At 34.4% G+C, this 60,948-nt stretch overlaps 2 protein-coding genes across 3 annotated transcripts; both read left to right on the top strand.

Annotated features, from left to right (window-relative positions):
* Positions 1 to 10,786: 10,786 nt before the first annotated feature.
* On the top strand, positions 10,787 to 14,122 carry LOC126817543 (uncharacterized). 2 transcript variants are annotated; one of them, XM_050544602.2, is made up of 2 exons: positions 10,787 to 11,118; positions 11,764 to 14,122. In XM_050544602.2, exon 2 carries the CDS (start codon positions 12,066 to 12,068, stop codon positions 13,299 to 13,301), a length of 1,236 nt encoding a protein of 411 aa, XP_050400559.1. In that variant the 5' UTR covers positions 10,787 to 11,118; positions 11,764 to 12,065; the 3' UTR covers positions 13,302 to 14,122. The 2 variants fall into 2 exon arrangements, with proteins under 2 accessions (XP_050400559.1, XP_050400560.1); XM_050544603.2 differs by lacking the exon at positions 10,787 to 11,118 and adding an exon at positions 11,348 to 11,370.
* Positions 14,123 to 35,698: 21,576 nt separating this feature from the next.
* On the top strand, positions 35,699 to 54,236 carry LOC126817522 (homeobox protein 2). Its single transcript, XM_056100226.1, has 7 exons — positions 35,699 to 35,879; positions 37,276 to 37,382; positions 37,875 to 37,989; positions 41,046 to 41,099; positions 48,847 to 49,018; positions 52,088 to 52,479; positions 54,228 to 54,236. The coding sequence occupies exons 1-7, from the start codon at positions 35,790 to 35,792 to the stop codon at positions 54,234 to 54,236; spliced, it is 939 nt and encodes a 312-aa protein (XP_055956201.1). The 5' UTR covers positions 35,699 to 35,789.
* The last annotated feature ends 6,712 nt before the right edge of the window (positions 54,237 to 60,948 follow it).

The raw sequence follows: 60,948 nt of genomic DNA on the forward strand, positions 1-60,948 counted from the left end.
TCCAACTGAGATTTTGGAGTTCTCTCCCTCTTGAAGCTGACCTCAAGATTTTTGATATTCAGTAGTTTGTTGAGTTCCTTTAGGAACAGTGTCTGTCGGACAATGTCCTTTCACCGTTCCAGCTCGTCCTTATTAAAGCGGCAATATGAAAATACCGCTTTACCCCTATCTCTGTTGAATCCTTACCGCGATTCTTCTTTGTTCGCCACATCTGACAAATTGATAATAATTCAACACTATATGTTCAAGTAGAATTCACCGTCAACAAAATTAGAAATGTGAGTTCAAAACGAGAATATAAATGGGTTTAAAGTTACCATGATTCTACATGTTAGTAAGTTGTAACCAAAATATAGCCGCTAAAGAAAATTTTAAATGCGTTTCTTGGTATACTTTTCCTGAATAATAAACAAAAAAAAGAAAAGAAACACGGATATTAGTCAAAAGTACGAACCCTCATTGATTGAAGGGCTTTGAGAATCCGATGGAAGGCCTCGAATTACACCGAATTATCGGATGTCAACCGCACCATGGACCCCATCATTGATTGAAAGGGCCTCAATGTCCAGGATTTTGAAAATCCGATTTTGGGACCTTCGATGACGTCAGTTACATCGGAAATGATAACATCAGAATTTTAGAGAAATCTAAGAACAATCGGATGGCTGAAATACTAACATTTTAAGATGTATAGCGAGTCTACATAGAATACTGGCCCGTGCAAATATCTTCGGTTCAAGTAGGCCAGTGCCTTGTTGTTCAACAAAAAAAGTAGGGGATATTTGATTTTGGGGGCATAATACTAAAATATGCAAATGACTACGAAAAAAGTCACTATAGAACCTAACAGAAGAAACATTTCCAGTTACATGTGACGCCCAAACGCACCAATAGCTACCGCATGGAATGCAGGTGATGCTTGGGATCATCATGGGGGTCCAACCCAAGATTTGCACGACTTTGAATGTTACAGTCATTGTGGCATTGAATTCCAGGGTGGAAACATCAGTTTAATTGTTTTAGTGACCAGAAAACAAATTTTGATATGCGTCGGCTTACCCAAAATGAAAGGTTACGTGCCCTTGGCATGCTACAGATCGGCACAACACAGGCGGTTGTGGCGCGGACGATGAATGTTTCTCAGTCTGTCATAAGCAGGCTATGGTCCAGATACCGTGATACACAATCTGTACAGGACACACCACGCTCAGGTCGACCAAGGGCGACAACTCAAGCCCAGGATCGATTTATCCGTACCTTGGCCTTGAGAAATCGTGTCATCACAGCAAATCAGATCAGCGCTCGTCTTCAAACAGACACTGGTGTGAGAGTGAGTGGCCAGACGATTCGGAATCGACTGCATAGGGGTCACCTTCGCGCCCGACGTCCTCGCGTGATCCCTTGTTTGAGAGATCATCACATTCAGGCAAGACGTCGTTGGTGTAGGGATCGTCAACACTGGGATAATCGACGCTGGAGCAATGTGATGTTTTCAGATGAGTCAAGGTTCACTGTTGATTTTTTGGACAGACGTAGGAGGGTGTGGCGTCGTCGAAACGAGAGCTTCCAAGACGTTAACGTCATCAGACATGATCGATTTGGGGGTGGTTCTGTTATGGTGTGGGGAGGCATCACTGTTGCTGGAAGAACGGCTTTACATGTTGTTGCAGGGCGTGTTACAGGCCAGTACTACCGGGACAACATCTTGGCAGTCCATGTTGTGCCGTTCGCACGACGTCATGGCCGCCGTTTCATCTTCCAGGATGACAACGCAAGATGTCACAGGGCCAGGATCGTTACAGGTTACCTCCAACAACAGAACATCACCACATTACCTTGGCCAGCACTGAGTCCCGACCTCTCCCCCATCGAGCATGTCTGGGACATGCTTGGACAGAGGTTACGTCAACGTCAACAACGTCCTGCCAATGTCCAAGAACTTGCTGCTGCGTTGCAACAGGAATGGGACAATCTGGACCAAAATGACCTTAGACGTCTCATTAGGAGTATGCCACGTCGGATCAATGCTTGTTTGGCAAACAGAGGAGGATTTACCCGTTACTGACTTGGTTGTGATGCTGTGGTAACTTTGCTGTTTGACCCCGGGTATCATTTTACCCTTATAATGGTCAGTCTGTGCCTTACTTAGTCTAACGATCATTTGGAATAAATCGATGAATGTGAACTTCATTTCATTTTGTCATTTGTTTCTTCGTCTGTTTCATTAGGTGACTTTAATAACACTTAAAAATCAAATATCCCCTACTTTTTTTGAATAGTATATATAGATTGCAATTTACTATCAGAAACCAACCGCCTATAGTTCACGATTTGCAACAGGCAATAAGTTGCCGACATATTGTTATAGACTCGACGGGAGACGTTAAAGGGACAATAACACTCTTGCGGGCTTGAAAGCTCAAGAAAATAAATAATATCTCTATCTAAGTACTAGATGTTTAAGTGTCCTACCTGTTGTGTAAATTATCTATTACATCCTATTTTATTTGTCCAGAGGGTTCGAAAATATTTTTAAATCGAAGTTTCATTTGAAAAGGTTTACGTTAGACGTTTCAAACCATTATGTTGAATTTTTCAAAATTTTTAAATAAGGTGTGTTAAGATGAAATTTGTATCATCAATTAATTGAAATATTCTAAAATAGTACAATTTGTTGACCAGAATAAAGATTGGGACATATTATTCAGTTACAACAAGAGTGGTATTGATCCTTTAAATAGGTGCGCCAGTGTCCCTTATTGAAATTAATGCCTATAAAACATCTGACATATAAATTAATTTATGAGCCTATTATGTCTAACATAAGATTCATATCCACGAAATGACGTGTCTTTAACCCATCTTGTTTACTTTACGCGGGGGGCCGGGTCCGAGTAAAGGTTTTATTAATTCGTGCGTCCTGCTGCTTTTAAGTCTACAATCTCAAAATCATTTTGTGGCGTATCCAATAATGTGGGAGGCCATATTGAGTCGTCTTAAAGGACACCCCGATTTCCTAACTTAATTAACATTCATTGACAGTATAACACCCTACGAGATTGAATAAATCAGAATAAGCGAGGCCACTCAAGTTCGGTGGCCGTCTTCATTTCTTCCATTTTGTGCAGAAATGGAAGACGTTAAATTATATTCCATTTTCCACACGGTTGAGACTAGGTACCTTTACTTGAAAAATCTTGCTTGTCAACCATCAACCATTCAACACACCTACTAAATTTGATTGAAATCCGTCATTAAAAGCCTTTTAGAAAGAAAGGTCGAAACGCCTTTAAGACGTACCCAATCAACATGACTACCCCATCCGTGGGGAAAGTATCTTTGAACAGATCTGAATAAGCTCCGCTTAAGCATAGGCCGGCAGCCAAAATTTTCTGGCGTGAACTCTACATTTTTGAAAAGCTTATAACACCAGGAACACAAATCCAGAGAGTTCCAAGCAAAAAGTCTGCGCTAACTCGATTTAGGGCCAGATGAAAAATGTGATAATTGTCAAGTAAATGCTTTATTTATACTAATAATTGTGATGTTGACAATGACATAAAATTAAATACTGGCGAAAACACCCGGTGCCTTAATCTTATGCAAAGAATATGCTGTTGGTTAAATCTTGATTTAAATCAAAATGCAGAAAACATAATTCACAAGGACACATGCAGAATGTTGGAAATCCATTTATGGTAAAAAAAAAAAAGGAGTTATCTCCCTTTATGGAAAATATCAATAATTATTGATAACAGTAACAGGATTTAACTACAGGCAAGGGCCTATAAAAGTTAAAGGTCTAACAAATATTTAACCTGAAACATAGCATCTACAGATATTTAGTTTTCTCACTAAAATAGATTTGGCTAACACTAAATAATACTGTAATGGGAGTGACAATATTGTAATGAAGAGAAAAAATATCAAATGGTGTTTAATGTCTTACTGTTCTGTACCAACCCGTATAATGAAGATGGGCGTACGTCATACATTATTGTTTGAGGGGTGGGGGCACTGTACTGTACAACTAGTATGCAAGTGTCATCATCAGTGTGCAAGGGAGCCGCGGTGACTCAGTAAAGGGCTGGTTCACTTACCGGGCGGCCCAGGTTTTGATCCTAGTCGGGCGTCGTTTCTCCTTGTCCGTGGTTTACTAATCAGGAGGTCCGTGGTTTGATCTCTGTGTTGACCTAGACAGTTCCCCAAACTTTCCAGCGTTGTTTCCCCTTGTCAGTGGTGCAGGAAGCGGGTGGGAGGGGGCTGTGATGGGCAGTTATTCGGGTGGAATATAAAACTGAGGTCCCGTGCACACGTTGACGTGCACGTAAAAGACCTTTAAATTCGAAATAAAGAGTAGACCGTAATGTATGGCGGGCGTATGTACATCTTCATTATAACGGTTGATTTTTTTTTCTCATCATTACAGTATTATGTAGGTTTTGACATATATCTATTTCAATTCAAATATTTGTTAGGAATTTAGCGCAAATCTAATCTGAACTAAAAGTTTACATATATATTAGTAGAAATACTGTTTTGGGAGAGCTTATATGCCCACCCACCCTCCCTTCTAGATTCGTTGAACCGTCCATTTTTCGGGCAATGTATTTCAGTTTTTCGGGCACAAGCTTCAGAGAATGGAGAATGCGACCATATCACATGGAAATATAATTGTATATTTGTGTAATTAATTTAAAATAAACAACCATCACAGCTTTGTGGAAAATTCATATTACTTAATGATTGATTCCAATCTGATTAAAATACAGATCTATATTTCGTTTCGTTTTTTTATACTTTCGATGGCCTACACTACATTGACATGAAGATCTGACAAGTTATAGGGGATCACGTGGCTAAGTGGGTAAGACGCTAGCTCGCTAGCCTGGAGGTCGGGTGTTCGATCCCTGCATTGGCCGAGAAAGTTCATCCAGATTTTCCGGCGTGGTTCTCCCTTGTCAGTGATGCAGGACGGAGGGGCTGACAAGGAAAGCTGTCTAGTCGTTCGGATCGGACGAAAAACCGAGGTCCCGTGTACACATTGGCGTGCACGTAAAAGATCCCTTGGCAGTTGGAATTCCATATAAGAGTAGGCCGTAGTGCCGCTGTCCGGGCAAAATTTCCCTCATAGCACATTGTATGGCGTATGCCCGTCTTCATTAGCCCAGGTTAGGAGCAGAACAGTAGGACGTTAAACAGGGGTCAAAAGACCGACTTATGACCCTATGACGCCAGCCATTTGATTAACCAATCAGCATTGATGTTACTAGTGGATTACCCACAGTTCCGGGAAAAACGAAATTTTGAACTATAAAAACGAAACGAAATAGGATCTGTGTTTTAACCAGATTGTGATTGATTTATTCAGAAAATTTAGGTGACAAATTTTTCAGGCAAACAGGCTCAGCCCCCAAACCCACCCACAACTGAGATTAGCTCCCTTCACCCATGTAACCCCTTACCTGTTGTTCAATCCGATTCAGTTTGTTGAATCAAATATTGTTTAAACTATTGTTTTCCCACCCATCCGAACAAATGGGCATTGTCCTTCCAGCCCACTCCCATCCCTAAACACAGACAGGGGGATACCGCAAAGACTGTTAAAGAAATTGAACTTAATGTTTATACATGTAGTGACAGTGATGATGACAACGACTAACTTTGATGACATTTAAAGTACAGGGTAACTGCGTAATTTTGATGTTGGTGTGGGTTTATGTTTTAGTAGAAAATATCACGTGGTTTCAATTCGATTTACAAAACTACGGACATAGTCTGGTCTCCATTACTTCATAGACATATTGCTCACCCAATGTCAAACATATCTCCTTGCTCATCAGACTAGGCGCTCCGCCCATAATTTCTGGGTAAACACCCGCTCACCAACCCTTGCAGTCCCCTGTGACCCCATTGACGATATAAATATTGGGCTTGTGTACTCACCTATGGTCTTGTGCGTCATACAGCATCAGCAGTCAACATGCACCTGGAATACTGTTAGCCTACCAATTGCAGACATTTGACAGAAAGGGAGATAACTCTCTATTACCGTTAATGTATTTCCAAAATTCTGTATGTTCCCTTGTCCATTATGTTTTCTGCATTTTGATTTAAATCAAAATTTAACAATAACATATTCTTTGCCTAGGATGAAGGCATTGGATGTTTCGCCAATATTTAATGTTATGTCAACCTCACAATTATTAGTATAAATATAGCATTTACTTGACAATTTATCTGACGCTAAATCGAGTTAGTGCATACTTTTTGCTTGGAACTCTAGGGATTTGTGTTCCTGGTGTTATAAGCTTTCCAAAAATGTATAGTTTATTTATTAGGGAGGACCATGTAGTGGAATTGTGTTTCTAAGCAAGCTAGAAATTTTGGCTGCAGGCCTAGCACCGCTTAGGCGAAGTACCTACCGAGGTTCGCCTATTCTTCCCATTTTATTTGTCAAGTAACTTTGCTAAATCGGTTTATATTTAAAATTAAAACATTTCGGGACTAACATATGGTTTAATTTTATTTACATAATTCGCTTGCGCGTAGGGGTCTTTAGCAGTGGGAGGAAACCGGAGGACCCGGAGAAAACCCACGAGGTTGGACAGGCGACCCTACTCCTTGCCACGTACAACCGGGGATTCGAAACCACGCCGGTCGACTCAGTGACAGACTTTATGATACAGCGCGCGCACGCTAACCATTCAGCCATCCAACCCCCCTCACTTATATGGATGTACTACTTCTGAATTTTATATTTATATTTATCAAGCAGCTTATGGGAGCTAAATCTGTAACCAAACCGTTGACATTTCCGTGTCAATCATACCCACTATCTACCCAATTTTACTCTGAATTGGTTAGCGTTAGGATTACGTAAGGTGAAGTTAATGTAGTACGACAATTCGGCATGGTGCAAGGAAATGATCACATAATCATTATTAGAAATAGACATAACACGCGGTAAAATAATGTCACCGGTTTCTAGGGTTTTTTTATATGCGGGTCTCTTGAACAAAGTCCAAAATAGACGGAATAGCAGTTCGGTGTCATCCTAGTAAGGTACCCTAAAAATAATCGGTGATATCCACCCAGGTCAGATAAAATGTCATGGGCTTGAATAGAAGTATAATGTGTCTTTTCTTCCGATATGTTTTCCATTCAGAAATAATGTTTTCCCCATCCCAAATTGATAATTTAAAAAAAGATGTAGAGAAATGAAACAACAGGATGTTAATACTAGGGATTATACACATGTATCCGTTTTAATAAAATCTACATTTTTTTTAGGCTACATGTGTTACATTTTCAAATATGTAAACCGATGCCAATTCAGCACAGGTAATTTAAAGACACAACCAACTAGATATGGTTGTACCTTTTGTACCTTTTTGATATAAAGACTGTTGTTATCCATTAAATAGAAATTGGATACATCATATCCTAAAAGTCAGAAATGTGTAATATTCTGAGGTAAAGACTATTGTTAATATGTGATGGGTTGACATGTACATGTATACGAAAAAGATAGCAGAATTATTATACATAAAGTTTGACACATAAAAAAAATGAATAGAAACCAATGTAAACTTTAACTGGAAATAATAAAAGTAAAATTGACTGACTTGAATATTTTTGGATCCGGAATTCGATTGTGCCTTGTTTTAAATAGTTAAATTATGTATTTAAATTTGATTATTTCAATATTTCAATATTTGAATAACGGTAAATGTCATATTTTGTATGATACTTCTTATTATGTCAAAAGAATAATTTCCAATAATGCATTCCACAATTACTATCTTTAAAGATACATTATTTGAGATTCGATAACGAGTTGGCAGTTCTCACTATAATAGTTAAAAACTAGATACTGTAACGGCAATTTGCTGAAAATTTCATTCAAATTGGTCCACTATGAACCGAGAAGTAAGCGGTTGAAATTTCCGGCTAGCCTTGATCATCATTACTAAAGTCAGTACGATAAACAGCATAGTCTCAATTATCCATTTAATCGTTAAATCGTGAAGGAAAGTTATGCAGTAAATCGGCTCACAATCCACTAAAGATCGCAGGCTAGCGATGCCATCTAGAGTTGATTATGGTTTGGATAGGTTAATTAATGTCTCATTAATAGTTTAGATAACATTTCAGGCCTAAAGAAAGACCTGAAGGCAGATTTAGCGCTTGTATAATGCATGTTTAACATTTAAATTTTGAATATCGAGCTTATTATTATATGCAATTTCATCTTTTCAGTTCATCAGAAATTGGTCGGAAATCTTTGCGAAATGGGTGGATATAAATTGTAGCAGGTATTAGCAGGGTACAAATTTGCAACAGATCAAGTATAAGGAGTAGCTCTGGATTAACCATTATTGTCCTGGAGCTAGCAAAGATTTAATCAGCATCTCGAGTACAAAAGGGACATTTTGACACATGTTTCGTAGGTGTACTTGAGATGTGCGTTGAAAGCCTACAGGGCATTTAAGAGTTCTTCAATTTAATTCAGACACTAACAAGGGACACTTTGAAATTGATTTGGTTGTTGTACTCAAATTAATATCTGTTATAAAAATAATTTGGGGGTGGGGAGTGTAATGTGACCGGCGCCCCCTGCTGGTGTCCCCAAAAGCATTACTTAAGAGTTGCGTTTTTGGGCCCTGATCACATATCTACTAATTCCTGGTCTCAAACCTTTTGTACTCGAGAAGCTAATTAAAGCATTGCTAACTCCTGGACTATTAATCACAATAAGCACGGCTTGGGGTACAAGGGGAAGGGATAGCTGTGATTTTCAACGGATTGAAACACGATCGTCATTTAATAATTGAATTTAAAAATGGATACTCGAGAATTTGTTTAGTATCGTAACAACGGTAGTGATGAACATCGAGACAACGCTATTCTTCAAACATTTATAACTTCGCTCAGAATGAAGTAATTTAACTGAAATTTTCAATGTAATTCAGCTCTTTATCCAAATCTTACAAAATGCATCTTTAATAATATTCAATAATTCACTTGCGCGTAGGGGTCTTTAGCAGTGAGAGGAAACCGGAGGACCCGGAGAAAACCCACGAGGTTGGACAGGCGACCCTACTCCTTGCCACGTACAATCGGGGACAGATAAGCAGTTGGAAAATTACCAGGAACGCAAGTTATTTTACGTATTCGTCGTGGGAATACCCGTAAAGTATGGAATTCGTGTATTTGATCAATAAATATAATGTGTGTACACAACTTTGGTCAATTCCCCAGTAACATTTAACATATTCTTCAAACATTTATAACTTCGCTCAAAATGAAGTAATTTAACTGAAATTTTCAATGTACGTACAATTCAGCTCGTTATCTAAATCTTACAAAATGCATCTTTAATATTAGTAATACTTACCATTTCTCAACATTAACATTGTTATAGTAATCAGTGTAAAGGCATTACAGATAAGCAGCTGGAAAATTACCAGGAACGCAAGTTATTTTACGTATTCGTCATGAGAATACCCGTAAAGTATGGAATTCGTGTATTTGATCAATAAATATAAAGTGTGTACACAAATTTGGTCAATTCCCCAGTAACATTTGATGTTTAAAAGCGTTGAAATGAAATAGTATTTAGCTCCTAATTGTGTGCACCAACCAGCTAATGAAGATGGTAAGAGTGTAGAAGTTGAACTGTATAATATATGTAAAGGATGTCTGGCAAGATATATGTACACTCTACATGTATTGTAATAAATAATGGTTAAAAACAGGTACTATTTTAATCCTTTAATTATTCTTCTGTTGAAAATCTAGAAGAAAACTAATTTGATTTCAACATACATTTTTACGGTGTTGTATCGTTTTTATTTTCAATTACATACATATTATGTGGGCTCCATAATCTTCCCAGTCTGGCCCGAGGCACGTGTAATGGAAATAAAACTCCCGGCTGTTTTGCATGAGTTGGAGATATCCCATGATTGGACCACACCACAAAATCAATACCATTTACATCCGTTCTTCTAATAAATCCACCATTTTAAATATATAATGTCTCTGTTTTATGTATCCATCTATATTTCTGTGGCCAGATATTTTTTTTTATTTTGCGTTCCTTGCCGAACTCCGTATTATACTGTATACATTTTTATATCTTGGGTACATGTACTTCAGTAGAGAAAGCGGTTACACATAGGCATAACCGGTTCCTCAATCCAAATTCAGAATACATTTACTGACTAAAAAAAAAATATTGTTTACAAAAAGAAAGAAGAAATATAACTACAGGACGTCGAGCAGTAGCGTCGTCACCTTGTCAAATTACTGAATGGGGGAACAGTGGCTTATGGACCCGGACTGAATCGCATCAGCCAAGACAAACGCAAAGCATACGATAAACTCTTCGCTTGAAGAGATATACCATGAATTTCCAAAATTGTTAAAATTTTGAGTGGTAAAACAGTACTGTCGAACTCCGGGGCATCATCTAATGAGAATGGTGATGTTATTTCGTGCTAGCCTGGAAACCAGATATTAATCACAATTTGACTCACCAAAATAATTATCATATCAATGAAATCTCAATCCCTATGTATTCAAACATTTTGACAGGTTCTCCATCCCCCTTATTAAATCTATTAAAGCAGAGGATTGAGTCCTCTCTTGCCAAAACCTTTATGATAGTAATAATAATACTCGACATTTGGCTTGGTTGAGCAAGTGAACCTTTTAACACTGTGGTGTAGGTGTGTTAATAAAACGGATTTTCTTGGTAACGTAGATGGTTTACGTACATCATACAACTTAATGCTCACGGTGTATATACGTGTACGAAATCTACTCGCATGAACTTTATGTGTGGTTTATTAGTTTCAAATAGATTTTGGAGAAGGTGTGAGAAACGGGACTATATAAAGTTTTCGTGTTTACTCTCTCAAATTAACTGCACTAGTAGAGATAAACTTGAATGGGACTGGATAAACGGGTATTTAAATAAAAGGTGTGAACAAAAGGTTAGGAGATCCAATAGAAGTTTAAAACGCAGACAACCCTTTTTTATCCGTCGGTTATATTATCGTCTGAAGCAAACACACAAAGCTATTTCATTGAAGTTAAAAATGAAATGAGGTGAGTCTGTATTTATAATAATAATGGTTGCAAGGTAGAAAATTAATATAAGCTTTATAAATATTTTTCGTATTTAAATGATAATTTATAAGATTTAGACACGTAATTTCTTTAAGTTATGACATATCATTTTAGTTTATTGTAAATGAAAGGTATTTAATCCATGGTGAATTTCCATATATGAAAAGAATATTTAGCCATACAGTTGTCTAAATTTTGTTAAAGAAACTATATCGTCTAATACATATCTTGGTAGGGCCTATATGTTTTTCATTTTTCTTTTGTGATCGGTGAACCGCTAAAAATAATTATGGGTGTAACATTTTTATTTCTTTCAAAATCTATCAGGGAAAATGGCGATAGATTACTTCGGTTAAATCGGCGTTCTCTTCTCAGAGTATTGTACAAGATTACACTAGTTTTATCAAGTTTGTTGATAACATTTGCTTCTCGTCTTGTTGATCGTATCACTGGACGTTATCCATTTCGAACATTGCTTTTAATTATAATTTTAGTATAGTAAGTTTTATTTGCTTCTATGACCATAGTCTCTTTAAAAAGCTGACTTCCAAGTTATTGTATATGTTATTAAAGTCATGTGCCAGTGAGTAGTACTTATTTCAATAATTGTTATATATTTTACAGAAGCTACAACTAGAATTCCTCGAATTCCAAGCAAATCGTAAACAAAGGCAAAGCATGTTTAGATAGTAAGCTCTTGGATAATTAACCTATATTCGGCTAGTGATAAGTGGGGAATGATTAGTAACGCATCGGTGATAAGTGAAGGGACTAGACGTACATTTACTACAGGCTTGTGACAGCATTAAAAACTTGGCGGATTAAGAAAAACCTTTCAGTTCACGGATAATTCACTGCCCTAGAAGGTGACCTCTTGTTTATTATTTTTATCATCTCAAGTGTGATATATATTTATTGCAAAGACAATGGGACCGCTTAACCTATCAGTTGTGTTTTATTCGACTGCTTTCTTGTTCTTTTCGCTGTGCTCAGCTGACGATAAGTGTGGTTCAAATTTTAGCGAAGGGGACAAATGGTTTGACGGGTGCAATTGGTGTACATGTGAAGCAGACGGACAAAAGTGTACTAAAGCCGTGTGTTCAATTTCTGACAATAAACACCCACGTCAAGCTTGTAAAAAACCTGGTGAATCGTGGAGAGACGGCTGTTTTCATTGTCAATGTTTACCGAAAGGTATACGTTGTAAAGTGAACAAAAGATGTGTAAAATCGTTGAGTGACGCCCCTGCAGACTGCAAGATACCCGTCACTGATCAAAATCTATGTATTTGTGGCTTGGACGGTGTCCCTTCGTGTGCATGGACAAGTTTGTCACAAACTTCGGATTCCCAGGAGATACATCCAAATGGAATACTTTTGTCAGAGCAACAAGTGACATCAAACATTGAATTAAACGACGAAGCAGTGGAAAAGGAATACAATGATCAACCTATGCCATTAATTCCTTCTAAAGAAAAAGGCTGCCATATTGGTTCCCGTTGGTATGAAGGCGGACAACGTTGTTACTGCGATGATGAGAGTGGTGTCACGTGCGGAAATCCGCGTTACATGGCCCGGAAAGTTGATGGATATAAAATTCGTCGCAAAAAATGCAAGACCGGAAAGCAGTGGAATGATAAGTGTAAATATTGCATTTGTAAAGTTAAAGGGCTGTCATTCTGTCGAATTGATCGTATATGTATGAGGAACAAAAAAATCGGACACTCTTCACGAAGTACTAGAAGATGTGCAGGGAAGTCTTGTAATCTGCTGAAGTTAAATGGTATGACTGAGTGCAAGATTGGCGATCATTGGAAAGATGGGTGCAAACGGTGCCGATGTAATAAAAAAGGCAAACCTGTCTGCAAAAGCCGTCATTGCAATCATTCGACTGATGATAAAACTGACGGGAATGTATTGCCTAGCAGACGTTTATCGACAGGTGGTCTCGTACCTGTATCTCAAACACCATTCAAAATGCCTGATAAGCCACGGTTCCGTATGCCAACAATGTTTTCGAGTATTCGTTTCAACGGAAAAGAAAAACCAGTAGAAAAAAAGAACTGTAATGGTTTTAAACCCGGTGAAAAATATTGGGATAATTGTAACTTATGCCATTGCACCCAGAATGGTGACCCGATGTGTTCTTCCCAGTTGTGTTAAGGTTAAAACAGTTCATAAAGACAAAAATATTACTTTTTCTTGATATTTCTTTTTTTCAACAGTATTAAATTTTTTAAAGATTATGAATTATATGCCCAGTTTTTAATCTAGTCAGTGTAGTGGAATTACCCAATTCATCTCCCCTTTCCCTTAAAATCTTTGTTGGCAGCTCTACAGATTCGTTAATTCCGGTTCTAAAGACACGTTGTCTGTGATGCATTTAAGTTCAATTATCTCCAAAACATATACAGGTTATTAAAATCCAATTCGCGGCTTATAGTTTTTTTCAGGCGAATGTAAAAAATTCCAAAACAAAATGCCCTCGGCACTGTCCTCAACTACCTTTCAGTCTGTAGACCAATTAGATTTCAGAACGGGGCCGGGGGGGGGGGGGTAATATTTTTTATCATCAAGTAACTAAATTACATAGGAGGCAGACGGCCAAGAAATCGATTTACACCAACCGGCCTTTTTTTTTAATCTGTATACGATATACTTTAAGGAAACGGTGGGATTCGAGTTAGTTTAAAAAGATTTGTAACTTTTAAGGCAGACAGTTCGCAAATATCTCGAACGTGCTACACACACTAGTATTATACAAATAGTTACAAAAATTATGTTAATTTGAACTGAATATAACATACAGTTAGTATTTAAATTATTTGGGATCTATAATGAGAACGCGTTTGATTTTATATTAAACTTTCATTCTCGCATGTCGGCCCTTTAAGAAAGCATGCGAAAATGAAAAATGGAAACTAAAACAAAATACTGAAAAACACGAATGAATTTGATTCAAAATAAAGCTAGTTTTATTGATATGTAGTTTGTTTTTGTATGGCATATTCAATTGTAATGCAATCAAGGGGTTGTGGAATTGTAAGACTGTCGATATTAAATACGGAGTTTTTATTTTAAAGGAATCTGAATCGTTGAATTCCACCGTCACCCCCGAAGCGAGATCTTTTTTTAAATCCGGCATACCTTATAAATGTATAAGCGGTTATGAATGGAAAATAACTGTGCTTTGTTCTACAAGTGTGATGTTATCCTAAATATCTCAAATAGTACCAAAAGCTCCTGATTTTCAATTGACATTATCAGCATTGGCCCACTGCTTCTCTTTTTTGTTTTGTTTTACAAAGCATTGAGGTCATGATTCAGCAGTGGGGCATATTCATATACATATACCATGTTACGCCAGAAATAGTCTACTTATATTAAGTGGACGTTAACCCCTTTTCTCTGAATGGGATTGAATAAAGCTATTAATTGTGTTAATGTGATTCATGAATGGTTTAAAAAAGATAAACCATATCATGCTGGGATACTTCCGGGTCGTTTCAGTTACCGTGTTACTTATTGATAAGGGAAATAAAAATAACTGTTTAGATTTTGACGCTTTGCCATAATATGGGATGTCTAAATGATGCCAAATGTAGCACGTATTTGAATCTTGTACATTCTAAACTGCCTTTCTTTTGTCACATAATATTGACCAGTGCTCCCAAAATTTTTACAGAATACTGATAACGATATTCCATAAAATATTACTATTAATTTAATTCGAGAGGTAAAAAAGCTCATTAAATGACAATAGAGTTACATGGGTTTGAGTGGTGCGGACATATAGCTGATATACAACCTGTTAAACCTAGTTCGATATACGTAGCTTTAAATTAAGATACTTTCCCGCAAAAGTATTTATCGGGTGGTTATTTCCAATACAAATATGGCAATTTTGGCATTATATGGAAAGTTGACACCCAATGTTACTAGACAAATACTGGATTCCACGAAAAACACCCATGGTGCGCGCACGGAACAAAATTTACAGGGTGTCACTAATTGGCAGCATGACGATTAAGAACTGCTCGAGTGACGTCAAAGGTTGCACGCATAGATTGTCTGAACTCTTGGCGTTAGGGAGCGCTTAAAGGTACATTAGTTAAGTGTTTTATAAAGAGTTGGCCATTCTTGCTATAATAATTCAAAAATAGATGATGTTGAAAATTTCAGTCAAATTACTTTGTTCTGAACGGAATTGTCACTGTTGGATGTTTGGGATAGAAATAGGCATCAATTGTGTCTGCGCCGTCTATGAGAATTGGCGATCGTTTGATTGACAGACGATAACTCCGCCCACATATTCTCGATTATCAAGTAACATGCCCAATGGCTATGTCAGCCTCGCTTAACAGGCCTTTCATGACCAGTTTCAGGTAGTGACATCAGCGACTACCGGTAAACGTTAGCTTGTTCCGCCATTTATTGATTTAATTTTAAATGGACGACTGTTTAAATCCAAACCATCCGTGGGTCTGCAGAGTTGATTTTGAGCTTGTCGTGTAAATAAAGGTCCAATTAATATTTTCTATAACTTCTGAAGCCTAAATAAAGACTTGCAATAGGCAGATTTAGCTCTTGCATAATGTATGTTTAATGTAATGTTGATAAACTTGATTGTGAGCGGACGTGGAAAAAGTGAGAAACTTAAACGTGCAACAGGTTCAGAGATAAAAACCACTGGAAAAGACGTGGTTAGGGGATAATCCGAGAATTTACTTAGGCTTCGATATTTATGATAATGGATAGCAATTAAAGACAACATCGTCTTGTATATATAATGAATTCTCCCCCCGACTTCTCACCCGTTGCTAGTTGCAGCAACAGCAAGTGACACAAACATGATTTACTTTAATAGATTATTTATTGCTTGGGGTATTTCCTCGTGAATGCAATGTTTTGAAGGGGCTTTGATGCAAATTTTTGAAAGATTAATTAGTTTGAATATGTTTTTAGTCGAAATATATCATCTTTAAAATGACTATCTGTGAATTATTTTTAGCTTTTTAAAGTATCTGGGAACTAGCTGTCAGAAAATAATGCGAGTCTCTGGACTCTAACACTTCTCTTCATAATGATGCATTACTAATCCAAAAGTAACTCTTTTCCGGGAGCCATGGTGGCTCAGTCAGTAAAACACTGACTCACTAACCAGGGGCCATGAGTTCGATCTCGGTGTTAGCAATGAAAGTTTCTCGAGATTTTCCAGTGTGCTTTTCCTTTATCAGTGGTGCAGGACAGAGGGTCTGGGTCACTAACCAGGGGGTCGGGTGTTCGATCTCGGTGTTGGCAGAGAAAGTTTTCTCGAGATATTCCAGTGTGATATTCCTTTACCAGTGGTGCAGGACAGAGGGCCTGGCAAGGAACTTCGTCAAGTCGTTGGGGTGGGACGAGAATCCAGCGTTCATAGTACGTAAAAGAACAATATTGACAGTTGGGTTAGAAATAAGAATAGGCCGTATGGCGGCTGTCCGGACACTGTATAGCGTAAGCGAATCTTCATTAAAGTTGGTGCCAAAACGTAGGACGTTAAACTCGTTGTTTAATTTCATTTCAATTTACTAACTAATAATAATCCATTCTTTTACTTTATTTAGTCATAAAATGATCTGAGCAAGAACTACCCTAAAACATTGAAACGGATATTAAAGATATAGGTAAATGTTAAAATATATATTTCGTCACGTACCCCTAGTACCATCCCCAGCATTATGTAAACAACTTATTACAGGCTTGGTTTTATATCTTCATGCAGGTTCCTTTTATCTACATTAATTACGTATTCTACTGAGATAATTATCTATAACCGTCACTCATCTACTGATTCAAAATCAATAATTCGATTAATTTATAGTGGTTATTCGATGTTAATATAGTTTAAAGGAGCTAAGTCGCTAATATTTGGGACCTAGAAATTGACACAAATGGGTCGCAACGCATACAATAATGTAATATGAATGTATATAAATTGATTTACAATCAATCGTTTCTGTTTTTACTGTAATTTCTAATCAGTTAGGTTCGGCGAAATACGCCAGTATTCTCAATCGAATTTTAATCTCTAGCGTCTGGTTATTCCAGTCTACGCCGATATTATTTATTGGGCTAGCTCTCTAGATCAGAATATAGCGTCACCGTTTGACATGACTTGTGGAATATCCCTAGCCTCGTTGTTCGAGTCCTTTATTACAACTAGCGCTGAAACGCTTTATTGTACACGATTCGTGTACCAAATGTAAAATGTTTATTTTGTCTTAAATATTGGATATCAGAAGGCCATCTTTTCCCGATAAGATAACAACATCAATGTTGATTTAAAACGACAAATAAATCGTGTTTTCAATATCGAAGATTTTGGATGATATTGAGTTAGAGACTTAGCTACTTTAATGCGGGGTTGATTGGGTCTTGCGTGAGACATAAAATCTAAGTTCCCGAGGGGATAGTCGGGACATAGTTCACGTGTGCTTACTAACACGAAGTGCGTAATAAATATACTGGCATTGCAACACTTTGGTTAGGCTGGTCCATGTAGATATGAAATATCCTCATTTATTTATTTAATTCACGTTTTATCAACAAAACATGTGATGGGAATTTGTAAAAAATGACCGCAACGTGATATATGTTAAAGGTCGTAGACGGTTAAATTAGCCAATCCTTTATAATGCGATGTTAAAAAATATAACAGTGTAGTATTGTGTTTTGGAAAACATTATATTGTTTGCTAAAAGCTAATTTAGCCCACATCCTTATTTAAAATACTTAAATTATGACATATCCTTTTGTTCTTTTAAAGTTTCCGGAAGAGCACATGCAAGATTCCTGAAGTTAATTCATTCACATTCTTTTCTCTAGGCGATTCGTGCATTGTCTTTCCCTTGAATTAACGTTTGTTGGTATACAGTTATCCTGCATTGGTAAGGTTTGTATCTACAGTAGCCTCAAGTTTGAGATTTTGTCTAGATTTAGACCTACACACATTCGGTGTTAGACGTAAAATGAACGACGGACAAGCAGGACAACAGTATAATGTAAAGTAAATTTCCTCGATCGCGCGTTTCTACAACAACAGAACTTATTAATTACTATGAGGATTTTTCAAGCCCAATTTCTACTTGTTAGGGGTGGCGCATTTGGCGCAGTAAAGTGTTGCCTATTCCTTCGGAAAACGAGCAAAACAGTAGGACGTCAAACCAAATTTCATTTCATATCCTCCGAAGAATTATTTACAAACGGATGTGCACATAATAGAACTATTAGAACCATTGACATGAGTTGGATTTTGATGACGAGCGAGTTGGTCACATATATTTTTATCACCGCGTTTTACCAATTACGAAACCTTCAATTCAAACAATCGAGATTCTTGCTAAACAACAGCTTTCTTCTTCGTTATTTTCAATAAAATGTCATCGAATTATTCAAGCATAGATCAAGAGGCGTGGATCAGAAAAGGATATATATTTACTATAGACACCTATAGGGGCCTACGTTATATTACCCCGCTAGACTTGTTAAAAATAGGCTTACTCACCGGGAGAGAGACATCTATTTGTTTACTTATTTAGATGTAGATAAAAAGGGGACTCATTTTATATACCCCACCAAGCACCAATTCCCCCCCATCCAACCCTAGATTTACCCTTATTGTATAATTTCAAATTAGATCTTTTTATGGGATTTTGGTTTCAGATAAAGCTTTCTAGCGGAGTTTTAAAAATTTTGATTTGGAGAAGAGGTGTGGTATGAAACATTAAGTTTGTTCAGTTCATTCATAATTCTATGAGAGAGAACCATCTTTGCTGGAAGTAGGCTACAATGCTGGCTATCTGGAAATCTTTCGCACTTTTACATAATATACCTCTTCAAAATATTGCGGGAAAAAGAATGTGGAGAAAAACAAATATACAGAACACCCACGGTGATGCACGATTCATTCTTAAATTAAACTTCCGTTGATAAATTCCGTTTGCTATTCATTACAGAAATCTAGTGGTGGCGTGCAGACATGTACAAGCTGTTTTCTGTAATCATAGTAAACCAAAATCTGGTTATTTGCCAATATCAGAGATAACCTTGATCTAAATCAGATTTTTCAATGAAAATGTTTTGCCCAACTATAAAATCTTACGACGTTTTCCGTTTTTCTTATCTCTCCCCGAAAGATAGGTTAGTCTAGCTTGCCAAGATATATGTCTTCAAATCGGAGTTCACGTACATGAAATTCCGGTTTGTAAAACAGTACACTCTCTTTAAAAAAAAAAAAAAAAAAATAGGGAGGTGTCAGTGTATTTAAATCAATTAGTCTCGACTTTAATTTAATTAAACTCTTGATATCTCTAATTAAATTATGGCGTGTTCTTTAGAACAAACGATGAAACAGTTGTAAACTAAATATTTTAAGTGGAATATCATAATTCATTTCAAAGTATAATTAATTTTACTCCCCCGCTTTTACATAACTTTGATTAAAAAGTGGCTTTAATTACTTTATAGAAACTAGTCATTTTAAATATTAGGCTTACATATTTTAAGAGGCGTCGTATCAAGTATACTACTATTTTAAATTTTAATCTACATTCTTGATGGTTCACTATAGATGGAAACTTTCATAAAGGAATAAAGAAAATATTAGACACTATATCCTTCAAAAGATGGATAATTCTATTTTCGTCTGGTAAACACTGGTTTAATAACATTTTAATGTCATCATATATATAATATATATATATATAATATATATATATATATATATATATATATATATATATATATTATAAGATATCCTTATTATCATTGTTGAACAAACACTTTCACAATGTTTCACTGTTCATCAAGTGGGGCTTTAAATCCAAAACTGAAATGGGTTAATGCTAGTATATTGCTATGATCACTAGTGTAAGCTATTGCTTGACTAAAAGTCAACATCTTTATGCCGCATCTGACTTATAAATATGTACATAATACTTGCCTCCAGTTTATGAAAATACTTTACTAATTATGAAATGAAATGAACTTTTCTGCAGGAAATACTAATAATCTCACGATTCTGTACTAATTTAATCGATTTTGGTATGATAAATCAACCATTTAAAAAGGTATTAGTAATATGCAAATAGCTTACATCAAATTCCATGGTTCCTGCAAGAAACAGGGACCAGGGCAGAAAAGGGACAGGTTTCGTTTGTAGGAGACTATATTAATATTATCTTTTGAAATATTTGTTTTATTAAACCATATTTCAGCTGTCATTTGTGCTATAAAATGTTTATGGTGACCCAATTTACAAATCAAATTCAGGCACATCAATGTTGAATGCCGACAATGAAACCAAACATCATTCTCCTGGATTAAACATATTTACAAAAGAAATTAACATATTTGTTGTAATCTGAAATAGTTATGATGGATATTTTATTCCACGATCATTTTAGACTATGCAAAGAGTTCGGTGCTCGATCCCTCTGTTGACCTAAAGTGCATCGGGATTTTCAGTCGTGGTCTTACGCACGTAAAATAAACCCTTGCAGTTGGAATTTCTATATAAGAGTAGGCCGTATTGCGCAGCTGTCTGGCCAAAATTGTCCTAATAGAACACTGTATGGCGTGTGCCCGTCTTCAGTGGCCTTTTCGGAGCAGAACAGTAGTACGTTAAACCACGGGGAAAATGACCACGACGGTGTTTCTGACATCCCATAAAAAGCAAGCACATCTGTCTGCCATTTTACAAATTTACGATGCCATAAATATAAACGAATAGAACGGAGTTAATGGAAACAATTAGATTATATTTAATCTAAACTGTTATTTTTGACCTTTCAGAGCAGCCTATCATTTACAAGATAGCCACGCAAAGCGGCGAAATACGCCTATACAGCAGCTATAATACCTGGAAAATAATATATCCATAGACAGGAGCATATCCAGCATGGCCAAAATATGATACGGATCCTTTTTTACCTTGCAGCTTTTCCGAACACGTTATATCTCTGGAATAAAATGTCCCTTAATGCAGAAAATCAGCAGGGTGCATCCCCCCACACCAAATTTGAACATTAATAGGGTTCATCCTCTTACGGCCCTAATGCTTCTCACCAATCTGAGAAAAAAAAAATCAATTAAAAATGGTAGCTTCTATCATGTTCACATAACTGGGCATAACTGCGCGACGCTGAATGCTGAAATTCAATAAGGTTGGTTCGTCCTCACCTAATGCTTCACACCAAATTTGAAAACAATTTATTAAAAGCTGTAGTTTCTATTATGTTCACAATGTTTTAAGAAATGAGGGGAGGGCTAACTCCGTGTCTGAAGGTCACCCATACATTATTTCGGAATAGTAGATTTCGAGGTCTGCTCTAATATTCAACCCCGCCCCCATTTACTTGTCCCGGGCCCCACAAGGTTAATCCGGCAGTGCATTTTGCCATATGAAATACCAATCATCAAAAACAGTTTAACCAGATATTGCAAGTGGGTATTTACTCGGACAATAATGCGATAGCTGATGATATCCACAAATTATTCGTTTTGTGGATTTATATTCTTGACACGAATTTGGTTGCGGGGTATTGTCGTGATTCATATGATACAAACCAGGAAATGGAAAAAAATAGGGAGAAAAAATGCTTCGCTTGGTGCACTAAGAATTAAAACAACAAAATGTTGATAGTACCTGGAGGTCCTGGGTTCGATCTCGGTGTTTGCCGAGAAAGTTCCCCGGGATGTTTCCGGTGTGGTCTCGTCTTGTGGTGTAGGACGGACGTCCGGGCAAGGAACAATGTCTAGTTGTTCGGGTGGGTCGAAAAAACCGAGGTCCCGTGTACACCTTGGCGTTCAGATAAAATAACACTTGACAGTTGAAATTACGGGAAAAGTTTGTTTATTATCCCGGTTGGAGCAGAAAAGTGTGAAGTTAAATCCCATTCTATTCATCTAAAATGGTTAGCCAATCACAGTCCTTCCTGGTGTATCAATTCTAGTTCTGTGAATGTACCTTTAACAGTAAACAATAATGCTCTAGCTAGCCTATAATAGACAAACTCTGCAAACGCAATAGCCTAAAGGCCTTCTTGTCCAAAATGTATTCACATTAACCAGTCAAGCCAGCCGAAATCGCTATGAAAATTCGCATTGCCTGTATTTAGATCCGTTTGCTGTGCAGTTGCTGTGGCGCTGTCTGTCACAAGGAACTTGACAGCCGAGCGGAACGTTGCGAAAAGTGTTTGTACCATGCTTCCCTTGTCGGAAGATGACCATTTGTTCTTCTCATTGGGAGACTTTTAGAAAATGTTTGGATTTATTTTTTTATTTTTTTTATTCGAGTGACAAAAAAAAACAAAACAAAACAAAAAAAAACCATCTGTAAGAATGGCTCGCCTGAAAGCAGTTATGGACACACCAAATATTCCTCCGCCGTCACCCTCACCAAATATTCCTAAGAATGGCTCGCCTGAAACCAGTTATGAATACGAATGAAGGGCGAAAGTTATTTTTAGTTTGTCTCCCCCTTTTCCCGCTTTTGCATGGCGATTTTTGTTGACTTTTTGGTGTAGAATCAAAGTTATGGGCTTGAAAATACATTTTCTGACAGATTTTGGTGAATATTCATGATTTTGAGGCGGAAAGATACAAGAGTTGAGAGGTTGGTTAGGTTGAAATGTGGGGCGGAAAATTACAAGTTTAGTCGAGTTGTCTTTACTTCCAGTTTGTGTATCTCTTGTTTTCCATGGTGAACCTCATACGTGCTTTTGAGCAACCACATGTTGCTCCATCTGTGGTAGAAAACGTTCTACCCAACAAAAATTTTGGGAAAAGTTAAGAGTCTGTCTAAGAGACGAGAATTAACATTAAAGTCAATGGGGAAATCATTAGTGATCTGTGACCTTATGATTGCCGAATAATAGATGTTGCTCGCTGGAGTTATCTCCCGTTATAATCTAAATCACGTGACCTAATCATTTGTTTCGCTTAGAAACCAACACATGTCTGTGGCTGAAGTTTACATGTCTTTTGACACCGAAAAAAACTTTTGACAGGTTTCCAGTTAAGTTGAATATGGTTTCATAAAGCCTAGGAATATTTTAAAAAATGAGTAGGATGACAGATTACAGAAGCCGTCCGTCTTCACGGCCTGATTCTGCCAATGTAAGTATAACTTATAAGTTTATAACTTAGGCCCTACTGGCAGTATAGCTAATTTATTACTTAGACCACAGTGACTAATAATTAAAAAAAACCCTACAAAATGGAATTGAAGCTTTGTACACGTATTGTTAATAAGATTTTGTTAGATACTATAAGTATATAAGATACCGTAGTTTAAATCAAAAGATATAGACTTATGTCTGTTTATTTGTCTGATGAGCCATGCTAGGGAATAGGAATAAAATGTTTTTGTCCCCTATGATTAAACAAATATTCCAGCGGCAACACATAAAAAAGTTTTCTCTTGAAAAATTTGACATCCGGAAATGTTATTAATGAAGCTTATTACGCCACTGATCATTTTGTGCAAAGGGGTCCCCGTATATCATGTCTATCAAAATGATTTGCAGCACTTTAACAACAATGCAAGTTTTGTATATGAATTAGTCCAGCTCTGAATGTGTCTTGTTTCACTCCGACTCGCCCTGTACGTTCAGGAACGGGCCTATTCACTCCTTGTGGAAACTTTTTCACTCCCCAGTAAATCTTACTGGACAACTTTTTACTTATAAACATTCATGTGTCATTTTAGTGAGAAAATAAGACCTTGCTTACCTCGTTAGAACCAGTATGTGCAACACAATATGCTGTTCAAAATACGTCCACTCCTGCTTTAAGAAGTTGCTTGGGCACCTCCATTGCACTCCAAAGATAGGCCAACACACAAATTTAAGAATGTAAGCGATACGAAGACATACGGTAATGAAATTTAGGTAACCAGGGCAAAGAAATTGAAATAAACAAGCAATTAGTCTCATCTTGGTATTGAGTTTAAACATTCACACATTCATTAATATAATACTTATACGTCCGTTATTTTGTTTTCATCTTAATACTTTCCATAATGCTAGCAATTTCTCCTTTTATCTCTTTTTCTACCCTATATTGGACCTATCTGTTTTCCCTTGCAACATTGTGATCAAAACTATCGAATTTCGAAATTGAAGTGCATATATTGTTTTAAAGATAGTTTTGTATCCATCTTTTGATTAATGAAATGTGTTTAATTAAATATGTAATTTCAACAAATATACATACAATAAAATTATTATTAAAACTACATTGGTTACTAGAAAACAACAGATAAGAAATAAATATAGATCATTCTCAACAGTAAGCATAATGATTGTTTAATATACCAACACTTTTAACAAGATCTATCATTCTTTTGTTAGAAATGATAGGGTTATTAAGATTTATTTACAACTGGACAATATTAAGAGAGTAGAAAGGGTTGAGTAAGTTAAGATTGAAATTAATTGTGATTTATGTTTTCACCATGAGATTATTGATATTGACATAGTTGATCTTACTCTAGTATTGGGTTACTTATTTTGATTAAAGTCAGATTAAAAGTGTTCTCTAAATATTTTGGTATTATAAGATTGAGGTTTCAAGTTATGTGTATTAGTTTCACATTTAGAAAACCTCATGTAAGTAGGGAGAAATAGGGTTTTTAAATGTCCACCCGCAACAAACCAAGTCATTTTGGGACTAACATGATACAATTGTATTTCAATAATTTGCTTGTCCGAGTTAGAGGATCAGAAGACCTGGAGAAGCCCCACATACAAGCTTGGGATTGAAACCATGCCACTTAATTCAAAGAGAAATGAAATGAAATGGGGTTTAACGTCCTACTCCTATACTGGGCTAATGAAGACGGGCATACGCCATACAGCGTGCTATGAGGGAAATTTTGCCCGGGCAGCGGCACTATCGCCTTCTCTTATATCGAATTCCAACTGCCAAGGGATCTGTTATGTGCATTCCAAACACGGGACCTCGGTTTTTCATATCATCCGAAGGACTAGACAGCTGTCCTTGTCAGGCCCTCCGTTCTGCACCACTGACAAGGGGAATAATTCAAAGAGAGAACTCATGATCTGAAGCCTACATGTTAGACCACTCGATCACCCAGTCCCCACCCCTTCATTACCTAAACTAGAAACAATCTTGAAATCTCTGACACTGTACATCACGTTAAGGAGAGGATGTCCCATTTGTCACCTAATCCCCGAAAAGTTTTAGGTTAGGGTTTCAAGCAAAATTAATGTATTTTAAAAAATCTAAGACATATATTTTTGGCATAGATAATATGTAGATTTTTTATGTGTTTTATATACAAGTAAAGAAACATTTAAGTTTGTCACAACACAGAGTTGAGTTGTTGTTTCTCTGCTTCTTTAAATGTAACTTCCAATTTGTGTCTTTGGTCTCTACCCATTGATGTCTTTGAACCTGACTTGCCGGTTTTCCGGCCAAGATAATAACATTTATATCCCGGCTGGCCAGTTTCCGGCTAAGCATGACGCATTAGGAATTCCACTCTGAACACATGTTGTGTGTAGCGAGGGCTTTCCCCATTTCCCCTAGTGATTCACTGGTATGACTCACTTGGAATCCCATCAAATCTAGACCAATCAGAACACGTGTTGACTTTCTTAGTGAAAGTGGTGACGATGATGAAAATAATTTTCAATTTTGGACTTTTTTTTTTTTTTTGTGAACTGTGGTACTAGGATGACAAATGTTGCCTTGAAAAATCATATTACATTGAACTATTTTTCCTGGTAACACATGATCCATACTCGCAGAATATCGCTTTTTTTGTTGGCACTTCAAATGGGTGATTAGTAATTGGCAAATTTTGCCCCACAGGCCTGGGTGGGATAGGGTTCAAAGGGTTAATAAAGAATAATGCAACTGGGTTTGCATTAAAATATCCATTAATCTGATTAGATTTTTAGAATCTGGGGAAAAATAGCGGTGCTGCAATACTAATGCAACCTAATCCATGTAGATTATAAATCGATGGTGGTGCTGCGCCATGGATGCAATCTTACCATTTGTTATAAATCCATTGGTGGCATTGCTCTGACTCTATGGTTGCACTCTATATATTGGATTGTAAGGCCAATGGTGGTCCTGAATTATGGCTGAAAATCTGTAGCATGGTGTTTAAATGCACTATGAATGCAATTTATACCAAGGATTGTAAGGCCATTGGTGGTGCTGCACAATGGATGCAACCAGAACAGAGATTTAACCTGAGCCTTCAAACTTCAAGTCTGACTTCTTTTCAGTTTACAAGAGAACATTACCAAGATATATGATAAATAAATGAATATTACCAGTTAATTTGACACAACCAACACACCCTGTGTAACTTCTAAATTTCACCCTGTTTTTGTAAATTGTTTTTAATTTATTTTTAACATGGATTTGACAATGGGTAAACTTTCAAGTCAAAGAAAATTTAATTTAACAGTAGGTCAAGACAGGCAAAAAAAGATTTTTTTTTTTTTTATCATTCACAAACATTTTCAACCTTGATAATAAATCTCGGTCATATCTAACTAGATCAAGATATTTTACGTCAGCAAACAGGTGGGTGCATTTTCATTTTGATAATAGAGTTAATGCATACATTTACATACAGATGAATTGAATTACATATTATGATTTTTAATGGAAGATAATTCTGTTTGAATAATGAAATAATTAGTCCTTAGTTTAAGCTATATGAATTAATGTTGCATTTTTATCGTCAGTTGTTATGAAAATAATAATCAGTTAGCGTTTATGAACTACTTGTACTTCTGCCAAGCTTGGCATTTTAATCATTTCATCAGCAGCAGTTTAAAATTTGTTTTGAAAATAACAAATAGTCAATTGCCCTGGGTAAATTAGTGACTTTATATAATGTAAAATGGATAATAAATATTGGATCAATCATATCTGGTCTGTAGAGTACTCAATATCCTAGTATTACTCCGTTCTTATTGATTGCTAAGTGATTTTCTGCATGCCTTTGTATGACCAGACTCTTAAGTATTAATAAATAATCTGAAATATAGATCTATTATTATTGATAGCTAGATTTTACTGAAGATTATTGAATTCAGATATGAAAATTACTTGTTCTATGATTTTCCATGAAGATCTTTCTCAGACAGAACAGTTTTAGTGTATATATAGTTGACAGTGTGCTTAAAACTTGCCATCCAGTTTTATGTAATTGAAATCAATATTTATCATTGTGTTGAATAAGACTCATTCTGTTAATATTACATTGTGTTTTATTCTATCAGATTGGTTTTTTTTTTTCTGAATCAATATATAGACCATGTTTCTTACTTTACTGTCATTTGGACATACACTAGTACCGGTATGACTATTAGACACGTATCCCAGTGCTTGAAATGACCACAAGCAAACAATCGCTTTATCCTGACTTAGAATCTGAAAGGAAAATCCGATGAGCTGTTTATCTTTATACCAAAAATCTCTTTCCATCTCAACAATTCTCTCCTTTTCCTTCACCCACTTCTGCAAAACAACTGATGGAAATTGTTTTTAAAAAACACTAAATTTTGACATTGCCTCTCACTTGTTTTTGTTTTTCAAAATTGTTTGACTTTGTCAGAGAAAAGTTCAAGACTATAATAAATATGTAATTCTGTAAGTCCTCACTTTGGATATGTACCAGTACTGGACTCTCTCCTTTCCCTTTTGCAGATTGAGATGAGCTAATTATATTCATACCACACACTGAGATATTATAACATGTTACTGTTTACAAAAGCTTTGTAAACTCTTGTTTGGATAAATATACACTTACTAAAGTCAACAAATACCACAATTTAAAGACTGAGTGCTATTTTTACTGTCCTTTAAATTAAGTGAACTTTTGAACTGACCATTGTCTAAACACACTTATTGATAATGACCAGTATATTTTGGATAGGGATAAAAATTTATGTCTATTTCATACAATTATAGCCACTAAGTGTCTTGTACCTTTTTTAGGAGAGAGAGAGATGGTGTTTAACGTCCACTGGACACAAACTAGGTCATTTTGGGACTAACATAGGGGTCTTTAGCAGTGGGAGGAAACTGGAGGACCCAGAGAAAACCCACGACGTTGTACAGGCGACCCTACTCCTTGTCACGTACAACCGGGGAATCAAAACCCCACCAGTTGTCTCAATGACAGACCCGCTTATGATACAGCGTGCACGTGCTAACCATTCGACCCCCCCCCCCTTTTTTTTTAGAAATATATATAATCTTACGGTAGATAATCTCTTGGCTTGGATTCATTTGAATTAAAGAAGGGCCATTGTATGACTTCGTTTAATATTTAGTTGCATGGATGACTGGCATATGATCTGATTTAGAGCCTTTCTTCACCCTATCTTAGACCCTTCAGTCACCCAGATTCAACCAACATCAGTTTAATTATACAGGAAGCCTATAATAATCCTTTGGAATTGCAAATGAAAAGTTTTATTTTCACATTAATTTATCTAAAATATAAATGTTGTGATAAGAACTTTGACCTTTATTGATATCATTAAAATACATAATCTTCATCTTTAATCTCTGTCAATGAACATATACAGGACTACAGTGGTAATCGTAATCTATTTGCCAAGGATCATTAATATTCAGGAAAGTACTTATAGAGCTTATGTGTTTAATTTATTACCACAGCAGACATAAAATTGAAGTACATCCTGACGTAGGTACTTAAGGTTGGGATTGTTCTGATAATAACCATAAGCTATTCAGTGCAAATTTTATTACTACAAGTACAAGGTTATGGCACAAAGAATTCTGAATAGGTATGGGGAATGTCCATATAATGTATTTTGTATCTAGCAGAGTTACAGGTCAAGTTTGTATTTTGTGGAACTCCTGAATTATTATGGCCGTTTAAACCGTTGACTTAAAAAGTCAATAAAAATTCAGTCTTCCTGAATCTTTGCAGAATTTGATTAGACAAATTCAGTCAAAATTCAGTCTTATAGAATCTATACGATCTATGCTATATGTGTATTCGAATTATGTATTTAACACAGAAATGTATTTGCAGTATTAGCCTCTTAACAGCATTGTAAATTTTGTAGGGGCATGTAGCGGGACATGCATTACTTCAGCAATATTCTCAAGAATGCTTGTTTTTCCTGGTCATGACAAATACTCTACTTTCAGATACAAATAAGTTTTGTGATTCAAATAGATCACTTTATTATGGTAGCTGGAACATGTCTCTAAAGATTACCAGAAAATCTGTAAATTCTTCTCACCTTTATTTAGTATGTGTCTAACTGTAAATGATATTTTTCCAGTCATCAAAGTAAATTTAATATTAACCTGGTTAGTAAGTTCTCAGTGTATATTTATTCAGTGCTAGTAGTGTTAATTATGTGCTATTATATAACTTCTTTGATGTCTTTTGAAATTAAATGAATTTATTATTATATGTTTATATTTAGACAGTAACCATGGATTCAAAATCCACCAGTAAACACAATACAGCCTGTTTTTTTGGTGATAACATACAACACAATAACATGTAATTCCTTCCTACATCCTGTAATATTGACAATTTTAGAGCAGTAGATCAATATAACAATAGTAGTCTTAACAACAAACATGGAATCTGTTGACAATATAGACCTGGAATGCTCTAAAGAAAACAAGATAAAGTCGAAGTATTAAAAATAATACTGCCAGATTTAGATTACCATACCTTTTAACCTCCAAACAATATTGGGAATTAGGTTTAAATTAGAATATATTATACTTTTTATCAATGGACACAGAAAAAAAGAATCATCAGTAATATTTGTACATGCTTAAATATTTTATCTTCAGTAAGATAATCTATTTAAAATAGAAATAAATTTTATAGATAATATATAATTGATTAAATCTGTAATTTAAAATGAGAATAAAATTTCTAGATAATATTTATAAATTGAATAAAACTGTAATTTAGAATAAGAATAAAATTTATAGATAATATATAGGCCTAATTGATTGATTAAAACCGTAATTTAACTCTAGGCTATTTTGTCATGATGTTGTCTTGTTCCAGATGAAACAGATACTAGAACACTAGCCGTCACTCTGACATTATAAAACTTTACTATCAGATTTCACAATGCCAGGCACATTTGGAAAATCAAACCATTTAAAGCCGATCGGTAGTTGGTGGCATTGTTTCGAGCCCCCACTTGCGATTTATGTGGTATGGAGTAGGCCTGGTTGCCTGTCCAACCCGCTTTCCTTCGGGGTATCCAGTAAACATTTTGGTCCAAAAATATTAAAATCAATCATTCCTAAATTAACATATAGTTATGGCCATTTCAAGTTTATATTAAGGTCTCTATTTATTTCACATCTTCATCGTCATCTCTCTAGACAAATATGGTGACAAGTGCATACCTAGGTGCTTATACACAGTAACAACAGTTCAGTCTTTACAATAAAATATCACACATATTTTTTACTTTTGAAAAATATGGGAATGATCTGCCTCTAATAAACATATCTCTGAATAAAATACTGAAATTGTCTTCCATAGAACTGTTGTGATTATTTTGATGTGTTCAATTACTAAACTAAATGCTACTTAAGATGTTTCTTGCTGAATGTTTAAGATTCTCAGATCAGTTCTCCATAAAGCAATTGGTAACATATATTCATATCAAACACTTAAACATTTTTAAGACAAAAATCAAAATGGTTGGAGTGCCCAAGTTTAGATTTGTCACTTAAATACTGTGTAATTCAACATGGCGCCCGAGGGTTTAAATATATTTAGGTATGAATTAGTACCAAATAATTTATTTATATGAGAATCGGAAGTGGTGGGAGGCGACTATAGTATGTGTCTCTCTTTTGTGTAATGGAAGGGTAGGCATGTTGTCCTTTGGTTATGTGTCTTTGTTGAATGAGCGACTTCTTTTCAACCAGATCGGCTCTGGACCGATTTGATTCTACGGTATCTCTCGTAGCTGAGAGAATAAAGAGAGAATATCTTCCGTCAAAGTGGTGGTTGATTCCGAGGCAAAAAGGACAATTACAATCGACTGATTTGATCAACAAAATTAACCACAACGAGATCGTATGCAAAGAGTGAGATAATATAAGAGATAAGAATGGCTATGAAGATCTGGTAATCCCAGGTGTCAGTGTCTAGTTTCGTTCCTATTGAACTCTTCAGACTGATTGGACTCACATGGTGGGCGTTTTTATTTATACTATTCAAAAACCCCGGTTGGTCAAACATTTGACCTGAAACTCTCACAAACATGTGCTTAATGAGATTTTCATTTTGTGTACGATATTTGTGGCAGTTCAGAGTCATAAATATTAAAATAAAACATAATTCCCTTTCACTGATTTGAAAATGTTAGTGATAAAATTGATCCATATTAATTACTTGGTTACCGTGTTCAAATTGAAAAGCAGGATAAATATTAGAATGTTGTTATATCAATTTACTTAATAACGGTATAGAATAGTTCAAATGTCTTGATTGCTAGAACATGCATAACAGCCAGTAACAGGTGAATAATTTCTATAGGCTTCAATAATATATATTATTAACACCGAAATTACTTTTCAAGCTATAGGATTACATGTGATATGATGATCCCTCTTTATTCACACTCCATAATCTTCTAGCTTGTCTTAAAAGTGATCTTTTTATTAACCGTATGAATAGATCATATTAGCCTCACATTATTATTAGGGTTTAAATGTGATTGGTCCGAGTAGCAAGCTTCAGGTTATGTTTGTGTAGCAACGTAAAACAACCATCGTATGTTTTACTTGGTTTATGCAAAAGTAAAATCAAATTCAATACTCATACTTACAGATATAGTTCTTTTGCTGCTTTGGATATTTAATTGAAAATTGACAGATTTTTTTCTTGAAAAACTGTTGTTATAATGGCAACTTTAAAGTTGAATCTTAAAGAAGATGAAACAGAGGATGATAAAGTAAGCTACTTTTGTTTGTGAACAGTCTACAGGTCACAATTTTTATCCGATTTCAATGAAACTTGAAATATAGGTTTATCACCCTAAGATCTTGGTTCCTTTTGATATTGGCATGTATCGCACTGTAACTTCATGGATTATGGCCCCTGATTGTACGAAAAATCACGTTTTTAGCTTGTGAACACTGTAGAGGTCACAATTTTTATCCGATTTGGTTTAAACTTGACATGTATGTTTATAACCCACAGATCTTGGTTCCTTTCGAAAGACATAAGCATGTTGATAATGGTGATTTGTGGTGTTTTAATTTGTAAATTTCTAAAAGAATCTTTGTTTTCTGGCATGTAAATTGTCAGACAATAATCATGAAAAAAACACTCCTTGTGTAAATTTGTCTCAGATATGTGATAACATTCAAATATAAGCTCTTGATTGTTGGGTAGCTACCATATAATGATAACATAGCTGTAGAAATAGTTTTGAAATTACATATTGCTAGATATAGACGAACAAAGTGGTGTGGTAGAGTATTATACAGGTATTTTAATAATATATATTTCCCTAAATACACATTAGAGACCTCGTATAAAATGATCAATTAACTTTAAACGTTTGTTGACTGTTGCTAGTGGCTTATGAATAGCACTTTACAGTTCAGCTCTGTTGGGGTGTACAAACATTGAACATTGTGATATATACAAACTAGTATATCTTTTCTTAGTGATCAATGTAAAGTGTGAGTGCGGAAAAACCATTAACTCTATTATAGGGTCAATAATTTTAACAGTCTGACAATAACCTTTATAGAAATGGTATACACCAACACACCTATTTAAACACTTATATAAGCTTTTTGTCCCCCGCCTTTGGAAGAAAGCAGGCAACTATTAAAATGGGTTTGTCCGTCTGTCTGTCCATCTGTCCGTCACACTTTTTGGGACACAATAACTCTCCTTCTAATTGAGCTAGAATGTTCAAACTTGGTGTAGGTGTTTATTAGGCCAATGCCTTGATGGAGTTCGAAGATGAGCATTTTCTGCTTAGGGTAATCAGAAATAAGCAATTTGATTGGTTGATGTTTTGGGACACGATAACTCTACTTCTAATTAAGTGAGAGTGATGAACGTTGGTGTATAGTTTCATTACATCAATACCTCCACTAAGTTCGATAATGAGCATTTTCAGCTCAGGGTAAGCAGAGCGATAAGCAATTTGATTGGCCGAGACTTTGGAACTCAATAACTCTCCTTCGAATTGAGGTAGAATGTTCAACATGATGTAGGTGTTTATTAGGTCAGTGCTTTGATATTGTTCGAAGATGAGCATTTTCTTTGTAGGGTAAGCACAGATGAGGAATTTGATAACCAGGACACGATAACTTTAGTTCTAATTAAGTGATGAAATTTGGTGTATAGTTTTATTACATCAATACCTTGACTAAGTCCGATAATGAGCATTTTCTGCTCAGGGTAAGCAGGGCGATAAGCAATTTGATTGGTCTAGGACTTTGGAACACAATTACTCTCATTCTAATTGAGGTAGAATGTTCAAACTTGATGTAGATATTCATTAGGTTAATGTCTTGATGGAGTTTGAAGATGAGAATTGTCTGCTTAGAGTAAGCAGAGATAAGCAATTTGATTGGTTGATGCTTTGGGACACGATAACTTTAGTTCTAATTAAGTGAGAGTGAGGCCACTTGGTGTATAGTTTTATCATATTATTACCTTGACTAAGTTAAATGAGTAGAATTTTCTGCTTAGGCTAAGGAGCGATAAGCAATTTGATTGTTCAATACTTTGGAACATAACAACTCTGCTTAATTGAGGTAGAATGTTTAAACTTGATGTAGATGTTCATTAGGTGAATGTCTTGACTGAGTTCAATGGTTAACATTTTGAGCTAGAGCTAAGCAATTTCATTGGTCGATGCTTTAGGACAAAATAACTTTGATTCGATCTGATAGAGAGTGATGAGACTTAGTGTATAGTTGATAATCAGTTTGATTGCTTGCTACTTTTGAAAAAAATAAATGTGCGATTAATTAATATGTGTCATCTATTTATCTTGGGATTTCGGCGGGGGACATCAGCCTCACTGTTGGCTTGTTCTGTTTGTAGTTTTTTTTTTCAAACCAGCTACCAACCTTAAAATTATGAAATTGCTTGCTGTTTAACACAGCTTGGTGTAAAATCATTTGACCTTAGTGAAATGCCCACAGGTGCCTTCCAGGTTAAAAGAAACTTGATAATCATTATCCCATGGTTTGGAGAAGTGAAGTTTTGGGATTATACCATCATTCAATCTCTACACAGCATCATCATCTACACTCTGTCCCGAAACTTCTCTTATGTAAATGAGGCGCCATTAGTTTATTTACCTATTTAAACATATTTTTCTTTTTTTTTAAATCTATATAAATATAAGCTTATATTGCTTTATCTGGCTACTTGTGAGATTGAAAATGTCATGTTTAAAGTAAAATAGAAAGCATTTGAAATAAATCTGATCAGGTTACTTACTTGGAAAGTGATGTAGAGATTAGAACTAGTGTTTATATGCAATTTTACACCCATTGATGATTTTATATATTTTTCTCTGACATTTAATTTTGATTTTGATATTGTGATTTTCTACAACCATAATTGTTGAAATTATATCAGTGAAACCTAATTTTAATTTATCCAAATTTTTGAAAATAGCCATCGACACCTATATCATTTCTAATGTATTCTATCAAAATACTGTGCCTATTCTCTAGCACCTACCATCCTAGTCCACCTCCATTTATTTTTCTTCAACTCGACCACAGAACATTCACATTGCAATTGTCTAAACCAACACACAGATATGATGTATTTTGGTGTTTGGCAATTTGGGTGGTTATTTCCAATAAGCTCTATATTTTCAGACACAGTCATTTTGCCACATTTTGGCATTTCATATAAACTCACATAAAAATTTATTTGTGCGAAATCAGTCTCGTTTCGGCTTTTCTAATTGAATTTTTTTAATGGTGTATGTTTATTTAGCAAATAATAAAAATGGAAAATATCATAGAATCTTTAGTAAATATTATTTCATGCCCTGATTAAGCATTGTATCAAAAGTTTTGTTTAGTTTCATTAGGCTATTGACCATGTATTGGCTAAGAACAAATTAAATTGAATCTAAAGTTGTCAAAGTGCTGGTGTCTTTTTCCCCCTATGCAGTTATTCTATGCATCCATGGTTACAAGAGACAAATGATTTTGAAGAAAAGGAGGACGGCTAGCGTCAAGTCATGACAACCAAGTGTTTAGTATTGGATGATTATATTGATCTTGTGGTATCTCAAGCATTTACTGTCATACCTGCTGTAGCAATTAATATTTTCACCTTTCAGCTATTGATTCTTACCTTACCTTGGAGATGCTGTTTTAAAACATCAAAATCAATAGCGAAATATTCATAATAGTTATTGATGTTTTTCGTGTTTGAATGTGTGTATGCTGTTGCCAAAACGACCAGATATTTACAGTTAGTTTGGAGAGAAAATTCAGTTTAATTTTATTGCATCAATTGTTCGCGGTGGACAAATTTGGGAAAAGTGAATATTTAAAAAAGTGATAGATTGTTCATTTAAAAATAAGATGTCTTATTCCACCAGTACAAGGGATTTAAATGATCTACAGAATAGTGATAGATTAGTTCTAGAACATGAGGATACTACAATTAATCCGGTAAAACTATGTTCTATCAATTTTGAATTCAAATTGAAAATGTAACAGTGACGTCTTGTTAACTCAGAATATTTCACGTTCATGTTTTATCTTAATTTTATAATCTTTGCACTAAATTATATATTACATGTTCATGTTTATACGCTTGGCACTAAATTATTTACTAGAAATATTAGCCATTTCATGTCAATTTTTATATGTTATGTATTATGCATGAAATGCAGGTACAGAGCCAAGTTACTGTCTTTAGCTTTTCTCAGTGCACCTTGTGCTTCTCTTTAAAAATTTCTACACAACTGTATCTGATATGAAAGTTTTATTTCAAGTATCTCTTTGATAATCTTGTACAAGTTAAAGTTTTGATAATCTCTTATAATACAAGTTAATTAAAGTTTTGATTGATGCAGAAACAGGACATTAAACCCAATTTCATACATTTTTGTATCCTGAAGAGCTGGGAGATCAGTGGTTGAGTTGTTTAATACTTGTGCAGGTTAACTTCCAAAGTCTTAACGATTCAAGTTTGGTCTTTTTATCCCACTCTTGCGCTGGAGAAGGAATAAATGTTGCCTGTTTTACCTGTTGGTCTTCTCCAGTTTCTTTCCAAGTTAGAGACCTGCAACAGAATTATTTAAGTAAAGATATACCATATGATATAGCCCAGTTCTCTCTCTTTATCTGTTATGCCCAACCCCACCCTCATTCGGAGGAACCAACCAACTAGTCTCGGACCAGGTGCTGCAGGTAATACTTAAAATTAGGAAACATCTCGAAAACATTTTTGTTGAGGATTGCTACAAAAAACCCCATCACAGTGTTGATACCAATGGCATGGTTTCCTGATAATATTTTACAAGTAACCTTCTACTAATAATAGTAGATGCAATATTGTAGCTGCCCCTTGTCTTGTCCACTTGAGCAAGATGGAAGACTTCAGTTGTGGAACCATTTCTTATGTTAATGCTACATGAAATATTTTACCATGGATAACTATTTTAATTGGTTCTATATATTGTATGTACAGTGACTGAATTTCATTTACACCAATAACATGTCAAGAGTAGTTCAAGAACATAAACATACACTTGTATCCAGACTGGTAGTAAATAAACAGGCCCAAAAATAACAGTTTTGATTGTACAAAATATTGGGCACAACTGTGTTAGACATAAATAATATCAATTAATAAAAAAAAGACAAAGTAGTACCAGACAAAATGACAGAGCCCAGGGAGATTATGCCATACAAAAATCCTGAATTTGTGCCTGTCTCTGACAGATGACTTCTTTCCAGGATTGTTAATAGTACTCACTGTATGATAAATTCTTTTCAAGTATTTTGTTGTTTTATTTAAAAATTTAATACATTATAATGTGTATTTTATTATATTTTCCAGCTGGTAGATCTACATGTGTATATAGTACCACCAGATATATGGCGAGATCGATTCAATAATCTTTTAAATCAAGCTGTTTCTGAAACCATATCTATAGGAATTATAAGGTAGGATGGTTTCAATATGTTTTCCTGTGTAGAGAGAGTTACTAAATTTCTTATTAAATAGGAACTGAAAAATGATCTGAAAATATGTTACTGGGGCAACAAGATTACCCTTCACTTTTGACAAGATTTCAATTCAAGATCTATATAGCATGAGATATAAATTTATTTTTGATTCCAAGTAATACATAAGTTTACACATTTTCATGCAATGATTAGTAAAAAGAATCAACCCAGTTTTTAAAAGTCCATCCCAATTTTGTGTAGAGCTGTTTTTAAGAAATCTGAATCCTGGATCATCTTGGAACTTGGCATATTTATTCCTTACACTGTAAGAATAGCAACTATTTTTTTGGGTGCATGTCCCGACCCCCAGGGGCGGAGTCACACCCACTTTATTTTAAAAAATACCATATTATGAATCAAGGTAGGAATGTGGACAATTGTGCTGTTTGCATATTAAATGTATTTTTGATTTTTGAAAAATAATTTTAGAGTGCCACCAGATACCAAATTAATTGATGTACGAGATGAATTAATTCGACAATTAGAAGATTTAGTGCCTGGAGATTTTATATTTCTCCGTTCTGTAGGACGAAGTTTAACTAGAGTAAGTTATTTATTTATTTTTTTGTGTTGGGTGGATATCAAATTTTGTATTTATTTGAATTACTATACACCTAATACACCTAAATATACCTTAATTTCTTTCATTAATTTTAAATGAAAGGGTTCATTGTTCTTTTCAATTAGTGTCTACATCAACTTTAAAAAAAGAGAGAGCTTTATAAATTATATACTGGTAACGAATGGAGGTAGACATTCTGAATGGGCTATACTATATACCAAAAAACACAGGAAAACAACCAGAAAACACTGGAAAACTACCGGAAAACACCATGTTATACTGAATACCGGAAAACACCGGAAAAACACTCAATACCGGAAAACACACTAAATACCGGAAACCACCCTAAATAGGTAACCCGGAGAAGGGCTATACTATAAACCAGAAACTAACCCTAACCCAGGCACACAGAGGACCAGGCTACCGGTTACCTATTTAGGGTATTTTCCGGTATTTAGTGTGTTTTCCGGTATTTAGTGTTTTTCTGGTGTTTACCGGTATTCAGTATAAAATGGTGTTTTCCGGTATATAGTATTGCCGATTCTGAATGTAAATATGTTCATACAGAGGCATTATCACTTTTGTTTGCTGATCTGCTTGAAAGTCAATCCTAAATCAGTATGGCTTTTAAATTTGAACTGCAAACACCAGTTTATCAGTTCTTAATGACATACATTTGTCTCAATCAAATTATCAAGTCTTATCGAAAAATATTTTTAATGCTTCATTATATATTCTCTGAAAAGCTTTTAGAATTTTATCTGTTATTTCATTACATTCCCCACCAACAATATACGGTATTGTCTTTATTAGATTGAATTTCAAATTTTTGACAAGATTAATCAGAAAAAGTAATATATACAACACTATTGGAGGCAGATCATCATCGATCATTTATTGATTAAACTCTACCTGAATCGTGAGAAAGTTAGATCGTGACGCTAACACAAATTAAACGTTTCCTCACGTAGACATTACCTATTTATAACTGAAATGATAGTTCCACAATTATTGATGTTTTACATGCTAAATCTATATCAAGGGAATTAGGTTGATGAAGTACCATTTCCTGATAACTTGGCATTGTCTCTAAAGCTAATGTTCACATGCTCTGGTTAATTTATTCCACCCAATAACAATAGACGTGATTGTGCGGTTCATGTCTTACAACTAATTTTTTTCTCACCTGATTTTCTTAATTTGTCTGTTTTGATTTTCTCAAGGATCCTTTATTAGATTTGTATAATGAATTAATTATGAGACACAAACATACCAGATCTTCTTCATATATGAAACACTACTAGAAAAATATTTGGAAACAATAAACAATACCAATTTTAAAATACTAAATTACTAATTTTATAATGGAAGCTTGTTTTCAAAACAGTTTAATTATTACAGTCAGACAGGTTTTGATATTTTTTGTATTAAACTTTCTGGGATTCTCTAATAAATTTGATGGCATAGCAAGGGTTTTTCAACTGCCAGGGGCAAAGACAATAATTGTACTGCAACTCTGTGAACAAATCGGGCAAGTGGAAAAGCTCATTTTGAAATTTTCAAGACGTTTAGAAACATCTTTCCAAAATATGTGAAATTTGGGACTATAAACATTTCTTAAATTACCATTTTTGCAATCGTAATCTTTCCTTGGTCAAGTTTCTAAGACTAAGATTAAATCTTGTAAGGTTACTCCAGTTCATGAATTTCAATGAATATATAATTTGAAATAATTTTTCAGTGTTTTTATTAGTTTTATTGATTATTTATAACAAATGTTAATAACACAATATGAATTTAACTTAAGATGCATGTGCTGTACATATATTGATTTATTCTGTTAGTGCAGGAATAAGAATAAAATTCTGTATTATTGACTTGTTATGCTGAAAACCTTATTGTACTTTATAGAATTAGAAGTTTTAACTGTACTTAATAGCAAAAACATCTTGTACGTACTTGGATGGAAATAACTTCTCTGAACAGCCAATCAAAACACATTGTTAAACTTTTCAAGAAATCTATTTTTTGTTTAAAGCTAAGTCTCTTAACACTCAAGATGATAAGTTTACACAGTAAAGTTTTTAATTATATTTGAAAGAAAAGAAAATCAATAATCAAAATGTACTGGCGGCAGCACAAGCATCAAGGGCAGGGGATTGGGGTGTCATGTGGTCTAATGCAAGCGATTCAGATAATGCGTTCTGTCATTCAGTGAAGTGGCATGTTTAGTCCAAAGGTGTAGGGTCACCTTTTTAGTGTCCAACCAGTCCCCCCATCCCCCAGCAAAGACCCAAACGCGCAAGCAAACTATTGAAATAAAATTTAACCATGGGATTGTTAGTTCTGAAATTGCCAAGTTTGTTGCAAGAGGACGTTAAGCCTTATCTTGAAAGCCTAAAAGTATTATATTTATAAAACTCTTCCATTGACAAAATATTTTGACTGGGGATAACTACATTAAATACTGCCTCTGATCTATAGACATGTTGTTTTTATTGGTAGACATAACAATGCTTGAACTGAAACTTCAACAATGAATAGTCAACAAATAAGTTTTTGTATGCTTGGTTGGTTATTCATGGAATCATTGTATGTTATAACCAGCTTGACAATAGGCAATACACCTCAGTATATATTTCAACAATAATCCGTCCACAATACAAGATTAACCCAGAAATAATAATTCAAATGTATATTAGCATCAGATTCGACCACAATGAAAGTTACGACAACCTATTTAGTTTTCAATATTTTATATTTTTAGATTAAGCTTATATAGATTATTTTGTTATGCTAAAAAGATTGGAGTAAGTCGGGCTTTGCTAAATCTGTTATTCTGTTAATTTTAAATAACTTATTTTGTCATCAGTAGTGTTATAAAGATAGAGGATAATGATTAGATTAACCGATTTCTGTTTGTTAAATTAAGAATTGTTATTATTAGTAAAAACTTATTATTAAGGTTTTCGAATGATTGTGTTGAAATGAATGAGATTTTAAACCTCATGTCATACTTGAATAATTTTTTTTTCCAGTTAAAGTCTAAACAAGAATATCAACTTAAAGCGAAACATTTCCTACCTCCAGTGGTAAGTCATTTTAATGTATTGCAAATTACAATATTATTGATGTTCTCAGTTCTGAGAAATATAAAGTATTCAAATATGAATAGATTGATGCACTTTGGCCAAGGGCCTCAGTAGAAATTCTAAGAACTGAGACTCACGGTTCAAGGTAGCATTAGCAACTTAATAATCTGAAGGTTCACTGGTTTGAATTTCCATTTTTCCAGAGGTTCGATTAGTTTTAACATCTCGTCGACCGACATCAAGGGGATTAAATGTCCGACAAAGGAGAAACCATAAATTGTTTTTAGGATTAAGATATAAAGGAAATCACTTAGATTAAGTAGTCAGTCAAGGCAGATTAAGCAATTAAACATGCATTATGCAAGAGCTAAATCTGCCTATTGCAGGTCTTTCTTTAGGCCTGAAATGTTATCTAAATTATTAATTAGACATTAATTAACTTATCCAGACCATAATGAACTCTCGATGCCTACGATACTTAGTGGATTTGAATACATTTTGTAATGGATAATTTAACGTAAAAATGGATAATCGAGACTTTGTTTATTATCGTGTCATTATTAGTAATGAAGATCAAGGCTAGCCTAAACTTGAATCGCTAATATCTTGGTTCAGAGTGCAGCAATATGACGGGAGCCACGCTGGCTAAGTGGGTAGACGCTGGCTCGCTAGCCTGGAGTTCGCATGTTCGATCCTTGCATTGGCCGAGAAAGTTCATCAGGATTTTCCAACGTGGTTTCCCCCTTGTCAGTGGTGCGGGACGGAGGGCCTGACAAAGACAGCTGTCCTGTCGTACAGATAAGATGAAAAACCAAGGTCCCGTGTACACATTGGCGTGCACATAAGAGATCCGTTGGCAGTTGGAATTCGATATAAGAGTAGGACATTGTGCTGCTGCCCAGGCAAAATTTCCCTCATAGCACAGGGCGTTTGAGGTTGTATGATTGCCAATCCACGTAGGACATGTCTGACATGTTTTTCTAAGACCGCATCTCTGACCCAGACTGTTGAACCTTGTTTCAAGAGCACTGTTCAGAATTTAATCTTTGATCAGGTTATATAAATTATAGTACGCCCTACTATAACTACTGCTATGAATAGATGAACTTTTTAGATCAGTACAAATAGAGAAATTGTTGTACTATTGGTTAGGAATGAAAATTGGAAGGAAAAACATCATAATGCTGCCCGAGACAGTTGAAACTTCTTTTATTAAATACTTGTTGGAATGCCTCGGATAAGGAATTAATTTAAATGTAGAAATGAATCATATGAAACAAAGAATGCCCTGGGATATTGTTCAATAGTGTGCTAACCTTCATTCTTAAACTAAAACACTATTATATAATTCTCACTCACTTGATAAAGACTAGAGAATCCTTGTATTTCTAATAAATGTATTTGTAATATTCAATAGAATTGTGTCCTGTTCAGTTACTAATTCTGATTTAAACAATTTATATAATTCTCATCCTTCATGAAAACCCAGTTGATATATAGGTACTAAAGATCTCTTTATGAATCATCATGATGGACTAAATATTTAATGCTCTTTTATTAGATTTGTCATGCAATGTCGGCACTCCTTTTATTGTAATTAAACGGCCAAAGATTCTGACCGTGTTCGGCCATTTTTTTACGTCCACATAATGAGATGTATATTGCCGTCGCCCCTGTGTGTGTGTGTGTGTGTGTTGCCTACAGGCCGCAATTCTTAAGTGATCATCTTGAAACTTTACATACTTCATTATTTATACCCTAAGGATGATCCCTATTGTTTTTGATGCATGCCCGACCCTCAGCGGTAGAGCCATGCCCATTTTTTGTATTTGTTTGTTTTTTTCGTCTACAGGCCACATTTCTTAACATATCATCTTGAAACTTTACATACTTATTCTTTATACCCTAAGGAACATCCCTATTGTTTGTTTTGCATGTCCAACCCCCAAGGACAGAGCCACGCTCATTTTTTTTTTTTTTGTGACTGTTTGTCGCCTACAGACCACAGTTCTTCATCTATAGTCTTGAAAACTTTTCATATTTATTCCTTACACCCTAAGGATGATCCCTATTGTCCGACCCCCAGGGGCAGAGCCACACCCATTTTTCTTTCTTTGTTTTTCGCCTATAGGCCACGATTCTTAATGGATCGGCTTGGAACTTGAGATATGTATTCCTTATAGCCCAAGTACCACAACTGCATGTCCCGACCCCCAGGGGCAGAGCCAAACCCAAATTTTATATTTATCGTATACAGGCCACAATTCTGAATGGATCAGCTTGGAAATTGTCATATGTATTCCTTATAGCCTAAAGGCGGCAACTATTGATTTTGGTGCACGCCCAATTTTTAAGTTTAGCGCCTGAAGGACACGGTTCTGAATGAATTATCTTAGAACTTATTCCTTATACCCCAAGAACGGCAACTATTGATGTTCGTGCACGATTCCCCTCCCCCTGCCTTTGGGTGGTGCCACACCCACATTTTGTTGATATTTTGTCTGTAAATGATATACACATTGCAATTATTAACAGATTTGGATCTTATTCGGAATGATCTAGCATAGGGTTGTACCTATTTATGTTGGTCTATGTCCAACCCCCAGGGGCAGAGCCACATCCAATTTTTGTATTTATCGTCTACAGGCTGCAATTCTGAATGAATCATCTTGGAACTTTGCATATTTATTCCTTATACCTTTAAGACAGCAACTATTTATTTTGGTGCATGCCCCAACCCCCTGGGGAGGTGTCACACCCACTTTTTTGTTAATATTTAGTCTGTAAATTGTCATATTACAGTCATAGCAGCCATTTCATATTTCATTCTCTTCATTTTAAAAAGTAGCATTTCAATGAAAGCAGGAATGAGGACATATATTGCAGCAGTAATAAATTTAAGTCAGCATTGAATTTTATGCCACTGTGTAGAAATAGGTAGTGCAGGAAAAATATCCCTTGTTAGTTTGTTCGAAGAGTAGGTGGACACAGTCTGTGCCTGGGAAATATTATCCAAAATTGTTATTGTAAAGTGTCAACGAGAAATTAAACCCCATTTCATTCTTCTCCTTTTTTATTGAGGCTTCAGCAAAAGGCTTTGTATGGGGTAAATATACGTTGCCAGAAATAGTGGAAAGAGGGGACTAGAGAATGAAAAATAAACGATTGACTCACAAAGCAACTTAGTCATTTTGGGAATCAAAAAGATCCCATAGCAGTTAGAGTGTTTTATAGGGGAATTATTGTTAGAAAGCATTAAAATTCAATTTAAATAATTCTAAGTGACTGAACAACTTATCAGAATTGCAAAAGGGTCCAATAAACGATAATTGTGGACGAACATGGTATAATGATTCACAGCCACATTAAACTATAATGAGATTATATGTATTGATAAAATCTTATTTTTTTAGTATTGTCAATCCATACATTAATAATATATGGATAAGAGAGTGAAAACCCGTGTTTTAATGAAATTGATACTGGGTCCTTCTTGTGTCAATATCCCTATCTTTACTACAGTCTACACCATAAGTTAATATTGGTAATACTATAACCGACATTATGTAAAGGAGAAGTGAAAAAAACTCGCGAGGCAATATTGTTCTTGCTAGCTCATTGATTTCATTGAATATTTTATAAGATCATTACAGCTTGTGTGTCAACTACCCATTTTATAGAGATCTAATTACTCTAGTATTATATTTATCGAAAAAGGAATCTATATTGACACTGTAATGTGAATAAAATTGAAAATAAAAAAGCTTCCTCAGAAAAGAACATTAAAATCAATAGTAACAATACTGATCATCAAATTAAAATACACAAATTTCCCAATCGGGGTACCCCTGCTCTTTGTCTATTGTTTAATCAAATTTGAATAAGCACAGGCTAGGCAACATATCTACCAATTGTGGTTGTAATCCATTGAGTGGATCAGGAAAAGAATTGGAAAATATCTCAGTTTGGCCCTTGCTGGTAATCCTGCTTCATTTAAACAAATCTTAACATATTATAACCCATTCAATATATACCAATAATACCAACTTTGATTGAAATCCATGAAGCACTTTAGAAGAAAATACATCAATTTTGCCCAATCAAGGTGCCCCTGCCCCAACCTCTGTGGAGGAAATAACTTTATTTTATCAATAATAATAACCATTCAGTATACCTACCAAACCGAGAATCCTTGACAGTTAGAAATAAATAAAGTGAAGGCCTAGTCAGAAATGCAACAGTCTGTGCAATATTTCCTTAATAGGGAATACGCCTATCTTGATTAGCCATGTTTGTAAAGAAAAGTAAGACCTTATATTGAATTTCATTTCCTTTCTCAGCATTCTCTCTCTCAAATTTCTAAGAAAAATAATTATAGAACAATGTTCTAACAGTAAATTCAGCTTTGATTTCTGATGTAATGGCTGAATAGATTTTGTGTCACTCAGAGTTATCCCCCTTTAGTCTCCAAACTGGCTGTCCTTTTCTTCATATATATATATGCAAATTCTTTTTTTTAAAAAAAGACCTAAAAGTCTAAACTATTGGTTTGTTTTCATATTAAGAACACGTCCGCGAGAGAACCATGCAAAAATTAAAGAAAAACAACATAACCCTGGGTGTCAGGCAGTGTCAGTAATTTTCAATCATACTTGATCTATGCGGACCCTTAGGAGACAGAAGTCACACGATGTAGTGAAAAAGAAAATTAAAATAAAAACTTACAGTATATCTATAACTGGAAATTGTTGTTTTTGGTCAAATTTTTTATATTTCGACCAATTTTTTCCCCAAATTTCAAAATGCTCCAATCCGAAATGTTGTGGCCCTAAAATTTTAATATTGGTCAGGTATGATGGGCCAAGTGATTGACTTAAAATCCTGCAGTCGTTTTGGAATGAATGAATCGTGTGGAATTTTCTGTGAGTTATCTTTAAGTGGTCATTTTACATAATTTATGTCATCCTAAAAGGTATGTAGCTGCTTCTTGGCGGGTCTGACCTAGAATATCTTGGTGTGGTTATGAAGTGCATTCGTCCAAGTATATGTCAGAAGAATAAAACTGACTGGCACTAAACCCACTAGTGTGCTACATTATTCTGAAATTGTGTAAAAATCAGTATTTTCCAGGCGATTCTTCTTTTACTGATGACCGACTACTATCTTCAAAAGTTCAAATGACCATCAATTATCAACATTAGTACTATATGTTGTTGTTTGAACATTCCTCTTGCCAAATATGGTATTTTGGTTAAAAATCAGAAAGATTTTATATGCCCACATTTTCATGTGGACGTATATTGTCGTCGTCTCTGGCCGTCCGTCCACAATTTGTTTGTGGACACTCTACAGGTCACAAATTTATCCGATATAGATCTATCTCCCAAAGATATCAGTTCCTTTGGATACTGGCATGTATCGAACCATAACTTCATGGTTTATGGTACGAAAAATCATGTTTTTAGCTTGTGGACACTCTAGAGGTCACAATTGTGATCCGAATTTAATGAAACTTGAAATGCATGTTTATAATCCAAATATCTTGTTTCCTTTCGATATTCCCGCATATCGGATGGTAACTTCCTGAATTATGGCCCCTGATAGTACGCTTTTAGCTTGTGATCCCACTGGTGACTAGAGGTCACAATTTTTATCCAATTTAAAAAAAGTTTTAGTATATCCAAAGATCTTGAATCCTTTCGATATTTGCGCATATCAGATCGTAACTTCCTGAATTATGGCCCTTGATTGTTCGAAAAATCACTTTTTGTTTAGCTTGTTCTCTATCCATCTGTTGCAAAATGTGGGCGTATCCTGCCTGGCAGCCGCTGTTTTTTTTTTTTTTAAAAAAAACGTTTAGATATATTACCATTCCACCATAATGAAGGTTGAATTGGAATTTCAGGAAAATCGAAATGAAAGTACACGACAAAATAGCCGCTCTTTGAACGCAGGAAGGGTGTGGGGGGGGGGGTTAAAGGGGGTGTTCATAAGGAAGGAAGGGGACCCTCAACTTAAGAATCAAGGTTCAGAGTATGGGGCACCGGTGTACACTCATCTAGCATAGTAGAAATTTCGTACAAGATTTTCGAAACAGCCTAAACCTAGCTCTCTTACTATTATATATGTGTACATATGCAATTCTAACATTCTTTCCATTGTTGATTTAAAACATATAATGGTAATACTGATCATGTGATTATGACTCAATGCCACTGGATCATCTACAATCCTCCCGTCCCTTGGTTAAGACAAAAGTGGTTTAACACATGCGCTTTAGTTCATAAGGTATGTCATAGAGTTAAGTGGCATGGTTTCCATTACATGCTTGTAGGTAACATGGTCTAGTGTTGTCTGTCCAACCTCGGGGATTATTCTCACTTTTCGCACAGGCGAATTACTGAAATAAAACTGTATCACATGTTAGTCCCAAAATTACCTAGTTTGTGTCGAGTGGACCTTAAACTTCATTTCTCTCTCAAGGCAAAATCACCCTTGATGACGACTGAATAGAATATATGAACTTTGTAAAGATGTCCAAACATATGCATGACCATATGTTTATCCCAAAATGACCTAGTTTGTGTCCAGTGGACGTTAAACTCAATTTTTGTCTCCCTCAATTTTTGTCTCCCTCTCAAGCCTTAATCATCCTTGCTAATGATTAAATGGAATATATTAAATTTGTAAAGATGTCCATACATATTCTTCATCTGGGTATTGATAAACGGAACATTTTATCCCAATCTTTGGTGTTTTTAATTTATTTCTCTTTTTTTTTTATTATGCCCTTGTCGGTCATTTTTATTTTTTATTTGTTAGTAAGAAGGTTGCTAATTGTGGGTTACCTTCAACTTTGGTCCTAGTCCTTGCCGAGAATGGGCTGTAGCCTCTCAAACTTTGGTTTTTATTAAATTCAATTTTCAGAGTACCAAGATATCATTGGCAGTAGAAACTTAAAACTCTGGGTGTAGGAGGACCCGGGGTGGTCCTACTAATATCCAAAATTTTCATCTGTCCAAATCAATTATTATCAGATTAACAGATTATCCAAATTTAGTGCCAAAATAGCCCATTTTTTTAGTATTTTTCTATTAAAGAAATATTATTCCAATTTGCCAGGTTGGTATCAACTGAATCCAACTAATATTTTGTGGGGATGTATCTGGGTACTAACTCATCTCAAAGAAAAAATTTAATCCAAATCCCTGACCCAAGGGTTATCACCCTCTGCATGGTGTTCTCGCGGACACACTCTTATTATTTTAATTCTCAGTTCTCCATAATGAGGATAACAAACTTCAGTTTGGCTTTTGCCTTGTACCATACTCTAAAACTACAGATGATCTTTAAAATAGATAATAAAAAATGACTGTCTTTATTTCATTCACTTCCAAAGTTACTCTAGGGATTTTGGTGTCTTCTTCAGCTCGAACAAGCAAAATTTTGGGTACTGTATATATTTCTATAAAGTAATTCTTCTGCAGGTGCAGTATATAAAATGTAAGGAAATATTAATATGTTGCGTGGAAAGATCATACGAATTGTAGTTTTTGGGTACAAGGGAAATCTCAACGTATAATCTATGTGGTAAGGGATGTATGAGGTACCATTAATGATATTGAATTCACATGATTGCTTGTAAATTTAAATATGATTTTAGGAAAAGTAGGACCTTTGGATGTAACCCTAAAACAGTTATCAAATTGTTACAGTTGCTAATTTATTAGAATTTTCCTTCTACTAGGCTTATGCCCCAGAACTATACTTGCTAGAAGCCACAGCTGATATTCGAGCTTCATTAGCCAGTGATAGCTCATCACGATCTCAATCATACAACCACTTGCCTGATCGTGAGAGTCAAAGAGGTTTTAACACGTATCGTGAAGGTCCATATGACGATCGATATACACAGACTAGTAAGTTATTATATTTTTATTTCAATGGTAACACATTTAAATATTTTATTAGCTTGGGATAATATTGGTTATTTTATTAAGATTGGTGGCTTTAAATTGAAACTAAATTGAATGTTAATCCCTAGAATGATTCGCTTTGTGGTTTAATGTGATTTAATTTCCTGCTTTTATAAATTCCCAATGTAATTTGTTTAATAATTAATATATTATTACGATAGAAGGTGGTGATCCAAATACTCAAAAGGGTTTGTAATACAGCTTTTAACTATATGTTTGGTGCATGTGCATGGAAAGCTAATCATGTTATAATATGCATGGTATTGCATGATGTGTTTATTAAACATACTATTAATTCTCCGCCATGGGTATGCATTGCACGATATATGTTCATTAAACATCTTATTAATTCTGTGCCAGGGGTCTGATTGCTATAGCCTGTCTAATATATGCACATATAGATAATAGAAACCCTATGTTTTGCACAACTATGACATATTTAACAAAATCCTTAAAGTTTTCGGCAAGTACACATTACAGATTCAACTTATAAAGTTCACTGCCAGTTTGACTATATTATAATACTCATTTCTAACTATCCTGCCTTTGTCTAAAAACTAAAGTGTGTGTTGAAATTTCTGTTTTCACATAGTCTTTTAACTTTAATCATTTTAGCTGGAAATAAACAATAACCATCAGTCTATATTCTAAAACCAGTCCTAAGTAATAATTAATAACAAAAATGGTTTAAGACAGTGGTTTCAAAATGACATTCTCTAACTCTGTAGGTTATTGGGTTATATCTTTCCAATGTGGAAATTTGCTATCCAAAAGATATAAAAAGTAAAATAGTAATTATGTTCCATATTATGTTTTTATACTCCCACATTTTCATGTGGACGTATATTGTCGTCGCTCCTGTCTGTCCGTCCACAATTTGTTTGTGGACACTCTACAGGTCAAAATTTTTATTTGATTTTGACGTAACTTAAAATATAGGTCTAACTCCCAAAGATCTAGGTTCCTTTCGATATTGGCATGTATATCAGATCATGACATCATGGATTATGGCCCCTAATTGTATGAAAAATCACTTTTTTAGCTTGTGGACACTCTAGAGGTCACAATTTCATCTGATTTTGATGAAACTTAAAATGCATGTTTATAACCCAAAGAATTTGGTTCCTTTCGATTTTTGCGCATATTGGAGCGTAATTTCCTGAATTATGGCCCCTGATTGTACGAAAAATCACGTTTTTAGCTTGTGGTCCCTCTAGAGGTCACAATTATTAGCCGATTTAAAAAAACGTTTGAATATATCACTGTTACACTGTAATGATGCTTGAGTTCCAATTTCGTGAAAATCGGACCAAAACTGCCGGACAAAATGGCCGCCCCTCGTACAAAAATAGTGTAAAAATATGGTATATCAAGGTTGTGGACCCTCTAGAGGTCATAATTTTGGTCCGATGTTGATGAAACTTGAAATACATGTTTATAACCCAAAGATCTTGGTTCCTTTTAAAATTCATGCATATTGGATCGTAACTTCCTGAATTATGGCCTTTGATTGTACGAAAAATCAAATTTTTAGCTTGTGGTCACTCTAGAGGTAATAATTTTTCTCCGATTTAAAAAATTGTTTGAATATATCACTGTGACACCCTAATGATGGCTGAGTTCGAATCGGACCAAAACTGCTGGACAAAATGGCTGCCCTTCGTATGCAAATAGTGTAAATATATGGTATATCAAGGTTGTGGACCCTCTAGAAGTCATAATGTTGATCCGATTTTGATGAAACTTGAAATATATCATTATAACCCAAAGATCTTGGTTACTGTTGATATTCGCGTATATCGGATCGTAACTTCCTGAATTATGACCCTTGATTGTATGAAAAATCCCTTTTTGTTTAGCTTGTTCTCTATCCATCTCTTGCAAAATGTGGACGTATCCTGCCTGGCAGCCGCTGGTGTGTTTATTAGTGTGTCAATTGCTAAATGCCGCTCAAAGAAGATAAACCTGAATATGATTTTATAAGATTTTTCTGTACATGATATTCAACTTTTAAAGAGATTGTCATTTCAAACAGCTGTAAGTTGATGTGCTTGTTAAAACATATAATCATATATGAATTCTAATCCTAATAGAATTTTTTTCAGGAAGTATTTTTTAAGATAATCCTGCTCCTAATTATGTTTTTAAAAAGTTGATTTTATTGTAAGCAATTATTCAGTAACATTAACGCACACTACATGATCAGAAAATCTTGAAGATTGATAATTCCAAAAAAGTGAATTCACATTATCACACACGTATAATGTTTCAAAAATATCAAATAGCATGTTAGTGGTAGTACATTTATTTTAAGTCAGTTCTAGAGGCAGGATTATCTTAATGGGTTTAGTGTAGGGTAGAAGAATGGAATGGTGTGTAGCAAACCTAACCTTTTGTGCGACCTTTTGCACTAGACTAACATTAACCACCCCAAAATAATACTTACATTTGTTTACATTTGTTTACATTGTTATGTCCCCTTATTTAACTTGCATGTTTAGATTCATGACATAGACTTACATTTATTTTATACCTCATTTAATTTGTTTAATACTAACCCAAACTCCAAAAATTGCTTGGACACTTAATAAAGAAAATAATATCCCATACATGAAGTATACATTTGAAATATAGACGAATTGAATGCTTATAAATCGTCCTTGTTGTTCACCCTTGTCAATGTTACAATATCCAGAAATTGTGAATGTGAAGCTTTAAAAATAAAAAATGCTAATACTAAACAAAATCTTAACAAACAATGCTAAAAATAACAATAAAAATTATATAAGAATTGTATGAAGAATAGTATTCATATTTAATCCTATTAGATTTCAGTTTTGGCCACTGAAACTTTATTAACCTCTATTAGAAATCAATAATTCTCAATGCTAATATTATGAAATTTGATCTAAACAAATTTCTGCAAAATGCTAGTTTGAAGTTTTAATAATGCTTTTAATAACTTATTCTTAGAAATTGATAGTTTATTTCTTTCCATTCCTATTTATATAGGTGGAGCTAATAATTTCAACACACCTCGAGAGAATAATAGAGGCACCCCTTCTCTGAGATACACTCCCCTTCCTAGAATAGAGTCTAGATCTAATTCTAGGACGAACTCTCCCTCATATGATCCCTATCAAAATAATCCAAACAATACACATCAAAATAATCCAAACAATCAAAATAAACCAAACAATCAAAATAATCCAAACAATACACATTCATACACAAAAAATAAATTTTATGAAGAACAACCACACTCATATGAAAGAGACACAAAGCCAAATGAAATACTTGCCCAAACAGACGCTTATCATAAAGCACCACCTAGGCGGGGTAATTATGACGAAAGTGACGACAGAGATTATAATAAGACATCCCCTCATTCCTCAGAGAAACCAGTTCCCAATGAAAGCCACACAAAAGGTCGCTATGATCCTCATTCTTCACCCAACACAATCAGAACGAACGAGGACTCTGGTTTTGCAGGCTTATCGCCAGAAGATAGAGAAAGAGATACGTATCTGGATGATTATGAAAGGTAGGTAAATCTTGTTTTCTTTATACTTATTATTTAGATCTCCAAAAATGGTGTTTTAAAAAAAGTACTTAAATCATAAAAAAAACATAAGTAAAATTATACTGTAAGCGTACACTTTTTTCATTAAATTAAATGTTTAAATTTTTCATGGCACTATTAATTTTGATTTTTTTATTAAATATCCACTGCTTGTTTTGTGTAGATTTCACTATTGAATTAACTGTGTTTTAATTAAAGCAAGTAAAAATAACAATTATAATTTATCACTGCATGTGTTTGTTAAGTTTGATCAAATTTAGATGTTTGTATAAGTTGTGCTTGTTATGCAAGATAAAATATATTTTGCAACTTATTATAAAATGCCAGTAGTGATATGATATTAATACCCATATAGCTCCCTATATGTGCTAGAGTCAACCTGTCTTGCAAACTTGTCATTGCATAAATTAGCGCTTGATAAAGTTGATCTTACTATTACTTGTTGGTGACAAAATCCTATAGATCACTTTTAACAATGAGATCGAGATCCCATTAGATACCTAACGACCCCACTAGCCCGAGTCCCAGTTTGTCATGCACAATTTGAATATTTTCATCAGAAGAAAAAAAGAATTGCAGCAACGCTTAGATCGAGAAAAAGCTAAACATTTACAAGATCAAGAAGAAAGAGATAGATTAGAAGGAGAGCGAAGAGAAAAAGAGAAAAATGACCGACTGCGAGAGGCTGAAGAAGATAAAAGAAAACGTGAAGCGGAGAGGCGAAGGCAAGAAGAACAAAGAAAATGGGACGAAGAACAACAACAATTGGCAGATGATGAACAACACAAACGAGATGCAGAAAGGGAACGAGAAAGACGGAGGAAAGAGGAAGAACAAAAGCAAAAAAGAGATGAAGAAACTGAAAGGGAACAAGAAAGACGGAGGAAAGAGGAAGAAGAAAAGCGAAAAAGAGATGAAGAAAATGAAAGACGTAAAAAAGAGGAGGAAGAAGAAGAAAAAAGAAAAAGAGAAGCTGAAAGAGCAAATGAAAAGAAAGGGTACATATAGCTAAAATAATAAGCAACAATACCCTGTAGATTAGAGCCCCAATATGATATTTAATAATAATCAACAAGACCTTGTAGATTAGAGCCCCAATATGATATGAAATAATAATAATCAACAAGATCTAATAAAAAAGAGCCCCAAAATGATAATAGAAAAATTTCACTATACTGGTATGTGCTTTTTCGCTTGTAGTATAGGAATCACCTTAGTTTGTATTGTGATGTCAAATGTATGTTTCTATATATCTAAACACTGTTAGTTTTTTTATGCACAAAAAATTTAAGTAACAGGAAAACCTGTTCAGCTGGATATAAGTTCTCCATGCAATAACATTAATATTCACAGATGTTTTCAGTATTTTTCACTCACTTTGGTTATCAATGTATTTTAAAATGTTACTGCAACAACCACACTGTATTTTTAAAAAGCACATCTTGTACTTTTTAACTCTTTCGCTACCAAGTAAATTTCCATTATTTGACCAAGTTACTTGCAGACTCATGCTAATGGAAGCCCTACATAATATCTTAATTTATGCTTGGTTTTATTTTCCACTTCAAGTGGTTTTAAAAACATACATGGCTTGTTTGATTTTATTACTATGTATGCATATCTTCTTGTTTACGAGCAGTATTCGAATATATTCTTTATTTTCGAATGTTCACATGACATCTTTTATTTAGCTGTTAGACGTTACTGGTTTCTCTTTTTAAAAACAAATTTTTTACAAAAATAAAAATTTGTAGCTTTTTGGAGGTTATTCTCATGACTAAAATTTCATTGAGTAATAAATTAGAGTTTGTCCTCAGTTGCCAATATAGTTCCTCTCTACTGCAGTTTCACACATGAAGTCAATTTCCAGCCAGTTAATTTATCTAAATATATACTCTTATAGGGATTTTCCAACATGTCACAAAGATTAAAAATATCTTAGTCAACACTCTATTGTATGGTTTGATTGGCTTTCAAAGATCATTTAATAATCCGTAGCCAATCAGATACAAATTCACGGATCTGTGAGGTCAAATCGCATTTGGCGGCTCCTTGGCATGTCAGACTGGAATAATTCATGGTAGTGAAAGAATTAATTGTTGAGTTCATTAAATACCACAGTTGAAACATGTTATCACTTTTTCAACAGTTTGAGTGCACTTTGTGATATTTTTATTTTAAACACAGTCGCAATAACCTTACTTATAGAAGAAGGAGTGGAGATGATGATGACAATAATAAGAAAAAAGGTCAGACTCGAAGAGGACCAAATGTTGATGAAAAGAAAAGAGAAGATGAAGAAAGGAAAAGACGTGAAGCTGCCAGAAGACAAGGTGATGGAGATGATGATGGGGAAGGTCAGAACGGACGAAATCGTTTGCGGAATGGTGACAATGGTAGATTGAGGAATGGAGATGATGATGGAAGAAATGCTGATAGAAATAGATGGAGTGATAAAGATGATGATGATGATGATGATAGCAATAGTAGAAGATATAGAAGTGTTGATGATGATAATGATAGGGATACTCCTAGTAATAGACGTAGAAGAAGAACAGGGTCAGAAGATGTAAGTTGAGTAATATATTATCCCATTTCAATTTTAGACTTACTCCTCGTATTTTGTTGATATAATTGTTTTATTAAAACTCCATTTTGTAAAATTTAAAAATGATATTCATTAGAGTTGTTACAATATGATTGTATCATCCACCAAAATCAAGTATATGTTTACATTTTTATCATTTGGTTTGTTTCTAGGACGGTTTTCCCTCCCCACCACCCCTAGAAATGAAGTCGCCAAGAGAAGTAAGAGATACAGATTCAGCATATGCCAGGAGAAGGGATGAAAGTAAGACTGATAAAATAGTGCCTACTGTCACATGGATACTTGCAGTTGCTATCTGAATTTCAGATAATGTTCTCATTTCAATAAACCTACATAAAAGAAATTAAAAATTGTTTGAGGTGAAACCATTTAATAAATCATGCTAGTTTCTTTGCCTGTCAACAGCCTAGGTTTATATCAGGAGTTCTCAAGATTCAACCTACTGAGACCATTAATCAGTGTAGACTATGATTCTTGTCTTGGACAAAACTTAAGAGTTTAGTAAATTAATTAAGTGTAAATTATTACATAGTCTTTCATCATAACCTTTTGTTTTAGAGGAAAGGTTATTAGCAGAACTTGATGAGGCTAGAGATGGCAGACGAGCAGCGGAACAAGACCGAGAGGAACTAGTCAAACGAGCAAAAACCTTACAACATAAAACCACAAATAGAAGAAATAATGGTAAATACAGAAATATATATCTGTGTATTGTAGGATTTCAGGTTTAAAAATTGGAGCGAAACAGATAGATAACTTGAATTAAGTATCTGCTTCTGAATCGTAAAATTATTTTAAGTACGGAAGCAGTATTTTAAGAATAATGAATAAAGTTCTTATGTTAACGTTTGACAATAAAACTGCTGAAAATATCAATTTTATATTTGTGGTACAAACAGTTATTTCAATACATACTAACTTCATTTTTAAAATGAACCGTTTTAATATGAATTTTTAGCTCGCCCAATGCATGAAGATAGAGAGGGTAAAACTAAATGTATTTGTTTCGTCACAGCTCACCCATACATCTGTGTAGACTTTGTGTTTATTTTGCACTTGGTAATAATTTGTATGGAAAGAGGGGCACATATTTGAATTTTTTTTATGTATAATTCTTGTCCTATACTGTTTCACTTATCCTTACAGAACACAGTTTTCTATTTGTGCATGTTTAAATTCTTTGTAGTGTTATTTTTGTGGTCATAGAAGAAGTATTTTGAAAGAAATTATATATAGAAATAAACAGAGATTAGTCCATCTTCCTCCTAAAACCTATTGCTGGATAATTTTAAATCAATATGTATCGTTTATATATATAGTACATGTGAAGCTTTGTATCGTATTGTAAATTTGTACAAAGAGGAAATGTATTCAAAGAATAGAATTTTAAATGATCCAAGCTTTAAAACAAAAAAATATTTAATTTAGCCTTTTAAAATTTGATTTTTAAACAGCAAGAGATATGTGGAAGAAACGTTATTTTGAGGAGAAGAAACGTACATCACCATTAGAGGATCAAACTAATCGCCTACGCCATGAACTGGAGACAATTCATCGCAAACTTATGTCAACGTTAGAAGGTCCTAAAGACGGAAAACAAATAAAGTATATAGATGGAAAACCATCACCTAAGGTAAAAGAAAAATAATAAGAGTTAAAAATTACACAGATTTCTTCCTTGTTAAAATTCTGAAATGCACAATTTATGCCAGATCTTAGTTCTATCCCACGATGTTATGTAAGAAGGAGTAGGGGGCATTTTCACATACTTATAGAATATATTGTTTTCTCTGTGTGTTCCAGTTTTTGCCGCCACTACTAACAAATAATAGCCCGTTCAGACGCTTATTTTTAAACCAGTTCATAATCGCTGGGGTTTTTAAGACAGCATCGTGTTGCGTTCACACGTTCTATAAGCCAAACTAGTTTAACTATTCTGACCTCTTCAGTCGGAGGTTAGAGTTAATTGCGCATGGGTAGCTTCATATTCTTTACTTGGTTCTCGCACGCTTTAGATAACATTGGCACAGTCTGACCCCGATATTTTCACAGGAATGTAACTTACTGCGTACTGCGCATGCTCAAAGCAAGCTGGAGCTGGGGTTTTTAAGCCAACCCGTTCAGACGGCTAAAATAAAAAGCCTTCTCGAAGACAGGTCGCGAGCTGGGGTTTTTAAACTGGTTTATTTGCCCCACATGTGTGTTCAGACGCTTAAGTTAAACTATTTTAACGATCCCCGGGGTTTTTAAACCAGTTCAACTTAAGCGTCTGAACGGGCTATAAGAGAAAATAAATGAAATATATAAACAAGGTTCCTTGTACACATTACTATATACATGAAAGAATCCTTGACAGTTGGAATTTGATATCGGGACAAGATTTACGTCATAGCACACTGACACTGTATGGCATTTGCCCATCTTTATTATCCCAGTCAGTGCAGAGTAGTAGTATGTTAAACTGCATATCATTTTAATTTGGAAGCATAATCTTCATTTATGTCCAGGGATTCAACCATCCTTCTCTCTCACTCTGCAATGAGCCAAGTGGCATCCATGCAAAGACGAAATGCTGCTTTGGTACATGTAGATGTTGGTTTATACAGTTTGCTTTTTTTGCATATAATTTCATCTTTACCCTACATATTTTCAGAACAATTACATTATTCAATGTACACGATTACAACATGAAATAGAGGATTTAAGAAGAAGGGCAGAAAATGCCAAAATGAAATTAACAGCAGAAATGAAGGTAAAAATTTGTGCAGTATTACCCAAATTGTCACTAAGATCGTTGAAAATAATTAATCTTAATATGCATGTTTTTAACAGCAGATCGCTAGTATAGAATGATTAAATATACCCTTTATGCCTATATATATCTAACTGTATAAATGAAATATTAAAATAAACTGTTTATTTTGAGCAATCGTTTCTTAATATCTTTTGATATTATTTGGTAGAAATAGATAATAAAAGTGATGAAAACATGAAAAGAATCATTGAATATCAAATAATATGAAAGTTGATCACATACTAACAGTTTATCACAATTTCACCCACTGTACAATATCAAATTCTAATCACTCTTAATATGCACATAAATACATGAAGGAAAAACTAAATAAACTTTTGAATGACAGATATTTATTTCCTGCCCAAGTAATACTTAATAATGTTTTAACTTCATAATTATATGGTTACACCCATATTTATCTATCACATCAGATGAAACACTAAATATAAATGTCTTTGTCTTATGTTCAAGTTTTATGTTTGTAAATGTTATATATGGATAGTGTTCCTTTCCTTATACTTCACTAATTCAGCGAACAGGAGTTTATTTGATCTGGGCTTTCAGTGAAGTATTTTTTGATGGGCTTTACTGATGTGGAAAATCAGATGCTCTTTTTGCTCATACGAATAGCCTTTCTCTTTTGTCACAACATTTTATATGCTTTCAAAGTTAAGGTGTCAAAACTATATATATTTGGCCGCACAACATCACATATTTTCATTTTCAGCTGGAAACTGTTGCTAAAATGTTTTAACATGTTCAAATGATTAATGATATAAATTTGATTTCAGTTCCTATATGTGTACATTTCTTTATTTTTATTCTTAAATACTAATTATGTACCAGTATTTAAATTAACAAACTCCAATATACAACTTTGTTATTGGAGTAATTTTTATTACTTTTTGAGTAGGCCTAGAATTCTTGATAAATTCATAAAACCAATCTTATAAGATCTAAAGTTTTGTCCCTTAAGGCAATAACTCTGTGTACAACAAATTGGCATAGTGGAATCTCAGTTTCCCATAGTTTTTCTTTTTAATGCGGAATCAGATTTACATAGTTTTATTAGTATTTTTTTTTATTTATGTAACAACTAATATTACTTTAGATAGATCTGTGGTTAATTTCTTTTTTCATTTTAATAAACCAATTTTATTTTTATTAGGTAAAAATAAACATAGGTATAATGAAGCTACCCAAAGCATCGCCTACAGTCTAAGGCATGTAAACGCCTAACTGCTAGAATAGTAGAAAAATAATCTATCTAATCAGACTTATTATAATCTGCGGTTTGCTTTAATATCTTGACCTTAGTTGATCTGTACTAAAATATATACTCTCAAAGCTGTAGACAAAATATATCTGTGCTGTGTTATTGAACAATATTTGGACAATTTCTAATTAACGGAAAATGTATTAGTAAGTAAGGAGGATTCTTTTTACAATACTGATAATTGAAATTTTAGCTTTCATTTATGAATAATATATATTTTTTTAAATTTTAAATATTTGATTTTTATCAGATTTAATATGTTATATATTACACTTAATTGCAGAAACGCTGAATCAATTTGGATATAGATCTATGCCCATAAAACGTAAATCAATTATTATTTCAGTGCATGTTAAAACCCATGTTATGCCATTGTTGAAACTGTTTACACCCGGAAATTGTTTTAATCCCTTGAAAACAACCATTATTTATGAAAACTGTGTGTTTATTATTAAATGTTTATTACTACTAAATACTTGCATGTCAGTCACAAAATATATCAAAATAAACAACAACAAAAAAAAAAAGAAGAAAATCAGTTAAAAAACCAAAACAATGATAAAACTAATAATGAATATCAAAAATAGCTTAGTCTGTTTATATCATCTCAGTAAATTCCTAATGGATTTATCAGAAGAGAAATATTTGGATAAAATGGAAACTGAGAAGGTTATAACTAGAGGAATTATGCAGTAAAACATTATAAATAACAGACTGTGACAGGTGGAATGCTTATTAGAATGCAATTATAGGGCATTTCATAATTTTGTAAATTTATACTTATTGAATGTTAATAATAGATACAGAATATCTCTTTCCATTGTGGTTTAAGAGATATCCTAAATGTAGTTGTCTTGCCGTGCTCCTAAATGTATGTAGTTTTACTACGTATTATAGAAATGCTTACAGACTGATAGGCGCTGGGTGTTGGCCATTCATTAGAGGAAATGTAATAACAATATCCTATTAACCTTTTCTTGTTATATTAACAATTTATCATAACAACCCATAAACAGACACAAATGTAATTTATTATGAAAATACAGTAAAGTGCCTAAATATTTCTTAATTTGATCATTGATCTCCAAATATATAAATATGACACAAGGCAGTTTACAACCAGAATTCACAGATGTGTTTAAACAATTTGCTTAAACCCTATAGGAATGGGGAAGGGGATCCTTGAATTGACAAAATCTCCAATGCCCACATTTGGGCATATGACCTTTTTTGACACTTTTAAGAATTTTCATATTACTAATGTAATTTAAATTGTAAACAAAAAAGCACACTCATTTATTTAGACAAGATTCCGCTGTAATTTTTATTTTTAAAATTCTGCCTTGTGTCCTAACTCGGGGTTGCTTTGATTTTGGTACTTTGCCCAATATTTTGGAGCATGATTTTTAATACTAATCCCTTAAAAGTAAATCAAAATTAAATTCAATATGTGAAATAATGTATTAGTTCTAATATAATGTACAAAGGTAAAACAAAAATTGTTAGCTATTTTGAATGAAATGTGAAATAAGATGTTCTGGAGAGAGTCATCATATTCTGGTGGGCTATACTTTCTGTGATTTAATGATGCATTCATATATGATAAAAA

This window comes from Patella vulgata, chromosome 4 (genome assembly GCF_932274485.2).
Source record: "Patella vulgata chromosome 4, xgPatVulg1.2, whole genome shotgun sequence".
NCBI classification, from domain to species: Eukaryota; Metazoa; Mollusca; class Gastropoda; family Patellidae; genus Patella; species Patella vulgata.

Bases quoted from the DNA above. Each gene is read 5' to 3' on its own strand.
- LOC126817543 (XM_050544602.2), top strand. From the start codon at position 12,066: ATGGGACCGCTTAACCTATCAGTTGTGTTTTATTCGACTGCTTTCTTG.
- LOC126817522 (XM_056100226.1), top strand. From the start codon at position 35,790: ATGTCTTATTCCACCAGTACAAGGGATTTAAATGATCTACAGAATAGT. The intron at 37,383-37,874 runs GTAGGATGGTTT...AAATAATTTTAG, and splicing joins ATATCTATAGGAATTATAAG to AGTGCCACCAGATACCAAAT. The intron at 41,100-48,846 runs GTAAGTCATTTT...TCCTTCTACTAG, and splicing joins AACATTTCCTACCTCCAGTG to GCTTATGCCCCAGAACTATA.